This window comes from Camelina sativa, chromosome 17 (assembly GCF_030686135.1).
Source record: "Camelina sativa cultivar CO46 ecotype springtype chromosome 17, ASM3068613v1".
Lineage (NCBI taxonomy): Eukaryota > Viridiplantae > Streptophyta > Magnoliopsida > Brassicales > Brassicaceae > Camelina > Camelina sativa.
The window spans coordinates 21,877,011-21,946,102 of NC_141896.1; the positions used below are offsets into that span (position 1 = coordinate 21,877,011).

The window sequence follows — 69,092 nt, forward strand, 5'->3', positions numbered from 1 at the left end:
ACGATGGCCATTAGTTCCCTTTCATATACTGACTTGAGACGTTGTCGGTCTGTAAGCGAGTGACTGTAATAAGCCAAGGGTTTCTCCTTTTGCATTAATACAGCCCCCAACCCTACCCCTGAGGCATCTGACTCCACCACAAACTCTTCTGAGAAGTCGGGTAGTGCGAGGACTGGAACTGACACCATTGCCGTCTTGAGTCTTGCAAAAGCCTCTCTTGCCTTGTCAGACCACACAAACTTGTCCTTCCTGAGCATGTCAGTTAGAGGTCGAGCAATGTCTCCATATCCCAACACGAACTTGCGGTAGTAGCCTGTTAATCCCAAGAATCCTCTTAGTGCCTTGATGTTGTTTGGCTCTTCCCATTCGGTCATTGCTTTAATCTTTTGAGGATCTGCAGCCACCCCTTCTGCTGATATGATGTGACCGAGGTACTCTATCTGTTGACTACCAAACTGGCACTTTTTGCGGTTCGCAAATAACTGGTGCTGTTGCAACACTTGTAGAACTGCCTTGAGATGCTCTCGATGCTCAGAAGCTGATTTACTGTAAATCAAAATATCGTCAAAGAAGACCAGTACAAATTTCCGCAAGAAGGGTCTGAAAACATCGTTCATCAGTGACTGGAAGGTAGCAGGCGCGTTGGTTAGCCCGAAGGGCATAACCAGGAACTCATAGTGACCGTCATGGGAGCGGAAGGTGGTCTTGTGCACATCTTCTTCCTTGACCAGTATTTGATGATATCCCGATCTCAGGTCCAGTTTGGAGAAGATCAGAGCCCCTTGTAGTTCATCAAGGAGTTGGTCGATCATGGGAATGGGGTAGCTGTCAGGAACTGTTGCCTTGTTGAGAGCTCGGTAGTCCACGCAAAATCTCCAGCTGCCATCTTTCTTTTTCACCAAGAGAACTGGACTGGAAAAAGGGCTTCCGCTTTCCCTAATGATACCTGCTGACAACATGTTGGAGATTTGCTTCTCTAACTCCTCTTTTTGAGCTTGTGGGTACCTGAAAGGCCGAACGCTTACTGGTTCTGCGCCTGTTTTAAGTTTGATGGAGTGCTCTTTGCCTCTTGAAGGAGGTAACCCTTTAGGCTCTTCGAACACTTCTTGGAATTCTTTCAAGAGTTGACGGAACTCGCTTGAGCAGGCTCCTTCTTTGTCCTCCTTTAGCAGTTCATTGTACTCAATCAGCAACCCTTCTCCCTCCTGTTTTAGTATCCTCCACATTGCCTTGAGCGAAATGGCCGTATTTGAAAGACTGTGGTCTCCTTTCAAGATTACGGGTCTCCCGTGAGCCCAGAGTGACATTACTTGTTCCTTCCAGTTCACCCGAGTCTCTCCCAAGGTTTCTAGCCACTGCATTCCTAGGATCACATCCACCCCGCCTAGATCAATTGGTAAGAAGCTCGTAATCAGGTTATAGCCCGGGAGTACCAACCTTACTGCTTGACACACCCCAGTCCCGTGAACTATTATCCCCGTTCCCATCAGAATCCCGTATTCCTGAGTCCCCCTCAATACTATCCCCAAACGGTGAACCATTCGAGTCGATATGAAATTGTGGGATGCTCCACTGTCAATCAAGATTGTTACCTCCTCTGTCTGGATGAGCCCCCTTAACTTCATGGTGCGTGGTGACGATATGCCCGCTGCTGATCCCAAGGAAAGAACAGCGCATTCCGCCACCTCACCTGTGACCGCATCGAAGGTTTCTTCTTCCACATCATAAAAACAATCCGCGTCTCCTACCTCTTCGCTCACTACCATCACTTGTAACTCTTTCATCCTACACCGGTGACCCGCATGGAACCTCTCGTCACACCGGAAACATAGTCCTTTTGCCCTCCTGTCATTGGCTTCAGAATCAGTCAACCGTCGGTAAGGGAATCTCTTAGCTTCACCACTCTTTGTCTGATGAGATTTCGGGTTTCCAGCCTGACGATTCGGCTGTGTTTGCTTGTCTAGGGTAATGTTGTTTTTTTGAACTGACAAATTTACCCCCTCATTACTTTGTTGACCCCCACTCGAGTGTTGACTGCCACGAGTTACTATTCTCTCGCCTCCGACCCGTGTTAATGTTCCCCCACCATTTCCCGACGACAACTCCGTCGACGGTTCCGACCACTCTTCCACCTTTCTGGACAGAGTCATCATTCTTTTCAGATTCCTGGGCTCCAACATCTTAACCCCTGCTCTGATTTTTGGCTTGATACCGATCATGAAAGCTGATTCCAAAACCTTCTCAGAGACCTCCGGAGCGTTTGTCGCCAAGGCGATGAAATCTTTGCAGTAACGCCCCGTGGACTCGTCTTGACGTAACAATAACAGCCTTTCTCCTGCGGTTAGGTCGTGAGATACCGAGAAATCTTCCAACATGCGTTCTTTCATCCGTTCCCACCCCAAAAACGGCCTCCGGTCGCGTTCCCACCGATACCAGGTCAGAGCCTCACCGTCGAAACACATTCGGACTGCCTTGAGTTTCTCATCCTCCGTGAACTCCTCCATTTCGAAGTATTGTTCCACTCTTTGGACCCAGACCTCCGCGTTTTCTCCATCAAACAGTGGTATTTCAATTTTCCTAGTCAATGGGTCGTTCTTTTCTTGAATGTCACTCTTTGGGTCTTGTAAAGCTGGTGTCGGTGTCTGACTGGGTGTGAAGAGACGATGTACGACGTTGGTGGTGGTGGCGTTGATATCGGAGGGTTGGGAGTCCCCTTCTATCGCCCATGAACGCCTCTCTTTGCCGAACAGTCGTTTTTGAATGATCTCCAGAACGTCTAACTTCCCCATCTGTTTTTCCATGTTGTCCAGCTTCTCCATTTGTTTCCGCATTTCTTTCACCTCGCTCTCCAACTCAGAGATCTTGCTGACATCACGCTGAAGATTCTCGACCGCTTTCTCCATTTCCTCCATTTTTTTCGTCATGGTTTGTCTGTTTTCCCAAGAAAGAACGGCTCTGATACCAATTTGATAGATATTAGTGGTGTAAACTTGCTAAAAACAGAGTCACTGGAATACTTCTTTATTCTTATGATATCGGAAATACAAGATTGAGAGAACTTACGCAATCTCTCCCTCCCCCTTACAACCAAAACGATCCAGAATCTAGATACCTCACCTCTCTCCCTTACTTTCTACTTTATACTACTTGTCTTATTCACCCTAGTAACCGTTGTGACTCCAGACGGTAATCATGCCAGCTAGCTAGGAGCTTATAATCCTTAACTCTAATTACTTTATTACTAACCACGGTAGGTAGTTCTCCTTTATTCCTCGGTCAACAGGACACCTCACTGCTTCTAGGCTCTTCCTCCCTTGTTGGGTTCTTCTTGGGCCTTGAGCCTTCTCCGATACTGAAATAGAACTGAAATTGAATATGAAGATCAGTGGCTGCAAAAAGAATATGAAGATCAGTTTGCACATATTCGAGTGTTATTGCAAAGAGATCACTGAAATTCATATTCAGAGTCTACAGTAGAAGTTGAAACTGTTCACGGGCCAGATGATAAAAGAGTTATTTGATCGGTTTTATGTGTGTTTTCACATTCTGAAAACACGATGGAAAGCGACTTGCCGTCCAACTATAGGAGTGGATGGTACTTTCCTCAAAGGTACCAACAAAGGATAATTATTGCATTGGTTGCTATTGGGCGAGATGCGTGTAACAAAATTTATCCAATACCATGGGCAGCAGCAGTACAGGTAGAGAATGAGAACAACTGGTTGTGGTTTGTGAAAATGCTGAAGAAGGATTTGGATCTTGGAAATGGTGATGGGTATATCAGTCTCAGATAGACAAAAGGTATATAATTTTTCTTCTTTTGATCTGATGAAATCCATTGTATTTCATACTCGCTTCTGAATGTTAACTATTATTGCTTCTTTAATTTTCAGGGATTGATCAATGCAGTTTCTAAAGAGTTACCAAATATTGAGCATAGGAAATGTGTTAGACACATTTATGGTAACTTGAAGGCTAACCATGGAAAAAAAAAAGACACACAGATGAAACCATTCATTTGGAATTTGGCATGGAATTATAATGAAGACCAATTTAATGAAAATCTGGAAAGGGTGAAAGATTATGATTTGGGTGTATATGAAGATGTAGATGAAGTCAAACCCGAGGAGTTGGTGTCGTGCTTTCTACAAGATAGAAGGGAACTATTGTGAAGATGTGGACAATAACTCGGCTGAATCTTTTAACAAAACAATTGTTAAAGCCAATGATGCCAATGTTGGAGACAGTCCGAAGACTAACAATGATGCGGAATTCTGTGAGAGCTACTACGTACTGCAAATGCAATGACAGGAAAATTCAAACCATATGTTAAGGGGTTTCTTGATGCAGAGCATGAGAATGCATCAAAGGCTTATGTATTTTCCTGCACAACTGCAGTGTATGAGGTTGAAATCGATGGTCATTCAGAGAGGGTAGATATGAGAAGCAGAAAATGCACTTGCCTTTAAGTGGGGTATATGTGGGATCCCTTGTGAACATGGATATGCAGTAATCTTGACTAAGAAACTTAATTCAGATGACTACGTATCTGATTGGTTTCGTAGTTCACGGTTACGAGGGTTATATGGTGAGAACATCATTCCACTTAGAGGTGCAGGTCATTGGGCCAGAGGTGATGTGTCATTGGTGGGTGAATCTCCTGAGCCACCACAACCTGGACGAAGCAAAAAAGAATAAAAGGAATCAATGAGTCTCCATCCAAAAAGAAAAACAAGAAGAAGAAGCAGTTCAAGGCAAAAGAAGTTTCCACTCCATCACCAGAAGAAGAAACGGACAATGCATTGTAAGAACTGTGGACAAGGCTGGTCACAATACTCGGTCTTGTGCCAAACGAGCCCAAAAGGGTAAGTGCTAGTTATCCATCTTTGAAAAAACTGCTATTCATCTCTGTTTTTATAATGACTTGTGTTTATTTCTGTTGATTTCATTTTCAGTGTCATGGTGAAGCTTCTTCTAGTCAATCTACACATGTAGTGTCTCAGGTGGATCAAGCGTAGGAATTTTTTTAGTTAGCAATATATAGTAATTCTTTCGGTTTTGTCTTTTGTCGTATTTAAAACTCATTCATTTTCATGCTAAAAAACATTTATAGTGCTTTATGAATCTATTACAAAATAAACTAGTAAAACAGAGCAAAAAAAACAAAAAGTACGTGGTAAGAACAACAACAAAAAAAAGCAGAGCACAAACTTCTCTTAGCCTCGGTGAAAGCTAGCCAAAAGACCTCCTAAAGTTCATGGCTTTAATGAGATGATCTAAGTCACTCACGGCATGTGGAAGCTATATCGTTTTGAAATAAATGTTTGATACATGAAACTGATTCAAAATCTGGGTAAAATCAACTTCCAATTTTCGGTTTAATTGTGAATTGAATCTGGTTTAATGACAAATTAGACAGAAAATGTTTAGATTTAAGAGACGTGGGGATATAACTTGAAATGCAAATTTAGGTGGGGATATACATTGTCAAAGTTTTGTTGTGTGGCTAGAAACAGAGGCTAAAGTTTCATGGGGCTGAAGCAAGAATTGGAACTTTGTAGGGGGCTACAACTCGACTACCCTTAGAATTAAGTAATTATCAGATTTTAAAATTTTATGTCAAACAACTTTGTTTTATAGTTAAAAAAAAAAGATGGCGAACCCTAACCCTAGCCCCTCTAGGGTTTTGAGCACGGAGGATCAGGATGTGAACATGGGGGATGATGGTCGGCCCCCGGAGGTGGCTATGGTGTCAGCGCCTTCGTGGGTTGAGAGGGTGAGGGATTGTGGTGGTGGAGGGATCAGAGTCCCAGAGCAGGTGGTGGCGGATGAGTTTGTCGAGTCGCGGATGCGGTTGGAGTTTCCAAGTGGGAAGGATGGAGAGCCGGAGATCATAATCGAGGAGGATCTGCTAGAGGCGATGAATGGTCTGTACAAGCAGTGCATGATCGTCAAGGTGTTGGGGCGTCATATTGCGGTTGAAGCGCTGAACCGTAAACTTCGGGAGTTGTGGAAGCCGAAAGGGGGGATGGCTGTGTTAGATCTACCACGTCAGTTCTTCATGGTTCGATTTACGGAGGAGGGAGATTTTGATGCGGCGATGACGGGCGGTCCTTGGCGGGTGTTTGGTAGCATGTTGATGGTTCAGGCATGGTCGCCGGATTTTAACCCCTCGTGTGATGATATAACCACCACACCTGTTTGGGTGAGGATCTCGCAGCTTCCGGTTAATTTCTATCATCGTAGAATTGTGATGGGGATTGCGGAAGGTTTGGGGAGGCCACTTCGGGTGGATTTGACGACTTTACGTGTGTCAAGGGCTAGGTTTGCGCGTGTGTGTGTGGAAGTCGATTTGCGGAGGCCGTTGAAGGGTTCGGTTCTCATAAACGGAGAGAGATACTTTGTTGCGTATGAGGGTTTAAACAATATCTGTCCGACGTGTGGGGTGTATGGGCATGGGGTGAGTGGTTGCCCTAAGCGCGTGCAGGAGCAGGCCGTACATGTTTCACCGAAGGCTAGTGAGGAGTTCCCAAACAGAGCAGCGGTTGATTCTGAGGGTTTTACTGCAGTGAAAGGGTCGGGTAGGAGAGAGGTGGTGCCTCCGGTGGCGTTTACTGCAGGAGGGTCACGGCAGCAGGCAGGGGATAGCCGGAGGAGGAGTGAGGGTAGGAATGTTGAAGCGGTGTTAGCGATCACTAATAGTTTCGCTGGCTTGGCGAATGGGGAAGAATTGCGCGAGGAGAGTGGGGAAGAGACTATGGGAGAGGCGAATAAGGAGAATGTGAATTCTCAGAATCTTTTACCGTCGAGGACTCAGGGTGCGTAGGGCGATCCTATGTTGGGAGGAGGGGGTGAAAAACATGGTAAAGAGGGTGGCAGGCGTGTGGAGAGTGGTAAGAAGTCGGGTGGAGGACGAGTTGGGAAAGGTGTAGGTACGAAGGGGAAGGGGGTTAGACAGAATGGACCTGCAAGGGGGCTTGTCTTTGGACCGGTGGGGGCTGAGGCTGGGAGTATCGCCACAGGTAAGAGGTTGCGGGTCGAGCAGGGAGATATGGGAAGGGAAGGAGGTGTGTTTGCATCAGATAGTAGGGTGGTAGGGCAGGTTGGGAGCCCGCTGCAGATGTCTCCGAGTGATCGTGACTTGCCGCTTATGGTTACGGCACAGGAGAGTAATAGGATGGAGTTGGTGCTTCAGGAGAGGCAATTGCCGGAGGATGGGGCGAGAGGAGGCGGATAATGTTTATCCCCGGTTGTTCTACACGTTTATTATCGTTTTATCATGAATTGCTTATTTTGGAATTGCCGGGGGGCGAATAAACCCAGTTTTAGGAGGTCTATACGTTATTTGTTGAAGAAGTTTGATGTGGATATACTTGCTTTGTTCGAGACTCATGCAGGAGGTGATAGAGCAGGTATGATCTGTCAAAGGTTGGGGTTTGAGAATTCTTTTCGGGTTGATGCTGTGGGACAGAGTGGTGGTTTATGGTTGTTGTGGAGGTCGTGTGTTGGTACAGTGGTGGTTCAGGCGTCTACTGACCAGTTTATCCATGCAAGGGTGGAGACTGGGCTGGAGTCTATGGACCTAGTGGTCGTGTATGCAGCCCCGTCAGTGAGTCGGAGGAGTGGCTTGTGGAGGGAGTTGCGGGATGTCATTCGAGGGATTGATGGGCCTATGATTGTTGGAGGTGATTTCAATACCATTTTGAGGCTGGATGAGAGGTCAGGTGGTAATGGCAGACTTTCGCCGGATTCGCTAGCATTTGGGGAGTGGATCAATGATTTGTCCTTGATAGACTTGGGTTTTAAAGGGAATAAGTTCACGTGGAAACGGGGTAGGGAGGCCTGCACGTTTGTCGCTAAAAGGTTGGACAGAGTTTTGTGTTGTGCACAGGCGAGACTGAAATGGCAGGAGGCGGTCGTGTCACATTTACCTCCGTTATCCTCGGATCATGTTCTGCTATATGTCCAGTTAAGCCCGTCGCACAATATGGATCCGAAGAGGAGACCATTTCGTTTTGAGGCGGCTTGGTTGAGTCATGAGAGTTTCAAGGAGCTGTTGGCGTCGTCGTGGGATCCAACGTTATCAACTCCAGAGGCGTTGTCTCGGTTGAGGTTGACATTGAAGAAGTGGAACCGGGACGTCTTTGGTGATGTGAATACGCGTAAGGAGAAGTTGCTTCACGAGCTACAGGAGGTGCAGGAGATTCTTGATGTCTATCAAACGGATGCACTGCTTGAGAAAGAAGCGCAGTTGTTGAAAAATGTGGACTTGGTCCTCCAGCAGGAGGAAACCCTATGGTATCAAAAATCCAGAGAGAAGTTGTTGGCTTTAGGAGACAGGAACACTCGGTTTTTCCATACTACCACGATTATTCGTAGAAGGAGGAACAGAGTGGAAATGCTGAAGGATTCCGAGGATAGGTGGGTCTCGGATAAGGTGGCGCTGGAGGCTCTGGCTGTTGAGTATTATAAACGGTTATATTCTCTTGTTGACGTGAGCTTGGATGGGGAGAGGCTACCGCGCGAAGGTTTTGTGTCCTTAACTGAATGGGAGAAAGACGCGCTGAATAAACGGTTTACAGCGGAGGAGGTTCGCGTTGCGATTAAGGGTATGGGGCGGTACAAAGCTCCGGGGCCGGATGGGTATCAGCCAGTGTTTTATCAGGATTGTTGGGAGGTTGTTGGCGAGTCGGTGTCACGGTTCGTTCTTGATTTCTTTGAGAATGGGGTGTTACCGATGGACACAAATGATGCTTTGATTGTTTTGCTACCAAAAGTTTCGAAGCCTGATCGTATAACTCAGTTCCGGCCTGTGAGTCTTTGTAACGTTCTGTTTAAGATCATTACAAAGATGATGGTGTTGCGGCTTAAGAGTGTGATTTCTAGACTGATTGGCCCAGCTCAGGCTAGTTTTATCCCGGGGCGGCTGAGTATTGACAATGTCGTGGTTGTTCAGGAGGCAGTGCATTCTATGAGAAAGAAGAAAGGTAGGAAGGGTTGGATGCTGTTGAAGTTGGATCTAGAAAAGGCATATGATAGAGTCCGTTGGGACTTTTTGAAGGAAACGCTGGAGGTTGCTGGGTTATCTGCTGAATGGACGGCCTGGATTATGGAATGTGTGACGGACCCAAGTATGACGTTGTTGTGGAATGGTGAGAAAACAGAGCCGTTTAAGCCTTCTCGGGGGTTGAGACAGGGTGATCCGCTCTCTCCATATCTGTTTGTGTTGTGTATTGAGCGGTTATGTCACCTTATAGAGGCTGCGGTAGGACGTGGTGAGTGGAAACCCATTAGCCTGTCGAGGGGAGGGCCTAAGCTGTCACATGTGTGTTTCGCCGATGATATTATCCTGTTTGCTGAGGCTTCGGTGGCTCAAGTGCGGGTGATCAGGAGGGTTTTGGAAACGTTTTGTCTTGCGTCGGGTCAAAAAGTTAGTTTGGAGAAGTCGAAAATATTTTTTTCAAGCAATGTTAGCCGGGATATGGTGGGTTTAATCAGTGCGGCTAGCGGTATTGGCTGTACAAGGGATCTGGGGAAGTATTTGGGGATGCCTGTATTGCATAAGCGGATTAACAAGACGACGTATGGGGAGGTGTTGGAGAGAGTTGCTTCTCGGCTATCAGGTTGGAAAGGTCGGAGTCTCAGTTTGGCGGGGAGGGTGATTCTGACACGATCGGTTCTTTCATCTATTCCGGTTCACACCATGAGCTCTATTATATTGCCTGCATCGACGTTAGAGAGCCTAGATAAGGTATCGAGATCGTTTTTATGGGGCAGTACAGAGGAGAAAAAGAAACTACACTTGGTCGCATGGAAAAAAGTGTGCCGGCCGCGTTGTGAGGGGGGTTTGGGTTTGCGTGGTGCACGGGACATGAACAGGGCTCTCCTCGCGAAAGTCGGGTGGCGTCTCTTGCATGATCAGACGAGTCTTTGGGCTCGTGTTTTGCGGAGTAAATATAAAGTTGGGGATGTGCAGGATGGATCGTGGGTTGTGTCGAAGGGAACTTGGTCTTCGACTTGGAGGAGTGTGGGGGTGGGTCTTAGAGAGGTTGTATCGTTGGGACTCGGTTGGGTGCCAGGCGATGGTCGTTCGATTCGGTTCTGGTTGGACAGGTGGATGGGGTCGGACGCGTTGGTACGATGGGCGGTAGTAAGGGTTCCGGAGGATGAACTGTATAAGAGGGTTGAGGAGTATTGGATAGAGGGTGTGGGTTGGGATATGTCGCGCCTGGAGCAGTACCTGCCGGTGGATATACGGCTGCAATTGTTTGCGGTGGTGATTAAGGGAGTCCCAGGGCGGAAGGATACTTTGTCTTGGAGAGGTACCGCGAGCGGTGGTTTTACGGTGAGTTCAGCCTATGCTGTGTTGCGCCGAGATATAGAGCCGAGACCATGCATGGCAAAGTTCTATGATCGGATTTGGAAGGTGGTGGTGCCGGAACGAGTTCGAGTGTTCTTATGGTTGGTTAGTCAACAAGTTTTGATGACGAATGTGGAGCGAGTGCGTCGGCATATGGGTGAAAATGCGGTGTGTCTTGTTTGTCAGGGAGCTATGGAGTCGATATTACATGTGTTGAGGGACTGCCCGGCAATGCACGGGGTTTGGGTGAGGCTGGTTCCGCGGGGTAAGCAACAAGAATTCTTCTCAAAGTCTTTGTTTGAGTGGTTATTTGGCAATTTGCAAGAGGGGCAGGTTGTAGGTGGATCTGCCTGGTCGACTTTGTTTAGTGTGGCAGCTTGGTGGGGTTGGAAATGGAGGTGTGAGAATGTGTTTGGGGAATATCGTGTGTGCCGGGATAGGGTGAGATTTTTGAGGGAACTTGCTGTGGAAGTTACAAGGGCTCATGATCTCGTTGCCGGCGGACATGCTCGGGCGGAATCGGTGGAGCGGCTGATCGGTTGGAAACCTCCAACGGTTGGTTGGTTTAAGGTTTCGACGGATGGGGCGTCACGGGGAAACCCGGGTCTTGCTACGGCTGGTGGAGCCCTTCGAGATGAGAGGGGTGCGTGGGTGTGTGGTTTTGCACTCAATATAGGCAGGTGTACGGCTCCGATGGCGGAGTTGTGGGGCGTGTATTATGGGCTGGCCATAGCTTGGGAGCGTGGGATTCGACGTGTGGAATTGGAGGTGGATTCGGAGTTGGTAGTAGGTTTCATTCAGGCAGGGATAAGCGAGGCTCATCCGCTGTCTTTCCTGGTACAATTGTGCCATGGCTTTATCGCAAGGGACTGGTTAGTTCGGGTTACTCATTTGTATAGGGAGGCTAATCGTCTGGCAGATGGGTTAGCGAACTATGCGTTTGCTTTAGATTTGGGTTTTCATTTTTTGGTGTCTTGTCCTGACTCTATCCGAGCAGTTTTGTTGGATGATGAGAATGGGGCTGTTTTGCCACGTAATGTTTGGTTGTAAGCTTAGTTTATATTGAATAAATCAGGGGAAGTTTTCTCCCTCTCTTCTACCAAAAAAAAGTAATTATCAGATTTAATCTTAAAAAAATAGTTTAGTTAGCTATTTTATTATTAGTTTTTAATTTAACTTTGACCAAAACTAAAAAATTTTAAATATAATATTCACCATTTCACCTAATACGGGCAATTTGATACTAATTACAAAATTAAATTAAAACATAAAATTATTGATTATGACGATAATGCTAAATCATAAGTTTGTGTTATTATGCATCAGTGCACAAAAAATTAACTATATATAATAAAACTAGATAAAAGCTCCTGTAACAACACTGGCGTAGAAATAAATGTAAGTTATTTTATTTATGATATTTAAAAATAATGGTTATACTCGATAATGCTAAGTTACAAGTTGGTAACTTGGTAAACTCTAAAAAAAAAAAAAAAAAAGAAAAAAAAAAAAAAAACTTGGTAAACTCCACAAAAATAAATAATTAACTATATTTAAGGTTTGGGAGCTTGTGGTCGAGTGGTAGGGAGCGGGACTGGTACATTACAGCGTTTCAGGTTCGATTCCTCTGCAACGCGAAATTAAGTCATAATTTCCTGGACACCCTCCCATGGATATGAGCCTATCTAACGGCCCATTTGAATATTCGGAGAGAGGATCTATCCATGGACTGCACCTACCCAGAAATTAGTCTCAGACCTTCTATAAACAAAAAAAAACTATATTTAAGTCATTCAAATATGTTTTTTTAGCAACTCATACACATTACTCAGTACGTATGCTTAAACGAAACTGAAATAGGCTGAAACATACCGAGATTTCCACACATATCGCCTGAGGAAAGTTTTAACATATGGCCTAAATGCTAATATATTCTTTAATCAAACAATAGGCCCAATTGTGCGAAACCAACTATTTAATCAGACAACAACTAACATGATGATCCTAATAGAAGCAAAAAAGAAAAACATTATGACCAACTACAAATACATTTTATATTTTTAATAAGTCAAAGTCTCAAACATATAAATAAAATGTAACTTAACTAAAAATGTACATGAATTATTTAATCAAATAACCAGAATAGGCACATTTGAATAGAGGTCAAATTTGGATCGTTACACTTCACCAAAAACACCCAAAAAAAAAAAAAATTGGATTGTTACAGGAATATAATAAACAGATCTTAACAAATATTTGATACCAAAAATAATAATCTTTAAACGTATATTAAAGAAATCAAATAAAAATTAACATCAACGTCCAAAAGATATTCAAAAGATGAAACCAAACATAGAAAAACAAATAAAGTTTTTCTTCGTAAAATAGTAAAAACAAAAAAATACGGTCAAGTATGATAATAATCTATGTTGCATGAAAACGGAAACGGATACGCGGAAACGAAACGTTTCGGAAACGGGAAACGTGTTTTTTCAAAAATTAAATAATGGAAACATGTAGGAAACATATATACATATACATAGATATACAGATATATATATATAGATATAATAAATCCCCAAACATAAAAACTATATTCAAAAATCTGTAACAACACAAATTCAAAACATAAATATTAAATAGTTTAATTAAAAGTAAAACTGTAAAAAAAAATAAACGTTTCAAAATCAAATTTTTGACCAGCATCGCCATATATTTAGGGATTTTAACTTTTAAGCTACTAATTATATTATATTTTTTTATCATTATATGTATCATGAATTCTTATATTTTCAATTTATTTATTTATTAAATTTTGAAATTATAAAAAAAAAGTTTCCGTCGTGTTTCCAAAACGGGAACGGAGTTTCCATCGTGTTTCCAAACAGAGATTTTTAGGAATTGTGTTTCTGTGACTTGTTTCCGAGTTTCCACGAGTTTCCGTTTCCGAAACGTTTTGGAAACGTGAAATGCACCTCAAAAAGAGTTTCCATGCAACATAGATGATAATAATATGATAGTAGTATATAAAAACATAAATGTATTACAAAGAAAAATACAATTGTTTGGAAACGTGAAATGCACCTCAAAAAGAGTTTCCATGCAACATAGATGATAATAATATGATAGTAGTATATAAAAACATAAATGTATTACAAAGAAAAATACAATTGCAATTTAAAGCTACCATTACAGCGTCTAACAACCAAAACTTTAAAGACAAACTTATTAGAAGTTACTACTACTAATCAGTAGTATTAACTATTTATTTATTTACAAATACCAAGTTTTTATTTACACCTATACTTTAACACACCCCTGTAGTAGTTAGTTAATTCATAATGATGAAAGAACGTGAAACCGTTAAAAGATTGTGAACACCGAAAATCGTGGTTACAAGATAAACATGAAATTTTTGTTTGAAAAGGTTTTATTATGCGTATAAAAGTTGTAATTTAGGAATAAACAATAAAGTATAGAAGAAGAAAAAGAGACGAGACAACGACAAGTAAAATGTAAAAAATATAAGGGAAAAAAGCTTTTAAATATCCCATCTATTTTTTCTTTGGAAGATTAAGAGGGGGTATTCAACTTGGTATTTTAAATGATTTTAGAGTATTTTTAAAATCACTTGTTATTCAATTGATGATTTTTAAAAATCTTTTAAAATCCTATGTTATTCAACTTAGATTTATGTAAAATCATTTAAAATAATTTACAATCCCTTGTTATTCAATCAATGATTTGTAAAACTTACTTGAAATCTACTGTTATTCAAAATATCACAACTTTTTAAAAAACTGCTACTTTGAATGATTTTAGAAGATTTTGATTTGTTTTCTAGTTGAAAATACTCTCCCTCAAAATCCTACCTTTTGAGATAGAATTTTAAAAGATTTCGTTAGAAGAAAAAAACTGTATTTTCTGGGAAATCAAAATTGCATTTGGCAGTCTCAATGGGAGATATATACAAATGACTGAAGATCATCAAGTGATTAGCTTGTCCGAGAGAAAACAATTCCAAGATGCAGGACTATCATTGAGAGATGGAGAGAATCAGATCTTTCTACTAGCTCAATGAATTAAACACGCTCTAGTGATTTCATCTTCAATGTAACAAAATCACCAAGTCTGATTTGATAATTTTGTTTCAGGTATAAACCTTGCAAGGATACTTGGAGACAAATTTCTAAAGCAGCAAGACAGCTGTTTAAGTGCAGAGCCATATATAAGCATGCCTGTGCATATCGATCAATCTAGTAAGATGTATATGTTCAATTGACTAGGTAAATACATAAACGTAATAAGTTTGTCCCTTGTTCTCATTCTGAAACTTAAAATTCAGTAGTAGGAGCTGAAATTTCTGTGTGTTTTGATGCAGGATCGAACTTGGATCATGGGAAAATGCTTTGAAGAAGTTTGATGATTGTCCATTCATCCTCGGCAAGCTTAGTTATTGTAAGGACGTTGTCTCTTCTTTCTTTTGAGTTACCTTTTTGTTGTTTCTTTTGCTTATTATGATTTTCTCTTGTTCTGTGATTTCAGGTTTTCAACAGCACTTACTACTACGGTTCTGTTGCAGATAGTAGTTCTCGATGATGATCCATGTAAGAGGGTAGGAAGAGATGAGAGCTACGAGTATCCTAAGAGAGAAGGTATGATCTGTTTTTTTTTTTTCGTTGATGAGGTACTTGTTACAAATTCTTTGATCTGTTTTTTGTTGTTCATTCTTATTTAGGGTGATAATTAAATGATGTTGGGTTTTATTTTGCAGGCTTGGCTTGGTGATCACCGTTTAATCTCAGTTCTGATTTTGTGAGGTCGTTAATTGTCTCTTCATCTTTCTTTTGATTTAGCTTTGAGTTAATGGGTATGAGGACTCAGAATTAAAGGTTTGTTTACTTGTTACTTACTACTAAACCTTAGCTCTGTTGCAGATAACGAAGAGATGATGATTCATGTCTCTGTTACAGATAGCAGCTCTCGATGATGATCCATGTAAGAGGATAGGAAGAGATGGGGGCAGTGAAAGCTACATCATCGTCATCTCAGTTCTAAAGGCAGTTTTTTTTTTTGTTATAAAGTATCTTAAAATCTCTCAAAATCTAATAATAAATTCTCACCAAATCACAAAGTATTTTTTTTTTAAATATATAAAAACTCTAATAAATAACCAAAAATCTTCTAAAATCTCAATCAAATCTTGCAAAAACCTAAAATATATAAATCCCACCAAATCTCTTAAAATACAAGTTCAATACCCCCCTCTAATACCTGGTCTTTTTTGGTTGGAAGTTTAATACCTGGTCTATTTTTTGTTGTTCAATAAAATGTTGGTTTATATTTGTGTTGGTTGATTAGTATCCCGTGGTCAACAACCGTTAAGGATCGTGACAGAACCACTAACCATGGTTAAAAATTAATAACACATGGTTAATTAAACCCTCTGAAAGACACTGTTGCCCTTCGCGAGCCTCTAACCTAAATCCCGAAACCCCCAAATTGAAAACCCTAACTCATGTTTTTCCACAACTGGCGGCAATATGCAGCCATAAGAAGTGCCCTTGGAAGATTCATTGTTCTGTGGAGAAGCGAATCGGTAAATGGATGGTGAGAACATATGTTGATGGTCATAATCATGCAAACAGTGGTAGAGCTAGAATGTTGAAACAGGACGTGATTGGAAGATTATTCAGAGATGAAGCAAAAAGAAGGCCGACTTTGAGATGGACAGACATTAAGGATGAGATCTACATGAGGTACATAATTTCTGTGTCTAAGTGGATATGTCAGAAAGCAAGGAGGATTGCGTTTAATTTGGTGATGGAAACTCAGAGGCAACAGTTTGCAAAACTGTGGGATTATGAATATGAGCTTCAGAGGTCTAATGAGGGCACCACCACTGAGATTGTCACCATTCCTCAAGCAAATGGCAAGCAACAGTTTGATAAATTCTATATTTGTTTTGAGCCGTTACGAAGAACTTGGAAGAGTTGTTGTCGGCCGATAATTGGACTGGATGGAGCTTTTTTGAAATGGGAAATGAAGGGTGAGATTCTCGCAGCTGTAGGTAGGGATGCAGACAACCAAATTTATCCTATTGCTTGGACAATAGTTAGAGTGGAAGATACTGATTCATGGACTTGGTGCGTTGAGAAGCTGAAGAAGGATTTGCTTTTGGAGTTAGGGGATGGGCTTACTATTATGTCTGATAAGCAGAAGGGTTTGGTCAATGCTGTTGGTGCGTTGCTTCCAAAAGCGGAACATAGGTATTGTGCTCGACACATATTTGCCAACTGGAGGAAGACACATGGTGATTATGTTCATGAAGGTTTCTTCTGGGCTATTGCATACAGTGGAACAGAAGGTGACTACATGTATAACATTGTAGCTTTGAGAAAATATGATCCACTTGCTTGTGAGGATTTGCTGAAAACAGATCCTAAGACATGGTGCAGATCCTTCTTCAGTTATCACTCTAGCTGTGAGGATGTTTGCAACAACCTTTATGAGAGTTTCAACAGGACAATTAAAGATGCTAGGAAGTTGCCGGTGTTAAACATGCTCGAGGAAGTCAGAAGAATAGCAATGAAGCGTAATAGTAAGCTAGCTGCAAAGACACAAAAATGCAAAGGTCGGTTCCACCCAAAGGTATTGCTAATACTAGAGGCAAATCGTAGATCTTCCAAGTTTTCTTCATTCCTCAAAAGTGGTGAGCACAAATACGAGGTCTTAGAGGGAAGTGGTAGTTACTGTGTCAATCTCCTCCGTAGAGAATGTGCTTGCAACCAGTGAAATCTCACAGGCATACCCTGTCTGCATGCCATTTATGTCATCACTGAACATAACCGCGATCCAGAAGAGTAAGTTAGAGTGGTCATCATTTCGGATCATTACTTCAATGTCTTATACATTATGAACTGATGGGATTTTTAATTTTGTAGCTATATTGATAGACGTTTACAAACAACTGTGTGGCAAGCTACTTACAAGGATAACATCGATCCTGTCAATGGGGAATGATTGTGGAGAAGCGAATCGGTAAATGGATGGTGAGAACATATGTTGATGGTCATAATCATGCAAACAGTGGTAGAGCTAGAATGTTGAAACAGGGCGTGATTGGAAGATTGTTCAGAGATGAAGCAAGAAGAAGGCCGACTTTGAGATGGACAGACATTAAGGATGAGATCTACATGAGGTACACAATTTCTGTGTCTAAGTGGATATGTCAGAAAGCAAGGAGGATTGCGTTTAATTTGGTAATGGAAACTCAGAGGCAACAGTTTGCAAAACTGTGGGATTATGAATATGAGCTTCATAGGTCTAATGAGGGCACCACCACTGAGATTGTCACCATTCCTCAAGCAAATGGCAAGCAACAGTTTGATAAATTCTATATTTGTTTTGAGCTGTTACGAAGAAATTGGAAGAGTTGTTGTCGGCCGATAATTGGACTGGATGGAGCTTTTTTGAAATGGGAATTGAAGGGTGAGATTCTCGCAGCTGTAGGTAGGGATGCAGACAACCAAATTTATTCTATTGCTTGGGTAATAGTTAGAGTGGAAGATACTGATTCATGGACTTGGTTCGTTGAGAAGCTGAAGAAGGATTTGCTTCTGGAGTTAGGGGATGGGCTTACTATTATGTCTGATAAGCAGAAGGGTTTGGTCAATGCTGTTGGTGCGTTGCTTCCAAAAGCGGAACATAGGCATTGTGCTCGACACATATTTGCCAACTGGAGGAAGACACATGGTGATTATGTTCATGAAGGTTTCTTCTGGGCTATTGCATACAGTGGAACAGAAGGTGACTACATGTATAACATTGCAGCTTTGAGAAAATATGATCCACTTGCTTGTGAGGATTTGCTGAAAACAGATCCTAAGACATGGTGCAGAGCCTTCTTCAGTTATCACTCTAGCTGTGAGGATGTTTGCAACAACCTTTCTGAGAGTTTCAACAGGACAATTAAAGATGCTAGGAAGTTGCCGGTGTTAAACATGCTCGAGGAATTCAGAAGAATAGCAATGAAGCGTAATAGTAAGCTAGCTGCAAAGACACAAAAATGCAAAGGTCGGTTCCCACCAAAGGTATTGCTAATACTAGAGGAAAATCGTAGATCTTCCAAGTTTTGTTCAGTCCTCAAAAGTGGTGAGCACAAATACGAGGTCTTAGAGGGAAATGGTAGTTACTGTGTCAATCTCCTCCGTAGAGAATGTGCTTGCAACCAGTGGAATCTCACAGGCATACCCTGTCCGCATGCCATTTATGTCATCACTGAACATAACTGCGATCCAGAAGAGTAAGTTAGAGTGGTCATCATTTCGGATCATTACTTCAATGTCTTATACATTATGAACTGATGGGATTTTTACTTTTGTAGCTATATTGATAGACGTTTACAAACAACTGTGTGGCAAGCTACTTACAAGGATAACATCGATCCTGTCAATGGGGAATGATTGTGGAGGAGAACAGGCAAAGGGGAAATTGAAGTGCCTGATAAGAGGAAAAAGCGAGGACGTCCAAAAAAGTTTGATAGGATCAAAGAGCCAGGCGAATCATCAAGTAATCCAACCAAGCTCACTCGCGAAGGCAAATCTGTGACCTGCAGCAATTGTAAACAAATAGGTCATAATAAGGGAACCTGCAAAAACCAAGCTGTGCAATTAGGACCTCCACGCAAGAGAGGAAGACCGAGGAAAATCCTGGTAAGCAATTTAACCTTCTATTTTAAATATATGATATCAAATAGTAATTGCAAGTTTAACACATCAGATTTGTGATAGGATAATGATGATTCATGGAGCATCGAAAATGCACCAAATAGGTGGCATAGAGCGCAGACCCAATCAACACCACCTATCGCTCAAAGCCAATCAACGCAATAACCACAAGTACCACAACATTCAAGTGCTCCAGCTACCACTAGTGATCCAGGTAACACAACTGCAAAAGGGCGTGCTCGTGGACGGCCTCCTGGTCGTAAGAATGGAGAAGGCAAGGGTCGTGGCAAGGGACGTGGTAAAGGGTCGGATGAACCTCCTCGAGCGCCTGTGTTTTTTATGTCTCCTTGGAATGACAAGGTGTTTGATGTTTGGCAACCTGACAAGAAGTAGAAGAATATTTGTATGCCTTTTGTTGCTATCTAGGATCAATGTAGGATGTTAACTATGTTTTGGCCCCTTTCTTATGGTCAGATCCTTTTTTGTTTTTTGGGATGTTGGATCTTTGTAACAAAATGACTCTTTCGGATCAATGAAATTAGGATATTTTCATTTCAAACATACATTAGCAACTTACAACATAGGAGTTCATATTTCATAACACAAAGAAAGTAAGCTAAATCTTTACCATTACAAGGATCATGGCAATAACAACAATGACACCTCCCCAAGACAATAAGATAAACTGCCTAAGCATATTTTCCCTCTCATTAGCAGCCATCACTTCACTTTCAAGCTTCTTCTTCTCTTCTTCGTGTTTGTTCACTAAATCATGGGAGAGAGCAGTGGAACCAGTCACATTAATTGCCTTCAGAGATTCCCTCAGTACCTTGATCTCATCTCTAGCCTCCAGTAAGCTCACCTTCTGCCAACCGTATGGCCTTTCTTCATCTGCCCACTTTGCAAAACCATGAACAACACACTTAAAGAATCTTCTACCCGGATTCTCATTTGTCCAAGACTTTGCAAGCGTCGTAGCTCTACCACAATTGCAGCAAAGAGGATCCCAGATCCGACTCGAATTTGTATCAGACCCTGAACTTTGGCTCATCATTCTTACGATTAACCCAGGAAGAGAAGAGGAAAACAATAATTGATTTAGGGTTCTCTATCAAGGGCTTCGCGAATTGGGGAAAAACAAGAGTGAAGAGTGAAGGGCAACAGTGTCTTTTAGAGTGTTTAATTAACCACGTGTTATTAATTTTTAACCATGGTTAGTGGTTCTGTCACGATCTTTAACGGCTGTTGACCACGGGATACTAATCAACCAACATAAATATAAACCAACATTTTATTGAACAACAAAAAATAGACCAGGTATTAAACTTCCAACCAAAAAAGACTAGGTATTAATCTTCAAAGAAAAAATAGATGGGATATTTAAAAGCTTTTTTCCAAAAATATAACAAGACGATTGTACTTCCCATGTTTTACGGTAGGTTTACAAAAGGAACATTTAGGAACTTCTTTTTTACCAAAACTCTGCTTACGAGTTAAGGCTTCTTAATCTGTCTTAGAGAGTTACTAAAAAAAAAAACTTTTTTTTAACTAAAACTCTCCTTACGAATTAAGGCTTTCTTAATGTATTTTAGGAAAGCTATTAAAAATTAAAATAAGAAGTGAACATTTTTTTTCACCAAAACTCTCCTTACGAGTTAAGGCTTTCTTAATTTGTCTTAGAGAAGCTATTAAAAAGAAAAAAAAAAGTGAACATTTTTTTTCACCAAAACTCTCCTTACGAGTTAAGGATTTCTTAATTTGTCTTAGAGAAATTATTAAAAAGAAACAAAAAGTGAACATTTTTTTTCACCAAAACTCTCCTTACGAGTTAAGGATTTCATAATTTGTCTTAGAGAAGTTATTAAAAAGTGAACATTTTTTTTTACCAAAACTCTCCTTACGAATTAAGGATTTCTTAATTTGTCTTAGAAAAGTTATTAAAAAAAAAAAAGTAATCATTTTTTTTTATGAAAACTCTCCTTACGAGTTAAGGCTTTCTTAATTTGTGTGAGTTAAAAAGAAAAAATAATTTCTCTTATTTACAAAAACTCTCCTTATGAATTAAGGCTTCTTCTTTTTGTTTTCTTTATATAGTAGCCTCTCTGAGACAAATTCCTTATTGGCTTCTTTTAAAAAACCTCGGATTGGTTATTCGTTCACACAAGTTGTATTGTTTAAACTGAGCAGAGCCAAAGCTTTTTTTTTAATTTTATTTCACTAAAGTTTCTTCCCGTTACGATCCATACAAATCCTAATCCAATGGAGCGTGGTGGTTACCGAGGTGGTCGTGGCGATGGCCGTGGCAGAGGCGGCGGAGGTCGTGGCGATGGTGGTGGTGGAGGTCGTGGTTACGGCGGAGGGGGAGGAGACCGTGGTCGCGGTTATGGCCGCGGTGATCATGGTCGTGGTCGTGGCTCAGAGCGAGGCGGTGGGAATCGTGGTCAAGGTCGCGGTGAGCAACAGGATTTCAGAAGCCAGAGTCAGTGGGGACCTCCGTCTGTTCACGGTGGCCGTGGGAGTGGGACTCAGTTCCAGCAACCTCGACCACAGGCGGTTCCGCAGCCACAAGTGACACAAGCAGGACCTCCGTCAGGTTACGGTGGCCGTGGTACTCAGTTCCAGCAACCTCGACCACAGGCGGTTCCGCAGCCACAAGTGACACAAGCAGGACCTCCGTCAGGTTACGGTGGCCGTGGTACTCAGTTCCATCAACCTCGACCACAGGCGTTTCCGCAGCCACAAGTGACACAAGCAGGACCTCCGTCAGGTCACGGTGGCCGTGGTACTCAGTTGCAACAACCTCGTCCACAGGCGGCTCAGGTGACACAACTGATTCATGCTGGAGGCGCCGGTAGGGGCGCTTGGAGTCGTAAGCTACAGATTTCTTCTGATTCGGCTTCTTCGTCCACCTCCGTCGTGGTTTCTGAACCCGTTCGTGGTATGCTCTCAATTTTTTGTTTTCGTACCTTTGGGAATTGAGATTAGGGAAAATTCAGAAACGATTATAATAAAATGATTGAGCTTAATTATGAATCATTAGGGAGATTATTTATGTGATTATTTTGTTTTAACGATTATAATAAATGTTTGTATATTAATTTGACAGTTGCTGAAGTTGTGAATCCAAGACCATCTGTACAAGTTGCGTCTACTGATAGGAAAGAACCAATGAAGCGACCTGATAGAGGCGGTGTTGCGGCTGTGCGGCGTGTTAATCTATTTGTCAATCATTTTAAAGTCACCTTCAATCCTGATAATGTCATAATACATTATGATGTTGAAATCAAAGGAGACAATCCCACGAAGAAGATATCGAGGTTTGAGCTAGCTATGGTCAGGGACAAGGTGTTCACCGACAATCCCGGCGAGTTTCCCTTTGCTATGACTGCTTATGATGGTCAGAAGAACATTTTCAGCGCGGCTGAACTGCCTACGGGTTCATTCAAGGTGGAGTTCCCTGCAACTGAAGAGATGAGAGGTCGTAGCTATACGTTTACGATCAAGCACGTGAATGCGCTGAAGCTACGTGACTTGGAAGAGTACATGACAGGGAGTACGTCTTCCAATCCGCGTGATGTATTGCAAGGGATGGATGTTGTGATGAAAGAGCATCCTTCCAAGTGTATGATCACTGTTGGTAAAAGCTTTTTCACTCGTGAAGACTTTCGCTTCGGGGTTGCACCTGCGAGAGGGTATCGTCATACTCTGAAGCCCACGGCACAAGGTTTATCATTGTGCTTGGACTACTCCGTGTTGGCGTTTGGCAAAGCAATGTCAGTCATCGAGTACTTGAAGTTGTACTTTGAGCGGCGGTTTGATATACGTCAGGTCAGGAATTGTAGGGGTGATGTGGAATGGGCATTGACTGGTTTGAAAGTCACTGTCAATCATCGAAAGAACAAGCAGAAACTCACAATTGTAGGGCTGAGTAAGCAAGACACAAAAGACATAGAGTTTGATCTTATTGGAAACGAGCCGCCAAGAAAAACTACCATTGTTGAGTATTTCAGGACCAAGTATGGAAGAGACATTGAACACAAAGATATTCCTTGCTTGGATTTGGGGAAAAATGGTCAGCAAAATTTTGTCCCCATGGAGTTCTGCGACTTGGTTGAGGGTCAGATTTATCCAAAGGAGAACTTAAATAACAAGTCAGCGTCGTGGTTAAAGAAGTTGTCACTGGTCAATCCACAACAAAGGCAGAAAAATATAGATGAGATAATAAAGTCTCGTAATGGACCGATCGGGTATGTGTACAAAGAACTTCACTTTTATTTTTCTATCTTTTAAAATTTTTGTTAGTCTTATCATTTTTTATGTGTGTTTATGACAGTGGAGAAGTCATTAGAAACTTCGGATTGAAAGTGGATACAAACATGACATCGGTGGTAGGTCGTGTACTAAAGGCTCCAACATTGAAGTTGGCAGATAGAAGGGGACCTTTGCGCGTGGAACCTAACGCGACAAAGAGCAATCAATGGAACCTTATGGGGAAGAGAGTCACGAAGGGATCTATAGTCAAGCATTGGGCTGTACTTGACTTCACCGCATCCGTGCCTAGTGACTTTGTGGATGCCCTGATCAAACGTTGTTCGAATCTTGGGATGCAGATGGAGCGTCCTATCGTTTACAAAACATCCAAAATGGTTACGCTTTCTGATTGTAATGCTCTTGAGAAATTGCTTCAGTCCGTAATTGAAGAGGCTTCTCTTAAGCACGGTGGGGCTCGTCCAACTCTTGTTCTTTGTGCTATGTCCGGGAGGTGTGATGGCTACAAGACTCTGAAATGGGTAGCAGAAACCAAACTGGGTTTGGTAACTCAGTGTTTCTTGACCGGGTCTACCACTAGAATTTCTGATCAGTACCTTGCAAATCTTGCCCTCAAGATAAACGCAAAGGTTGGTGGAAGCAACGTCGAGCTGGTGGATAATACTTTCTCTTTCTTCCAAAAAGACGATGAGGTCATGTTCATTGGTGCCGATGTCAATCATCCCGCTGCTCGAGACAAGAAGAGCCCGTCTATTGTTGCTGTTGTCGGTACTCTAAACTGGCCTGAAGCTAACCGTTATGCAGCTAGAGTCATTGTCCAGCCTAACCGTAAAGAGGAAATACAAGGATTTGGGGGTGCTTGCTGGGAGCTTGTCAATGCTCATGTTAAGTCCACTGGGAAACAACCTAACAAGATTGTGATATTCCGTGATGGTGTCAGCGATGGTCAGTTCGATATGGTTCTCAATGTGGAGTTGCTTGATGTCAAGCTGACTTTTGAGAAGAAAGATTACAATCCAAAGATAACGGTCATCGTAGCACAGAAACGTCACCAAACCCGTTTCTTCCCCGCTACAAACAAAGATGGAAGTGATACGGGCAATGTGCCTTCAGGTACGGTTGTTGATACTAAAGTCATCCACCCGTATGAGTATGATTTCTACCTATGCAGTCACCATGGAGGGATCGGGACAAGCAAACCGACTCATTACTACACTCTTTGGGATGAACTTGGATTCACATCAGATCAGGTTCAGAAGCTCATCTTCGAGATGTGTTTCACTTTCACTCGCTGCACCAAACCCGTCTCTCTTGTTCCTCCGGTTTATTATGCTGACATGGTTGCCTATAGAGGAAGGATTTACCATGAGGCAAGCTCTCGTGAGAGGAACATTATTCAGCCGAGGGGAGCTTCTACGTCTGCTGCTTCGCTTGCCTCTTCATTACCATCTCTTACAATCGAGGACACAGCAAGTTACAAGCTGCACCCATTGCTTGAGAATGTTATGTTCTTCGTCTGAAGAAGAGTGTGAGTTTTTTTTGGTGTTTAGGGTCCCAAGCTGAACTTAATACTATATTCGGAATCGGAACGCCCGAAAAACGCAGTTTTACTCCTTTTTTCTGGTTAGAAAGGAGTTTGTGCGTGAATCTAATTGGGTTTTTTCGCAGTGTGTTTCTTTTATTTTGGTTGGTGTGTTGAAATGAATATCTATCTATTTGGTGTTGTAATAATGCTCTTTAGAGCAGAAACCACGTCTTTGTTTTTTGTTTTTTTTTTTTTTTTTTGATTGTATTTCAGACTCTGGTTGCGTTTTGCAAATTTGGTTGCAAATTATCTCATATTTTGCTTGCGTTTTGCAAATTTGGTTTTATTAAAGCTTAAGATCTCAGAGATAAGACAACAAGTACAAGTAGGAATATATTGTAGTTTGGCTTTTACATGTTCATTTTGTGTCTGAAGTTTAGTAATTGCATTGATCGTGTCCGGTTGTTACAGAAGTATATAGTGAAGCTCTGCATCATTCGATTAATTCATTCAACTTTTGAGCCTTGTGGACTAACACATATATAATACAAAAGATCATCAATGTGAATAAAAAATATGCTAGTCTCTCTGAAGTCTGAACTCGCTTTTAGCATGTACCCTTTCTTCTAGACTTTCTATGTAATGATATATATTCATTTGTTGGCGAAGCAAATAACGTGTATATGCATTTAAGCCTAAACTTATTTTAGCCCCATTACATAGGTGGAGTCGGTTGACCAGTGAACTTGTTAACTCGTGTGTGCTCCTCTCTTTTTTTCAAACTCTCATATATTCGTCATTCGCTCTGTTTATTGTTCTACTTCCTGAGTTACATTTATTTGTAATGTCTCAATCTACCTAAGATTCTATTGGGTTTAAGCTCATAAAACATTTTTTAAGCTTGCTCAGAAGGTGGAGTAAAGTGGTTTGCCGGTAGGAATGACTAATGCATGCTTGGGAAGCTGAAGTATGTTTGTATGACTGTGTTTTGTGGATACAGAGTATGGGTTAGTTGGACCTAGCCTATATTTGTGGAATTTACGCTGATTTTGTCATGCATAAAATACCACCATGCATAGTTAACTTGGTTTATTATAAATAGATTCAGATTCTGGGTTCAGTAAGTATCCTATGTTTGGTTTCTATGTTTAGTGAAATTTTGAGATCTAAGAGATGATGAAATAATGAGTTCGAGGTGTATGTTTTTACTCTGATTAATTATGGGCTTTTTGTGTATTTTTCTGATGGAGCTTACTGATATTTCTCTTGGGTTCATGAACCATAGCTGTTAACTTTTAAAATAATAAGACATTATTGAAGGTGGATTTTGAACAATGTCAAAGTTTTATTACTAAAATTAGAATATGGTTTTAAAAAAATTTAGTTGCGATGTTACGTGTATATATACTCATTGATTGGTTGCTTTGTTGCTTTCAGAATCTCTCATTTACAACATTGACTCATTTAGAATTTTATGTTATATACACTATGTTCGGTTTGTAAATTAAAAAAGCGTCACGTACTATTGTTTGTTTTATAAGCGACGTTTTTTTTTTATATAGGAAATATATAAAATCATCTAATAACAAAACTTTTGTTTGTTATACTTTATTCTATCTTTGTATATTTCATAAAAAAAAAAAAAAAAAAAGTGAAAAAGACATGATAGTCGAAGTGTATCACACGAATCGAACTATAATAATCTATACTCTTTATTTTATTCCGATTTTATCATTTTCGTGTTATCCTTTTGGTTCATGTTATTTTCATATGTATATTCCACCCAAAAAAAACGTATATTCTATTATTTTTACCAAAAAAAACGAGTTTTAATTTTTCTTTTTTTAACCCCACTCATTAACATAAGTTAGGCATATATTATACATTTTTTTATAAAAAAAAAAATTACCCTAAAGACTAAAGTTTGGCATATAAATAAAAAGATGAAACCTATGAATTAAATACATAACTAATATATACACTTTAAATTGAACAATTTGTTTTGTTTTTTTTTTTTTTTTTTTTCTTATTTTCGTGTAACAGCTGTATATTTTTATTATTTTAGTGTGTTTGCCCAGAGATGGAGTGTTTTGTGTTGTTGTTTCTTCTCTATCGTAACAACATCGTTTCACATTGATTAAAGCTTTCTTCTTCATCATCATCTTCAACAACGTCTTCTTCTTTCATTGATGCTACTTCCCTTTTACCCTTTCTCTCTGCTTTTTCCTCTCTCTCTCTCCCTCTCTCACTCTCACAGTTTTCTCTTTCTCGATTCTGAAAAAATCTTCTCCCTTTGCGTGACATTTTCTTCAATTTCAGATCCCCTTCCTTTTTAATCTGAGATTCTTCATAGGTTCCATGGATCTTAATTTGACTTCGATTTGAATCCCAGTTTCGTTGTCCCTCGATCGGGTTTTTTGGATCTTCCCCAATCTAGGTATTTATTTGCCTTTCTTTGTCTGTATGTATCTTATCGAATCTGCATTTTGTTGTGAGTTTTTTTTGAGATTTTTGAGATTAGGGTTCGTCTCTAGTGTAGTTTGTTTATCGTATCTCTAATTCAGATTAACTAAGATTCGATTTTAAGGTATCGAGATTGATAAATTTATGAAAAAAGGTGGATTGAGATTGGTGATGATGATGTCTTTGTTGTCAATTTGGGATTTTGGTGTAGGTTTATAAACGATGAGATAGTGCTACGAAAGACCCAGATTTTGTTATTGTCTGCAATGTCGACGACGTCTTTGCAAACGATTGGTGCTATTAAGTCATATCATCACCAAGCTCAGCATTTGGTTAAGAACTATCTATTAGCTGATCCCTTTATTCCTTACACCTCTGTTCTCACCGGCATTTTCCTTTGCAAAGTGGTAAAGTTCTGTTCTTTTTTATCTACTTATGGATTTTATAGATCTGGTCTGGGAAGAAGCGAGATCCATGCAGTGATTGATTGATGATTGTATGTTATTTTGCAGGTGTATGATCTTTGTCATTTTATCAGCAACTCACATTCGAAGACTTATATCATTCTCACTAAAATTCAAAGAATCGAATGGAATAACCGGTTTGTGTGTTTTGATGATTGTTTTACTCTTTTTCAAGTGTTGTGTGTGTGTTTGTTTAGGTTTTTGAATCGTTTCATTTTGTTTGGCAGGGGTATCTCAACAGTTCATGCTATATTTATCTCGGCTCTGTCCCTGTATTTTGTTTTCTGGTCCGACCTCTTTTCTGATAGGTGGCATAATGATCTTGTTGTTTTCCGGAGCTCACGGCTTTCCTCTCTTGGTTTAGGGGTATGCACTGATTTCACTGGATACATAAAGGCTAATGTAGAGTCTTTGAGAGGAGAGTTTCTGAACATTATTATATCAATGATTTGCAGATATCTATTGGTTACTTCATTGCTGATCTTGGGATGATCTTTTGGAAATACCCTTCATTGGGTGGGATCGAGTATGTAAGTAACTTTTCTCGACCAAACAAACACTTTACTCTATCTAGTGTTTTCTCTCAAAAAGATATTCAAGATTCTCCCAAATATTCAGCTTGTTGAGGTTTCACTTTCGGTTTATCAACTTCCACACCTCTGCATTGCTCAACAATATTAATATGTAAAGATTGCTAACACGCTTGAAACTAAGACAGAGATTGGCATATTGATTTCAGATTGTGCATCATTCACTATCGGGGGTAGCAGTCGCCTACTCTTTGTTTTCTGGGGAAGGACAGTTGTATACCTACATGGTCCTCATCTCAGAGATTACAACCCCAGAGATCAACTTGAGATGGTACTTCCCTCTTTTCCATTTACTGTACAGGAATTATTACCTTAGCAATCTTTCTTCTGACAAAAAAAAGCGGACTGTGGGGGTCTTATGAAGGTACCTGGACACCGCTGGTATGAAGAAGTCATTGGCATACGTTGTTAATGGCGTTTTCATCTTCTTGGCCTGGCTGGTACGTTGTTAATGGCGTTTCCCTAATGATTATAAAATCCTTATGAACATTCGATTCATTTCGATGCTAGGCATTTATGTCTCTACTTATCACTCACTACACTTTTATGTCAGGTTGCTAGAATTCTACTGTTCATATACATGTTTTATCATGTCTATCTCCACTACAACCAGGTAAAACTCATAATCCCCTTCTCATCATTCTCCTTACTATGTAGCGGATTTATTGATATGTTGATCCCCTATAGCTTCAAAACCTTCCTCATGAAGTCAACGCTTCAAATTTCTCGATGTGGTTTTTTGGTTTATGTGATTGGGAATTACTTTGTTTTGTGGTAGGTCATGAGGATGCACATCTTCGGTTACGTTTTGGTATTCGGGGTACCAGCTGCGCTTGGTGTCATGAACTTGGTATGGTTCGGGAAGATTGTGAGAGGGGTAAAGAAAACATTAGCAAAGAGATGTGAATGTTGAGGATTGGTGGTGAGTCTTCCTCACAATGTTGTTTCATCAGATCATCATCTTCTCTTCTTTGTCCCTCTGACATATGTCTGTCTCTCTAGTGTAAGTAGTTTTTGTCTGATGGAGAAAGAAAAAGGAAAAAAAACCAAAAATGATACGATCCTCTGACTCTGTAAATGATCAAAAATTCAAGCCTCTCTTTACGTTTTTCAGTATACAATGTAATTCTGTTTTCTTTCTTATAGTTTTTTTTTTTTTTTGCCTCTAGGGTTTTAATTTAATTACATGTAGAGTAAACACTAGAGGAAAAAAACATTTAACTTTTACTATATTTTGGTTCAATTTTCTCAGTAACAAGAACTATGAATGTATTAAAACAGCAAAATATGAATGTGTAATTTTATTTGAACCAAATGTAGTAGTTGCCAGTTAGATGATTAAGGATTTACAGTTTAGAGATATACACAGCAAAATAGATAATAGCGTAGAGTTCGGTGGAAGAACATGTATTTAAAACCCCGCTCGTGATGGCCATTATGTGGACTAGTTGTTATGGTTATCGGTGGTGGCTCATAGGCCCAATCAATGAACACAATTGCACAATATGAATACTGCACTGTCACATGAACTGCGTATTCGTATGTGTCGACATCATTGAGTTCTCTTTTTATAATAATTAGGATAATGTACGGATACAAACAACGGTATGTGACTGATTGTGTATTTTTTTAGTCCTGTTTACTTTGTTTTCTGTTGTTTCTGTAAGACAAAAAAAAATAGTGTTTTGTTTTTAATTTTTGTGAAAAAAGAATAGTATTCTCTTATTAAGAAAAAGAAATGTCAAAACCATGCATTTTACTGGTTTTGAATATCGACGGTGAGAGAATCCACATTTATGTAAATGTTATCATTTCTAGTACTAATTAATCACAACTAAATGTCAGACCAAGTTTATAATCAGTGTAACAACATACATTAACCATACAATCTAAACATTGTTTTGTCTGTATATCAGTCTAAGTAAACCATTTTTAATCACACGAATAGATTTTTCTAGATTTGATTTTCAGGTACAATTTGGTGTGTCATAAGTTAACATAGCGCACCAGTCTCTATCTAAAATGTTTTTATTTTATTTTTATTATTATTATTGTCATTATTTCAACACAGCTCACTTTCTCTGTAGAAAAGCTGCATCTGAAGGGGGTGTGTGGGGGAGAAAAAGAGAGGCACTTTTGGCCATAGAGTACAACACTATACCACATTACATACTTCACTTTTCTTTTTTCTCTTTCTTATAAACATTTTATAATTTTATATCCTATTATATTGCTTACCAAATTGGCCCATTGTGATTTATTGTTGTGACCCCTCATGGGTTCCTCTTATTTCCCCTTTTTCACTAGCAAATAAAATATCGAACTATCGTGTTCATAAGATGGACCTTACGTGTGTTTATAGGATCTGCGCATTGACTATATATCTATATGAAGCATGGGTTATTCAAGTTCAACTTAGACAGAATAGTTTCCACTTTTCTTAACTACATTCTTAGAGATATTGAAATCTTATTAAAGGACAAAATGAAACGTGGCTTAAGTAATTCTACCTTAACCCCCACCATGGTAGGATTGTTGACTATAGCTAGGGTTAACGTACGTGGGTTGTGTCTAACCCGTTGTTACATTATGCTATGGGGCGGTTTCTCAATTTATTATAGTGTTTGCAAAAATGTAGGTCTTGTGAAATGAGTTAACTGCGAAGTGTACCGGTTTATAGTGTAAAGATCACATACCATATACCAACTGGTTTATAATTAGTATGTATATTGGACAGGATGGTCTAACCTTAGGTTTGTAGTTTAAATACACTCTACACTTTGATTAACAATCAGAAATCTTAGAAGCTAAAAAAGAATTAGAAGGATTTTTGTTTTTTTGTCACTAAGCTCTTTGATGCATTGAAGAGAGAGAAGAATGAGAAGGGAACCAATAATACTCAATAGAATGGCCTCCACACTCTTCCCCTTCCTTTGACTGCTCTCTCTGCCCCCTTTGACCACTTTCTCTCTCACTTAAATGCTTCCCTACGCTCCTCTCTCCTGCTCGTTCATCTCACGCTCTCCATCCAAAAGTATCATAGCTTCTTCTTATTTAAGTGCATGATTATATAGGTCCATGATTAGCTATCTACGTCGTCCTTCTAAGTCTTTTTTGGTTACACCAAATGTAATTGAGTAGCATTACATTTACGTGTATCCGTTAAGGCTCCATATTTTTGAACTATAGTCACAAACTGTATCGTCAAGGATCTCTCTTATACGAATAGATCATGTAATTTTGTATAGAATCATACATATGCCAAGAAAGCATACATACATGTAACGTAAGTTAACTTGATAATTAGTAACAAAAGATACGGTTTTGACCTATTACTAGCTAAGCACCTTAATTTGGTGTATTTATTCTATAGGAACATACATACACTATCAAAATCGAAACATAGAGTTTCCTTGTGATATGAAGTCCACAGTTTAATTACCATGTACATAAGTATCACATTTCGATTTTGCATGGAATCAACAAACTTCACTTACTTATAAAAACATTTGATAGTGAAAAACAATATTAAGACTTCAAATATCAATTTATGTACTCCGATCATCACTCTCCACGATTTTAATCACTTCCCTAATCAAATTAACTACATAACAATTATTCAAGTTATATATATTATGGTGGACCTCCTTGATGTTGATTATTATGGCGAGCAGAAGAAGATGATGAAGAAGAAGAAGCTAAGGCAAAAATGGAGCTCGCTAGCTTATTAATGGCTTCCACTAATCCATTCATCCCTTCTCTGTTCATCTCAACACTGGATTCTTCGATCTTTAGTCTCCTCTCTTGTACACTCATCACTTCTTTATGTCTCCGATCTTGTCTCTCCTCACTCTCCCTAATCGCGTTTGCAATCACAGTCACACTTCTTGATAACGCAGCTGCCACTGTCGTCTCTTCTTCACCGCCACCACTAGGACCGGCGGTTGTGGTCGGCATTGTTCTCCTTCTCTTCGCCGGAGATGTGTCTGAATACTCACTTGTATCAGAATCTGAGCTACTACTATCCTTCTTCAACAAAGATTATTAAACACATAACCCGTAACCAATTACTTGTTAATACCAATTAAAGATAACGTAATGTATATATATCCAAAATAATCCAATCTTAATAGCAAGATACCTAATGTATGGTTTTTTTTGTTAAATACATTAGTATTTTTTTTTTTGTTCTTAGTTAAGAGTTGTATCAAACAAAAGAATAACATTAGCTTTTACACATCAAAAAGTTGCATTAAAATTGTACATTATTTTCAGGTTTAATCAGCCTAATTATTGACATAAAGTACAATGTGGGTTTTTCTTTTAATCTCAGATTTTTTTTTAGTATTCTCAAATAATAAAAACTAAACTTAAGAGCAAATGCTAGAAGTTAAGAAGAGAGAGAAAGAAGGTACCTACTGTGGGCAGTATTGGCTGAGCATGAAAAGAAGGCGGTGGAGGCGGTGGCAGAAGTAGTGGTCGTGGTAACGGCTGCAGCGGCGGTGGTTGAGACGGTGGCGGAGGAAGAGATACTATAACAGCAGGAGGAGGAGGAGGAGGCTGATGAATGATTTGATGTACTTTTGGAACAACAAATCCTAAACCTTGTTGTTGTAGCACTTTTTGTAACTGTCCACCGCCCGAACCGTTTCCACTTCCAATAGCGGCAGCAGCAGCCGCAACAGCAGCGGTCACGGCGGTTGCTGCGGTGGAAGAAGGCAGTGTTTTATTTTCAACCACCTCGAACAAAGCTTGGTATGTCTGAGGCAACATATTACTCGGCAAGTTTCTCTCTTTCCTCTCACTCTTCTCCATCTTCCAGTACGACGGCGTATCCCCAGCAGAGGCGGCGGCAGCAGCAGCTGAAGATGAAGAGGACTCTGCCGCGGAAATAGACGATTCTACCCTTCGCCTCTCGTACTCTCTAACCTTTTTGTAGTCTCTCATAAGATTATCCCATTTGTCATTGCACTGATTCTGGCTCCTCATACAACCTTTTCTCCAACAGTAGTCTTCTATCCACTTCCACCGTAGCTCAGCTGGTTTGTTACTACTACGGCTGTCTTGTTGCTGCTCCGGCGGTGGAAGGCCGATGGACCGCCGCATCCGCCTCTCATCATCCATCTTCTTGGCTTCAATGAGCACCATGGTCTCGTTTAGAGTCCAATTACCTTTTCTGTACTCTCTCATCATAACTAACCCACCACTTTGGTCAGCCATGTTTTTTTCTTTTCTTGAAATAATCTTGAAAAAATCAAGAACTAGAGAGAGATTAGTGTAGAGAGAGAGAGAGAGAGAGAGAGGCTTTTGGTAGGTGTTGGAGAAAGGGGAGAAGAAAGGGATTGTCTTGAGGTGGGGATAGGTGTAGTGTGTGTTTAAGTTTTGGGGATAGTTTGATTTATTTTCTTTATGTTTTTCATGTGGGTGTGTGATTGAGAAGACTGGTCAAAATCTTTTTGTTGTAGTACTAAGATTGTCACCAAGTGCAATAAAAAGGACAAGTATTGCAAAATTGGGAGCCAAGTGAAAAGAAAAACTAAGTAGTGTTGTAACCCATTCATTCATTAATTTTTTTTTCTTTTTCTTTTGGCAACATTCATTCATTAATTTATTAAATTGACCATTTTCTCTCTTTTTTTTTGTTTTTTTTTTTGTTTTTTTAATATATATCAAACTTCATTCATTCATTCATTCATTCATTCATGTCTCTCTTTATTTCTTTGGGGACAGGAAATCTTAGGTGTATCTAGCATTTCTAATTATGTACACAATTTCAAATAGGTGGAGTAAATGGGTCAATGTTTCATAAAATCTACTTCCCTATTTTTTTCATAAATAATTTAATGGTAAAAACTGTGTTTTTCATAATCGCAGTAGTATGTTTAGTAAATTAATAGAGATAAGAACATCTATCGATCGATTTTTTTTTTCTTGTTGTTTAATTAGGTTTTCAAATCACCATTGCTGCATAATTAGATACTAGAAATTGTATGTATTGAAAGGTAAGTAGACCAAGCTAGACGTATATATACGACAAAAATGTCAAGAAACCACAAATGCGAACAATGCGATTCGATATTTTTAATTAGTTTAGGACCACAAATGTCCTCATAAACGGTCTTATTCAACAGGCAAATGCGTGAGTGTTGTATCTGTTTTCAAACTTATAAGAAATTGGTAGATTTTGGAGGCATCCTATGTAGATCTCGTTTCCATTTTAATAAAACTAATACAGTGATAATATATACATGACTTTTTTTTTCAAACTTCGAAAAGCTATTGGCTTTGTGTATGATTGTTTCTCATACTTTCTTTTACAAAAAAATGGATTGATTTGCGATTCTCTAACTCATGTGCACGAGCTATTAGTAGAATAATTACTTTCTTTTAATGTATCTGCCTTTGAACTTATTTTTGCGCATGCATGTATGTTAATTTGTATACAATACGTCAATGCTTAATTTCCTTACGTACATAAACTATATTTAGAAATCATATGTATAATTAAGGATTTGGAGTAAAACATGGATTAGGATTCTTATTATAGGTTCCTTACACAAAATATGTATAGAAATATATATATATATATATATATATTCACAGATTTTTAAAAGGACACAACTTTTTATCCTTTAAAAATTTGAAAGCATATTTGTAATGATTAAATTATCATTTCTATCCTATTTTGGTAATTAGAAGACCTTAAATCAAATTTCAACTAATGTTCATAAATAAATTTGGTCTTCATGATTAAATTCTCGTTTTCACGAAGATTAGTCTTCTATATATATAAGTTATCTAATAAAAAAAAATGCGATATTTAGAAATATATAAAAGTAAATATTCATGGATAGCTAAAGTATTCTTAATGTATATTCTTAATGTATGAATTAGAACACATAAATATTGAAATTTCATTATTTTCCAAAGTAGTTAGATGTCACAGTATTTAAAAACTCAAAAAAAAGTATAATTTTCGTAAAAGTACTTTCTCAGCAACAGAAATAGATAAATTAATATATACATAATAATTTGCGTACACTACGTAAGTTGCATTGCATGGCGAGAGATATTATTGCATCCCATATGGAAAATACAAACAGTGCATCATTGTCTGCAAAATGATACATAAACAATCAAGCTCCCACGTTACAAATCTACGATGCAGAGATGTTATTAGTCTTTCAATAAAAGGTTCAAAACTAATGATTTCTTAGGAAATATAATGGTATACGAAATTATTTGAAATGTAATATTTGGAATCCATCTACTTTAGATGATCTATGCTATCAGAAGTTTAATATATCTACAATCAATTAGGATAAAACCACTTTTCTAATGAGGCCATGGACGAGCCATTTTTTACATGTAATTTACATCTGAAGTATTTTTTTAGATAACTATTGTTGCAACTCTACTTACAAACATCATGTATGGTTTGAAACACAAAATTCAAAGATATTAAATTTTAAATAGTTTATGAAGATTTTCATGAGAATGTTTGTGTGTGTGGTTTAAGAAGATATATACTTAAATTAAACGGTTAATTAAACCTATATCGATATATAGTTATAACTTATAAGAATGATGTGATTCAAAGTAACAATTATAATTGATAGACGTGTAAAACAAATAAATAAATGAAAGTGGAATGAACTTAAACAAGTAAAGGATCTATCGAAACTTGCATGGAGGGAGTGGACTTAATCATATGTACTTCTGCATGCATGGATCGTGTATGCTTTTTGTAAAGATCATATCTCTTAAACTTTCAAAGTTTATTAACTTAAAATAAAATAAAAAATCAAATCTAGTATGAAAAGCATACATGAATCAATTACAAGACCGACGTTACAACCTTAACAATCATTAAAATGCAAAGTCTCTGTTTCTCTCTCTTCTTATTTGTAGTATTTGTTTCATGGTTGACATGCATGCCACTATAATTAGTCACGTCAAAACAATGAAGCCCTAGTAAGAGTATATCATTTAAAAAATTTAAAATGAATACTTTTTGTCATGATATAATCAAGCTATTGATATATATATATGGAACAAATCAAGCTATATTGATATTTCTGTTCATTAAAATAGGACTTTAAAATACGAAATTGAAATTTGGTTATATGCAAGGAATGTGGTTTCAAATTTTCAATAGTCACGACTACGAACCTAATTAGTATGCTTAAATCAAATAATAATATATATACAGTAGCTTGGTCATATCATGACAAAAAAGTATGCGTTTTAGTACATATATAGTAATTGTACACAATATTTTACTTGAATAATAATATGAATTTTGGTTTTGAATGGTACAAATTAAGTATAAATAGTTGATATAACGTACTAACACTTGTAGAAGTGTTTCTTTTTTTGTTTATATACTATAAAGGAATTTTCCTAAGTGTTTAACTGATCGAAATTATATTTTTGTGTTTTTTCTTTTCTTATATATCTACAAAGAAAATGGAAATCGTAAGTAAACGTATGTTTCATATACTTTAGACGAACTGCATAATTCAATTTTGGACTTCCACTCAATATTTTTTTCATAATTGATAACGAATTTGCAAAATATATTAAATGGGAAATTTGCCTATTTTTTAGATGTTTTGGAGGATTTGACGATATGATTTATTTGAAAATGTAAGATTTTTGTGAAGTGACCTTAGTGTAGTGGTAGGAGGTAAGTTCATTTGTAGAAGGCACCATCACACTTGTGATCGAATTTTGGTTTCTACGAATGTAGGAATTTGGCTAATGGACCGGCCAGTTGTGGCCCAACAGTTGACAAAAAAAAAAAAAAACAATTGAAAGCAACCATAAATGTAGTGGTTGAAAAAAAAAATGTAAGATTTTATGTTCTGAAAATTTAAAACAACTTAACTAAAAAAAGAAAAATTATGTATGTATGAATTCTTTTTATTATTTTTCTATGACAATTGTACACAATAAAAATTAGTTTATAATAGTTATACCTTAATTAAAAGTAAATTATAATAGTTTCTGAATTTAAAATCTTAATCATATCAGCCAAATAAATAAGACTCAATATATTTCAATGAAGGGAAAAAAACCTATATATGGAAAACAAAGACGAATATAAAAAATTACACAACCGTATTATCACTTGCTCTAAACACCAAACACAAGCATCAATATATATCACTTTGAAATGTGGTGTCCATTTAATGCGTTATCGTTTTGTTTGTTAGTTATCTATTGTGAATAAATTTAACAAAAAGATAGTAACTGCTAACTATGATGGTGTTAAGTGTTACCTATATGATTTTAATGATGAATTTGATTTACATATTCCTGGTTAGAATGTTTAATACAAAGTTTTGAGGCGTGATCGCAATTTCTTTTGAGCATCATACTATTTTTTCTGAAGAAAAAAGAAAGGAAAAAAGTCCATTTCGTCCTTTAAGACAGGACACTGAAAAGCCTGCGCCGCCACGTCAGCGTCTTCTTTTGTCAAGTAATTTAATAGTGTGCCAGCTAGGACCCTCCAAGTATTCGCTTTGACCAATCACTTTTGTAGATTTCGCAACGCATCTCTCTCTAACGAAACAAAACACATTATTTTGCAACAATGTAACGATTTTACTTTTGGTTTTATTTTCACTTAGGTCCATTCAAGTGATATCATAAACAGAAAATGCTATAGTATTATTATTTGATAAGAGTATTGTGAAAAGTGGCATTTCTTATAGAAGAAATATGGACGTTTAAAAACAAAAAACTGGATGTCATGAAAAAAAAAATGAAGACACTCAACATTTTTATAAACCCAAGGGTTTTTTCTTAACTGCAAAAATTTCCAATTTTCTGAAAATTTAAGAAACCTTTAGTAGCATATTTGGATCCTTTAAAAAACTAATTTCGTGTGCAAGAGATACGTGGAGATTGTTAATTAGTTCAATGATGGATTTTTGGTGAGTTGGATATATGGCGCAGCGTAACTGATAGAAAACTTTGTGTTCGTTGATTCTCACGAATAGCCGAACAGAGGAGTTTGTCTACTGTCGTTGATTCAAAGAGACAAGCTTGTAGATCGTTGATTCAAAAGAATAGCCGATAAACAAGAAAATAGAGAAACTTAAAGCTCTGAAATATTATTCAGTAAAAGATATCTTCCTTCTTGAAGCTAAGATGATATTTATACATAAGAAGCAAAGAAAACCCTAGGTTGTAAACCGACTAAAACAGAGCAAAACAAAACATAAAGCCCAAGATAAACATAAACGTAAACAAAACCCAACGAGAAAAGGAAATAGAAGACGAACGCCTAAGATGCGCTGCATTAGGTCCCTCCGGGTAGAAAAAGATTCGCCTCTGAATCTGGTTCGTCATTGTCACCACGATACTTCGAGAGATATTTGACGTTAAACACATTAGAATTCTGCATATGAGGAGGTAATTGAAGGCGATAAGCATTATCATTGATACGTTCCAACACCTCCACCGGACCAATTTTACGGGACCGAAGCTTATTGTATTCATGCGAAGGCATATGATCCTCAGTAAGAACAACCCACACCTTATCACCTGGTTGAAAGACTAACTCCCGCCATTTGACATCGGCTTTGTCCTTGTAGCGTTGGGAAGAGAGTTCCAACTGTTCACAAGCCTGCTGATGCGTAGTCTTCAAGGCATCCACAAATTCCACCGCACGTCCATGCAAACGACGAGGATCTGGAACTGTCGTCAACTCCAAAGGACCCCGCGGTAATAAACTGTAAACAATCTCAAAATTACTAAAACCAGAGCTATGGTTAGTCGCATGATTATGCGCAAACTCAGCCTGACACAAATGAGTTTCCCAAGAACGTATATTGTCACCAACCAGACACCGCAACATATTACCCAAAGCACGGTTAGTCACTTCTGTCTGACCATCAGTTTGCGGGTGATACGCCGTACTCATGTCAAGACTGGTACGTAACAATTTTCAAAGTATTGACCATGAGCCACTCGAGACTTGGTCATGTCCGTACGGTCATCCGTACAAGTATCAAATAAGGCCGAGTCTAATTAAGATATATGAAGAAAGAAGAGGCCGAGTTTTCTAAAGGCCCATAGAAAGATCTAGAATGCTTCTTATAGCCGTTAGAGGATAAGCGAGAGCAAGTCACGGGTTAGCTTCCTCGTAGGAGACCATGACCGGTCGCTATCAGTATTGGGATCCGCTCCTCTCTCTCTCTTTATGTCCCTATCATCTTATTGTCGAGTGGAAAGGGAGTAGCTCTAGTTTGTGTACCTATTTAAAGGCTTTGACCTACATTGTAACCGATATACTAATAGAATCTTATGTTTCTCTTATTCTCTTTGCCGTTTTCATCCTCTCCATCTCAAATTCTTCTCTTTACTTCCGCTTACACTAACATGGTATCAGAGAAATCTCGAGTCTTGACTCTCTAAACTCACTTTTTGATTCTCTATACTCTCCTTACTCTCTACTCTTGTTACTATATTCTTGCTGCTACACTCACTACCCAATTTAAACCATTTTAAACTCATCTCTATCGCAAACCGTGATCATGGACAACTCCAAACCGATTGTTACACCGGTGGTCCTAAAAGGGGCCAACTACTTGTTGTGGAAGAGAACCACAAAGACCGCGCTTAGTGGCCGGGGACTATGGATCCACATCGAAACGGACCAACTTCCCAAGAAAGCCATTAAAGACGACGGTAAAGAAGGAAAGGAAGAAAACAAGGAGGCTGAACTCGAAAAGGAAATCAAGTGGTTCCAAGAAGATCAGACCGTGCTTGCCATTCTCCAGAATTCGCTTGACGCACCAATCCTTGAAGCATACTTGTATTGCAAGACGGCCAAGGATCTATGGGAGACGCTTGCGAATGTGTATGGTAATGTGACCAACTTGACCCGAGTATTTGAAGTCAAGAAGGCCATCAACTGCCTCCACCAAGAAGACTTGGAGTTCACCAAACATTTTGGGAAGTTTAGGTCACTTTGGGCAGAACTTGAGATGCTTCGACCAAGCACCATCGACCCGGCCATCCTCAATGAGAGAAAGGAGCAAGACAAGGTCTTCGGCCTCCTACTCACTCTCAACCCGGCTTTCAATGATCTCATCAAACATATCCTTCGTGGAGACAAGCTAACTACCCTTGAAGACGTGTGCTCTCAAGTACAAAAGGAACAAGATTCCCTTGGCCTCTTTTTTGGGAAGGAAGACTTGGCCATGGCCAACAAGGGAGTTTACAGGCACGAGGACCGGAAAGTGGTGGTATGCGACCATTACAAGAAGTGAGGTCATGTGAAGGACAAGTGCTGGATTCTTCACCCTCACCTCAAGCCGGCTAAGTTCAAGGCCAATCTCTCGCAAGAAGGGCCAAGCGGCCAAGGCACCGGTGAACCAAGGAGGAGCGGTGACCACGGCCATGGCAGCGTCCTATGGAGACCTTGTGAGGAAATCGGACTTGGAGGCTCTCATCAAGTCCATTAGCGCATTAAAGGACTCCAGTACCACCTTCTTTGCTTCAAAACCTAGTAAATCTCTTGTTGTAGACTCGGGAGCTTCTCATCACATGATAAGCAACCCGAGTCTCATAAACAACATAAAACCAGCTGCTGGTAGTGTTATCATTGCTAATGGTGACCGTATACTTGTTAAAGGAGTAGGAGACTTGAAATTATTTGATAAAAACTCAAAAGCTTTCTTTATGCCTACTTTTACATCTAATCTTTTATCAGTTAAGAGAGTAACTACTGATTTAAATTGTTATACTATTTTTGGGCCTAATAGTGTACATTTTCAGGATATTTAGACTGGAAAGATTCTTGGAGAAGGAGATGCTAGAGGAGAACTTAATGTTTTAGAGAAAACTTCACCACAGTCTTCTAATTTGCTTTCACTTATGTCGAATCTTAGTAATATTTCAAGTGATGTATGATATGCTAGGCTAGGCCACCCACACTCTCGTGCTCTTGAATTAATGTTGCCCAATGTTTCCTTTGATAACTCTAGTTGTGAACCTTGTATTCTTGGAAAACATTGCAAGTCTATTTTCCCTAAATCTAATACCATTTATGAGCATTTTTTTGATTTAGTGTATTCTGATGTGTGGACATCTCCCTGTCTTTCTAGAGATAATAACAAGTATTTGTGACCTTTATTGATGAAAAATCTAAGTATACTTGGCTTACTTTGTTACCCTCTAAAGATAGAGTTTATGATGCCTTTGTTAAATTTCAAAATTATGTTACTAATCATTTCAATGCTAACATTAAGGTACTTAGATCAGACAATGGGGGGGAGAATATACAAGTCACAAACTAAAAGAGCACTTAGAGAAGCATGGCATTCTTCAACAAACTAGCTGTCCATACACTCCTCAACAGAATGGAGTAGCTGAGAGGAAGAATCGCCACCTCATGGAGGTTGCGAGATCAATGCTGTTTCACTTGAATGTACCAAAGAGGTTTTGGGGCGATGTCGTGATGACTGCCTGCTATTTAATCAACCAAACCCCAACTAAGATCCTTCATGACTCATCTCCATTTGAAATTCTTAATCAGACTAAACTCTCTCTTGATCACTTACGAGTTTTTGGGTGTGTGTGTTTCGTTTTGATTCCAGGAGAACAAAGGAGTAAGCTTGATGCAAAGAGTACGAAATCCATGTTCATTGGCTACTCTACGACGCAAAAGGGTTACAAGTGTTATGATCCGGTCCATGGTCGTATGTACGTCTCCCGGGATGTGAAATTTCTTGAAACCCAAGGATACTATGCGAACAAAGATTGGGCAAGTTTAAAGGACTTAACTCAATCTACAAGTAATAGGGCAACCAACTTGAAGTTCCTTCTTGATCACCTTGGTATTACGTCTACACCACCGAACCATTCCGAGACAAGAAGTCAGCCTGACCTAGGGAGTCCGATTCGATCATGACCAGAGGAGGAAGCAGCTCAAACACAATCCTCAGATCGTGTCACTTACACTCCATCAGATGACAACACGCCCAATGACACTGGCCCGGCTCATGACACCATCAACTCCAAATCGGACCCTGACGGCAGTACCAATGATGTGGATCCAGAGCCCACATAGGACTCGACCACACACGCAGGCTCTCAACAACTTCGGCGCAGTGAACGGTTAAAACAACCTCGGCATAGTGAACAGTTGAAGAATCAACGGGTTTATTATACTAATCAAGCAGTGGCTCATCCTATTCAGGCTGTGTGTTCGCTTGACCTTGTTTCTCCAGACCATGTTGCCTTTCTCACCAAAATCGATGCTCAGTTTGTCCCTCAAACCTATAACGAGGCTAAAGAATACAATGAGTGGTTAGATGCTGTTGACGATGAAACTGGTGCCATGATCCGCAACCATACTTGGGATGAGGCGGATCTTCCCAAAGGCAAGAAAGCAGTCAGCTCCAAATGGGTGTTCACAATCAAATATCTAAGTAACAGTGATCTGGAAAGACATAAGGCTCGTCTGGTTGCTCACGGTTTTACACAGACTTATATCACTGACTACACGGATACATTTTCTCCGGTCGCAAAGCTCCACACTGTTCGAGTTGTTCTCTCTCTTGCCACCAATTTGTTTTGAGACCTATGGCAGATGGACATCAAGAATGTGTTTCTTCAGGGGGAGCTTGAAGAGGAGGTCTACATGCACCTTCCTCCGGGTTTGAAGGTTATAGTCGCCCCGGGTAAAGTTCTTCGCCTTCGCAAGGCTATCTATTGCTTGAAACAATCCCCTAGGGTGTGGTCCCACAAACTTAGCTCCACACTCTGCCACAACGGCTTCAAGAGGTCTGAGGCGGACCACACTCTCTTCAATCTCCGTACTACTGGTGGTCGCGTTGTGGTCCTTGTCTATGTTGATGACATAATCATCTCCGGTGATGACATAATCATCTCCGGTGATGACAATGACATGATTTCTACCACTAAAGCTCTTCTTCACTCCGCCTTTGATATTAAGGATCTTGGTGAGCTCAAATACTTCCTTGGGATTGAAATCTCTCGCTCTCCGGAGGGGCTGTTTCTCTCTCAAAGGAAGTATACCCTTGATCTTCTCCAAAAAACAGGTAAGCTTGGCGCTAAACCGGTCTCTGCCCCACTTGAAGAGGGCTACCAGGTCAAGTGAAAGGGGGAGATGAAGAAAATGCCAAATCCTCCGGTTAGTAAACTGGCTGAGCCATATGAGGATGTGGGGAGATATCGTCGGCTTGTGGGAAAGTTGATCTATCTTACGATCACACGACCGGATCTATGCTATGCGGTAAACCAAGTTGCAAACAGACGAAAGCACCAACAAACTTCGATTGGCACACGGTAGAGCGGATTCTTTGCTATCTCAAAGGGAGTCCCGGCCAAGGTATCTGGATGGGAAAGAACAATAACACGGAGCTGGTAGGATATTGTGATGCGGAATATGCTGGCGATACAATAGACAGGAGGTCTACTACTGGATATTGTACCTTTCTAGGTGGTAACCTAGTAACTTGGAAGTTGAAGAAGCAAAAGGTAGTCTCATGTTCAAGCGCTGAGTCCGAATATAGGGCTTTGAAGAAGCTCACTAACGAGCTAGCCTGGCTCAAAGGACTACTTAAAGACCTTGGCGTTGAATTCGATAAATCGATCAACATGTATTGTGACAACAACGCTGCAATACACATTGCTACTAACTCGGTGTTTCATGAACGAACTAAGCACATTGAGATAGACTGCCACAAAGTTCGAGAAAAGATTGAAGAAGGGGTAGTTTTACCATGCCACACGCCAAGTAAAGATCAGTTAGCAGATATATTTACCAAGGCTGCGAGTCCCCAAGTTTGCGAATATATTCATGGCAAGCTGGGACTCGTAAATCCTACACTCCCATGAGTCACTCTCCTAACTCATGGATATCACACTTTTTTTCCCTTAACATAGTTTTGTCCCATGAGATTTTCTATGTTAAGGTTTTTAATGAGGTGATACTTCACGGGTTCCAAGCTTAGCCATTACATTCGGCTAAGCTTGAGGGGGAGTATTGACCATGAGCCACTCGAGACTTGGTCATGTCCGTACGGTCATCCGTACAAGTATCAAATAAGGCCGAGTCTAATTAAGATATATGAAGAAAGCAGAGGCTGAGTTGTCTAAAGGCCCATGGAGGGATCTAGAATCCTTCTCATAGCTGTTAGAGGATAAGCGAGAGCAAATCACGGGTTAGCTTCCTCGTAGGAGACCATGACCAGTCGCTATCAGTATTGGGATCCGCTCTTCTCTATCTCTCTTTATGTCCCTATCATCTTATTGTCGAGTGTAAAGGGAGTAGCCCTAGTTTATGTACCTATTTAAAGGCTTTGACCTACATTGTAACCGATATACTAATAGAATCTTATGTTTCTCTTTTTCTCTTTGCCGACTTCATTCTCTCCATCACAAATTCTTCTCTTAACTTCCGCTTAAACTAACACACAGTGACCTCCAAAAATGACTTAAGAACCTCGTGTCGCGATCAGAAGCAATGGAAGTATGTAAACCATGCAAACGGTAAATCTCTTGAAAGAAAAGCTGGGCAACATGTACCGCATCCGTAGTACGTTTACATGGGAAAAATGAGCCATCTTATTGAACCGGTCAACGACCACAAAAATAGAGTCATTACCACGTTGAGTTCTAGGCAAACCCAAAACAAAATCCATACTCACATCTGTCCAAGGTTGAGTTGGAACCGGTAAAGGAAGGTACAAACCAGCATTTGAAGCCGTTCCTTTAGCAAGTTGACAAGCACGACAACGTTCCACAAATCTTTCCACATCACGACGTAAAGTAGGCCAGTAGTAAGACGAGGACACAAGCTGAAGCGTGCGATCACGACCAACATGCCCCTCCGCATGTAACTCTTCAATCATCTTTAAACGCAAACTACAATCTAGAACACAAAGTTGAACCCCATAAAAAAGAAACCCATCCACAATAGTAAAATCATTATGTGCTCCACTCTTGACATCAGCCAAAATAGTACTGAAAAAGGGTCCGTCTTGTAAAGATCCAAAAAGGACGCAAAGCCCGGAACCGCTACATGCAACGTCATGAGCAACGTATGTCGACGACTCAACGCATCGGCCACTCGATTCAACTTTTCTGCCTTATGACGAATAGAAAACGTAAACTGCTGCAAATACGCAATCCAAGAAGCATGACGAGAAGAGACTTTAACCTGACTCTCAAGATGTTTGAGAGCATCATGATCAGTAAATAAAATAAACTCTCGATGCACTAGATAGTGTCGCCAATGCTTGATAGCTTGAACCACCGCGTAGAACTCCACAATGTAAATACTATCACGACTATGAGCACCAGATAATTTCTCACTAAAGTAAGCCACGGGACAAGACTGTTGACTTAAAACGGCACTGATCCCCAATTTGGAAGCATCACAGTGGAGCTCAAACGGCATTTCAAAATCAGGAAGTATCAAAATTGGCGTTGTCGTCAACTTATGCTTGATCACGTCAAACGCGTCTTGTGCCGCCACGGACCACAAAATTTTCCATTCTCCATACAGTCTGTTAACGGAGCCATCAGAGAACTGAAATGAGGCACAAACCTTCGATAAAAAGATGCTAACCCATGAAAACTACGGACGTCCGTCACCGTCTTTGTTATTGGCCATGACTTAACAGCTTTGACTTTACCCAACTCCATGGATAAACCTACGGAAGAAATCACATAGCCAAGAAATAACACACGATCCACCCCCAAATCACAATTCTGTCTTGCCACATAAAATGCCTCTCGACGTAAGACTAGTAAAACCTCTCGGAGATGATTTTGATGTGCCGTAAGCGAAGAGCTAAAAATTAAAATGTCATCAAAATAGACCACCACAAACTTGCCTATGAAAGGTCTCAAAGCTTAATTTTTCACCCTCATGAAGGTACTAGGGGCAGTCGAAAGACCAAAAGGCATCACCAACCACTCAAACAAACCTTCTCTAGTTTTAAACGCCGTGTTCCATTCATCACCAAGACGAATGCAAATTTGATGATAACCACTCTTTAAAACAAGTTTTGAAAATATTGTGGCACTCCCAATTTGGTAAAGTAGATCGTCTAAACGAGGAATAGGGAAACGATAACGTACCGTGATCTTGTTAATGGCACGACTATCAACACACATGCACCATGCACCATCTTTTTTTGGAATAAGGAGAGCTGGAACTGCGCAAGGACTCAAACTCTCAAGAACGTGACCTTTAGCCACAAGATCTTCGACTTGACGTCGCAACTCCTCATGTTCTTGAGGACTCATGGGATAATGCGGTCAATTGGGCAGTGCTGCGCTGGGTACAAAGTCGATTTGGTTTTGAATGTCACGAAGTGGAGGAAGTCTGTGAGGGAGTTCATCCGGAAAAACATCAGCAAATTCAGTCAGCAAGTTCGCAATCCAAGGAGTCAACAACGACGGAGAATCGAGTGACAGAGTCGACGATAGGAGCAACACTGCAAAACCTGTGTCTTGAAACTCTTCCTCAAAGGTTGATGTTGAGCAGAACAACACCTTGTCTCCCTGAGAGACCACAACATCCTTTCCCACACTGTCTTGATCACGGCGAACCAAAGGAGCAGAGATATTTTCCTGATTTGGAATCAATACAATACGTCGGTTATCAAAGACAAAACTGTAAACATTGATCTTGCCACTATGAGAGACATCACGATCGTATTGCCACGGCCTTCCCAATATCAAGTGTCCCACGTCCATGGGAACAATGTCACAAAAACAATTGTCCTTATAATACTTGCCGATGGATAAGGACACCAGCGCACGCTGTGAAATACGAATATCAGTCCCCTTGTTTAGCCGAGTAAGCTTATATGGCAGCGGATGCACTTCTCGTTGTAGTCCTAACTTTTTAACAGCCTCTTCGGACACCACATTGCGGCTACTGCCTTAATCAATAACACAGTGACAAATCTTGAATTTTATAGTACAAGTTGATTCAAAGATATTAGTGCGAAGCCAAGGCTCTTCAGCAACCATCGGTGCCAAACAAACTCGAGCTACCAGCATAGCTCCAGTATCCCCTTCGTTTTGTTCTTCTTGCAAGTTATCCTCATCGCCCCTTGGGCCATCCGATTCATCCCACACAACATATGAATTCTCCATGAGCCAACCCTGATGATTTTTCTAAGGACACGCCGTCATAAGATGTCCGGGTTCTCAACAAGTAAAACAACGTAATGCATTTGGTCGTGAAGAACATCGTGGTTGTTGAGTTTCCAGTGTGGCAGTACTTGCCGCTGCTCCGACAGCCTCAACCTCCCTTGAAACAGAGTGTGGGTTTTTCCAGCCATCGAGGGTAGGTCCTCCTATGTTGCGTGAGCGATTTGTTGTAGCCCAAGCTGTGTTAGCTTTAAATTGTTGCTCAAACGCCAACACCCTTCGATGAGCCTCTGCAATAGTTGTTGGATGAAATTGAGTCAACGAGTTCTGAATTTGAGGTCTCAACCCACCAATGAAATGAGAGACCAATTGGATCTCGCTATCAAAATCTTGTTCCTTGTGATTAGCAAGTAGAATTCATCTGCATATTCATCGACAGTACGAGCTCCTTGTCGTAAATTTTGTAGACGAGTGTACATCGTACGTTCGTAGTTTTGTGGAAGAAAAGACAGTCGTAGGTTCTTTTGCAATTTTTTGCATGACTCAATTTTTTTCTTGCCTGTGCGTGATCATGTTGTCTACAGCTGTGTCCACCACGACGCTGCACATCCCCGGAATTTTGTAGCCACCAAAGCAACCTTCCTCTCTTCCGGAACATGTTTGAATTCTATCACTTCATCCACAGCGGTGAGCCAATCTAACAGCTCATCTCCATGAATACCACCATGGAACTCTGGTAAATCGAGTTTAAAACCTGACTCCCACCGATTATCTTCACGATCTTGCTCACGCTCTCCTCTCTTGTGATGCCTTTGCTTTGGTTTGCGGTCACGAGCAAATGGGTTGTCACGACTTTCCTCCAAACTTTCATAGTCATCACCTTGATGTGGGAATTGGTTGTGCAAAACCGTCTCTGCTAGGGCTTGGAAAGACTGGACGATGGTCGTTTGAATGCTTTCTTGCATCACCACTAGTGTTTGCCAAGTTCGGCCCACTCGTTGAAAGGTTCCTCGTCACGTCCCTCTGTTTTTTGGAGTAGCGAGCAGGACCCATGTTCGAAGAATCTAACACATGATGAAGATCGTGTTAGGCTCTGATACCAAAACTGGCACATCGTAACTGATAGAAAACCTTGTGTTCATTGATTCTCACGAATAGCCAAACAGAGGGGTTTGTCTTCGTTGATTCAAAGAATACCGAACAAAAGACAAGCTTGTAGATCGTTGATTCAAAAGAATAGCCGATAAACAAGAAAATAGAGAAGCTTAAAGCTCTGAAATATTATTCAATAAAAGATGTCTTCCTTCTTAAAGCTAAGAGGATATTTATACATAAGAAGAAAAGAAAACCCTAGGTTGTAAACCGACTAAAACAGAGCAAAACAAAACGTAAAACCAAGATAAACATAAACGTAAACAAAGCCCAACGAGAAAAGGAAATAGAAGACGAATGCCTAAGATGCGCTGCATCAATATATATGTTCGTCTGTTGGAAAGCAAAACTTAATTCATTCACTAAGAGTTTGGGGTTTAGTCTCTTCTTTTAACCTCTCGTTGTAGGTGTAAATTTGTGGGATAAAGAAAGATTATCTTTCCACTGTGAGTAGCATAAGCCCAATCCAACATCAAGCCCAACAAAAGATTTCAGGTCTGTGGAGAGCTGGATTGGCACTGAGGTAAACAGCAGAGAGATTATCACATCGAATTGGTGTCGACTTTGGTTGGACAATGCCAAGGTCACGAAGCAGAAAGGAGAGCCATTGAACTTCATGAGCTACTGCTGTTAGTGCTCTGTATTCAGCTTTGGTAGAGGAGTTTGATACTGTTGACTGTCTCTTAGCCGACCAGGAGATGAGATTTGCTCCAATGAATGTACAGAAACCTGTTGTAGACCGGCGAGTATGTTTGCAACCACTATAGTCACTATCGCTGTAGACTGATAGAGACATGTCAGAGTGTTTCTGGATGTGAAGACCAAGATGAAGAGTCCCCTTGAGGTAACGAAGTATTTGCTTGAGGAGACCAAAATCAGTGACAGTGGGAGAGTGCATCCTTTGACAAACAAAATTAACTGCATATTGTATGTCTGGTCTAGTAATGGTGAGATATTGAAGCTTACTAGCTAGACTTCTGAAGTAGGTGGGTTCTGGAAATGGCTGCATATTCATTTTGTCGAGTCTTTCAGGGAGAGGAGTGGGCATGAGGTTGCAATCTGACATAGAAGCTTCATGCAGAATGTCTTTTGCATAAGCAGTTTGATGAAGAAACATCCCGCCTAAATGAGACTGTATCTCAATACCGAGGAAATATTTAGGTGGTCCAAGATCTTTCATTGAGAAGCGGTTGTTAAGGCTGTCAATGAGGGCTTTAATCAAGGATTCTGAGCTTCCCGTGAGGAGGATGTCATCAACGTACAGTAGACGGACTAGTGATTCTCCATTTTGACGATAAGTGAATAGAGAGGGATCCGATTTGCTGCAAACAAAGCCAAAGTCAATCAGATAGTTGCTGAAAGTGTTGAACCATGCTCTAGGAGCTTGCTTCAAGCCGTAAAAAGCTTTTGTCAATTTGTAGACATATGTCGGATGATTAGGATCGACGAATCCCGGAGGTTGTGTCATGAAGACAGGTTCTTCTAGTTCACCATGGAGAAAGGCATTGGAGACATCTAGTTGCTTGATGTTCCAACCTTTTGCTGTAGCCACATCAAGTACCATGCGTATGGTTGCATGTCTCACCACCGGACTATAGGTCTCAAGATAGTCTAGTCCTTCCTCTTGGTCAAACCCCTTGGCTACGAGTCTAGCTTTTAGTTTGTCAACAGAGCCATCAGGTTGCAGCTTGGTTTTAAAGACCCACTTACATCCCAAGACATTAATATCTTCTTCTAATGGTACTAGATTCCAGGTACGAAGCATATGTATTGTAGTGAGCTCATCATCAACTGCTTGGTTCCATCCAGGATGTTTGAGAGCAGCAGTGAAAGACTTGGGTTCTTCTATACTAAACTTGGATGTAAGAAGAACATACCGACTGTTTGGCTTGTGGATTCCTGACTTAGCTCGAGTAGTCATGGGATGAAGATTATCATGGTAAAGATGAGGATTATCATGTTGTTCTTCATCAGCGACTGTTGTCGGTTCTTGCTCAGGCTGAACTGGGACTGTTTCTGGACCAGGTTCTGGAGAATGAGGAGTGTTTGTAGGTACAGTTTCAGGTGGTGGTAGAGCTCGAGAAACTTGGGACTCAATCAGAGGGACAAATACAGGAGCAGTTGCCTGCCATGCTTGGAGTAGAGGAGTTTGATAACGCGGGGAGTGATGTTGATACTGTTGCTTGAAGGGGAATGTATCTTCATCAAAAACAACATGGTGAGAGATGTAAACTTTTCCTGTTGGTGGGTGGAGACAACGGTATCCTTTGTACTGATGACTGTAGCCAAGAAAGACACATTGAAGGGACTTTGGCTCGAATTTATGATGAGTCAGTGGATTCAAGTGAGGATAACAAGCGGTTCCGAAGACTCGCAACATTGAGTATTCTGGTTTCTGATTGAGTAGGACTTCTGTTGGACTTTGATCATTCAATACTGGTGATGGGAGCATGTTACCAACGAAGCTTGCTGTGTAGAAGGCCTCTACCCAGTATTTAAGTGGTGTGTGACTTTGAAAGAGCATGGAGAGTTCCAATTCGACAATATGCCGGTGCTTGCGCTCTGCTATCCCATTTTGTTGAGGCGTGTAGGGACAAGAGATTAGATGCTTGATTCCTTCATTGACAAAGTGTTGCTTAAGCAAATTGCTGGTAAATTCTCCTCCCCCATCACTTTGAAACACTTTTATCTTGGTATTAAATTGATTTTCCACCATCTTTTGAAAGGCAATGAATACTGAGAAAAATTTAGATTTTGTGTGCAGAGAATAAAAATAGCGAGAGAAATCATCCACAAACACAGCATAATATTTAAAACCTTGAGTTGATACAACTGGTGAATGTCCCCATAGGTCACAATGGACTCTATCTAAAGGATGCAAAACATGAGAATCTGAACTAAAAAACGGAAGCTTGGTACTTTTCCCCATCTGGCAAGGTTCACAAATTGAGGTAGTGCTGTTCTTATTCACTTCTATTGCCTTGCTATTTTAGAGTTGTTGAAGAATCTTGTAGTTTGAATGTCCTAGTCTGTAATGCCACGTTGTTTCTGATGCTGCACAATGACGATTAGAGAAAAGGGTGGCAAACCGTTGATCCTCCAACACATAGTGGCCATTACTCCGATTTCCCTTTGACACCACTTTCTGAGTGTTCAGATCAATGACACATATCTTATTAGCATCAAAAAATACACCACAAGGGTAGTCATCACAGAGCTTTGATACTGACAGTAGTGACTTCTGGATTGCAGGACAGTCTAAAATATTATTCAGGGGAATTATACCTGTTGGTGATGCCAGAGTAGTTGAGCCTACATGTGTGATAGGTAAGTAGGTGCCATCAGCCACCATTACTGTATCATTTCCTTCATAAGGAGTTGCAGATTGAAGTGATGTTGCAGAAGGTGTCACATGAGCTGAGGAGCCTGAGTCTGTAATCCACTCTCTTCCACGGGGATCAGCAACTTGGAGAGCAGCAAAGGCTTGAGCATCAGAGCTCTGGTAGGTATTATCAAACCTGTTGTAGCACTTCAAAGCATTATGAACGATTCGACCGCATATCTGACAAATGGGATGAGATCCAGAGGTGTTTTGAGTGGTTTGGTGTTGAGAGAACCCTCTTCCTCTTGTCGTGTAACCTCCTCTGCCTCGATTGTTACCTGAACGTCCTCTGCCTCTTTGATTTCCAGCGTAGTGAACTTCATTCGTTTGTTGGGCTTGAAACGCGATGCTGGAGACCACTGTGTTGCTTTCTTCATATGATCAAAGCTTGGTGTCAAAGCCTTCAACTTCAGAGACAACATCATTGAAGCTAGGCGGCGACAGCTTGGTGAGAGAGCTTTGAATGACTGTAGTAATAGGATCATAGTCTCTGGTCAGACCATTGAGAAACCAAAGATCTTTAAGGACTCATCTACTGGCTTCCCGATGGCACTGAGAGCATCGCAGATATGCTTGAACTCACGGCAATAAGCAGCTAGACTTTTGTCATTCTTTGTCAGCAGCTGTAGACTACGACGAAGAGAGAACTCCCTGGACTTGTTGTAGGATTCGGCAAGGTGAAACCAGACATCATGGGACGTGGAGAGAGTATGAACAGATCCAAGGACTTCTTCAAAGAGAGTGCTGAAGATCCAGGAGCGAACCAACAGATCGGTACAGAACCAGGACTCATGGAGAGGGTTGGACTCCTCTGTCTGCGTATTGTTGCGGGTGACTGTTCTGGTGACTGGTGGAGGCGTAACACTCCCATTGACGAACCCAAGAAGACGTTGACTGGACAAAAGGGACTCAAACTGTGTTTTCCACAGTAAGTAGTTACTATCATTGAGCTTCAAAGTGAAGAGCTCAAGACATGAACATTGCTTGGAAAAGGGTAAGAAAAGCAAGGATTGGAGGGATCGGCCATTGAATCACCTTTTAGGGTTTACAATAGCTCTGATACCATGAGAAAACCTTGAATAAGGTGTAAAACTTTGGATTTCTTATTCGCACGCTTAACTTTACACTGTGTAGGTTTAGAGGGTTATATACAAACAAAGAACATTCTAGACTTCTCTCGTCTTATCCTAAGGCACCACAGCTGTAAAGGTGCTTAGTCATCACTAACGGATGAGAGGGAATCAAATCGGTTTTGAACGAGCAGCGTCGTCTTTGTTTCCGACCTCTCTCCTTTTGCAGGTACAACTTTTGTCTTCTTTTGCAACGGAAGCTTCGTTGTGGGCTTTTCAGTTGGACCTGAAATCTTTTGTTGGGCTTGATGTTGGATTGGGCTTATGTTACTCACATCCACATATTTAAATCAATATATACAATATGACTAGTTGGAGAATCGAATATCAAAAGAATAAATCGTAAGTTTAGGCTTTGTGAAACTGTGATCCAAAACTAATATGATGTTGATAAGGAATGAAGGAAAGCAAGGTTTTCCTTCAGTTCTAGATAGCCCTGAGATTTTAAACCGAACCGAAATAACCGAACCAATATTTTTGGTGTTCGGGTCGGTTTCGGTTATGGCGGCTGAACCGTTCGGTACAATTTTGTTTTTTCAAAAAAACCAAAATATTTCGGTTATTTCGGTTCGGTTTTCGGTTAACCGAAATTTTTTTTACTTTATTATTTTTATTTTTTATTTATTTTTTAAGGAAAAAATCTAATAAAACCAAAATTTACACCTAAAATATCCAAATTACCCGGAAAAACCAAAACCGAAAAACCAAAATATTTGAAATAAAACCGAAAAAACCGAAATTATCTCTAAATAACCGAAAAATCCGATTTTTTCATGTTTTTAATCAAATTTCGGTTAATTTCAGTTTTGAAATTTTAAAACCGAATTAACCGAGAAACCGAAATAACCGAACCGAAATAACCGAACCGAAATATATTTCGGTTCAATTCTGTAAGATTTTCAAAACTCAAAAAAACCGAAAAACCGAAATAACTGAACCGAATTCACCAAAATAACCGAAGTCCAAGGGCTAGTTCTAGATAAGCAAAGTTGGGCAAATTATCACTAATTCACGAGAGGGCTTCTTAAAGGGCTTACTCTATCAAGCTTGCGGTGTAAACCACTTATATAATAAGACTCCGACTAGACATAGATAAGATAACAGTGTAAACAAAGGAACTCTGGCAAAGAAAGGTTATAACTTATACTTTAGAACATGCATATGCATTATCTAATAACCAAATGGCATGGCGGATACAAAGTTAAAGAGTTAGATTGAAAGTGGCATACTATACTTGTTTTCTAAATATAAATGGTTTGTTAATCAATGTGCGATTTTACGAAATGAGATGAAAATAGTATTAAACGACCAATCAATAATGATGGTTATTTACTTAAATGTAGTAAAATAATGTTTGGTCGTTCATCATTGTCTTTCGGGTAGGGTACTATTGGTTAACGAAGTCGATTAGTTAATTTTGATTCTAAATCACGTTTTAAAACTTATTGAACATCAAAATATATTTTTGTCAAAAAAAAAAATGAATTGAAACATACAAAATCTAAATGCGAAGTGGTTGTAGATCGATTTTCGTTTTGGTGTGGTTCTCGATTGGATAGTATATAGTTTTGTGTTGTTTCTTAAAGAGACCTAGACTTTGTGTGGTATAAACCGATCATCCAAAAATTATATACATCCATGTACATTATTTATTTGAGTTGGAAAGACCCTAAAAACGTGTAGCAACGAACTGCAGATTTGAGTTGAACTCGGATTGAATACAAAAATTTTAGAGCTAGCAAATGCGCAAATTCTCCAATTATTATCTACAATATGTTATAATTTCAAATTTTATATGTTTCTTTCGTCAATGTTTTAAAACTTTGTTAGCAAAACAAATATCTTATTTGCTTTTCTAGTGATATCTACTTTACAATACAAACACAAGAACAAATCTTTCAATAAGCAAACAAAATAAGTCTTTATTCAATGTTTAATTTTCAATTTACAAAGGAGTCTCAACTCCTACAGACTTGGAAGCACACAAAGCAGAAAAGAAAACGCGGTTTTACCCTCAAAGGTAGGAACATAAAGCCACTGTATTATTTGCACAAGAAAACAGAACTTAAAGGGAAAAGGAGACTTAATTAGTCATATGACTTAATCAATCTTTCTGGTACTTTGGGTTGCGCCATCCTCCGCTGATGTTTCTCCATCTTCTTCGACTTCTTCTTTAGTTTTCCCACCTCGAGGCTGAAATCCTTCAAGTGTAAGACCTCCTCCTTCTTTGATTATAGCATTAATAGAATAATAATATGTTATAGATCCATCAGATTGAAGTGTCCCTATAGAAGGATTCTTACCCCATATCTAGATATAATTAACATATACATGAATATTAATATTTATTGTATCCTCATATGTACGAATTTCAGAATCTGCAACACCAGAACTGATGCAAACATCATCATTAACACAAATAATGCAATTGTTGTACTCCAGCCGATATCCTTTAGAATTATCTCCATCTTTTACATTGATCTCCGAATATACATCAGAAGTGATATAATCATTAATATACTTAGTTACTCCATAAGCAGTATCCCACCCCTCACCACCAGAAACGTTAGAGCTAGCAAATGCACAAAATCTCCAATTATTTTCTTGAATGTTATAATTACAATTTTTTTTACGTTTCTTTCACTCAAATTTTTTAAAACTTTGTTAGTAAACAAATTTGTTATTTGCTTTTCTAGTGATATCTACTCTACAATACAAACACAAGAACAAATCTTCCAATAAGCAAACATAATAAGTCTTTATTCAATGTTTTATTTTCAATTTACAAAGGAGTCTCAACTCCTACACACTTGGAAGCACACAAAGCAGAAAAGAAAACGTGGTTTTCCCCTAAAAGGTAGGAGCATAAAGCCACTGTATTATTTGCACAAGAAAACAGAACTTAAAGGGAAAAAGAGACTTAATTAGTCTTGCTGGTACTTTGAGTTGCACCATCTTCTGCTGATGCTTCTTCCTCTTTTTCAACCTCTTCTTTAGTTTTCCCACCTCGAGGCTCAAATCCTTCAAGTGTAACACCTCCTCCTTCTTTGATTGTTGCAGTAATAGAATAATAATATTTTACAGTTTCATCAGCTTGACGTATCCCTAAGTAATCATTCTTACCATGTATCTGGATTGAATTTACATATACATGTATACCAATATTTATTTTATCATTCCATGCAATAATTTCAGAATCTGCAACACCAGCACTGAGGCCAATATTATCATTAAGAGAAATAATCTGACTCGGCCAGCTGTACTTCAGCCGATATCCTTTAGAATTATCTCCATCTTCTACATTAATCTCCGAATATACATCAGAAGTGATATAATCATCAATATACTTAGTTTCTCCATAAGCAATATCCCACCCCTCACCACCAGAAATCGTGTTTACATGCACTGGCTTCGTAGAATTATTATGAACCTTCTGTATAGATGGAGGCATATTATAGTATATAGAAGAAATATTTTCAAATATGTTGATGTGAGAAGTAATGAAGGAAACCATCTTCTTAAATAGATTTCTCATTTTGATCTTAAGGGCTCAGATCTTTGGACATTCCTTTCCAATCTAATGGTTGAAATCATGGGACAACTGAACGAGGAGGTAGTATTATTTAAGACGCAATTATGTCCAACGACTAAGATATTTAAGTGTTTCATTATAATAGAATGCTTACATTATACAATGATGTAATACACCATAAATTTAATAATATATTTAATTAAACACATCCAAATGTCAATGCATCTATTCATCATTTCATTTAAGTGCATATTAAAAAGAACAGAGATTTCTAAAGAAGAATAACTAATATCGTCGTCGTCTTCTTTTTGTTTTGTTTGGTATCAATAATATCTTCTTTTTTTTTTTTTTTTAATCAAACAATAATATCTTCTTTTTACTCTAATTTTATGCAATCGCTTCTAACCATTTCGAAGGCATCCCAACTGACAAGACACACTCGCTTTATTATTTTCTTTTTCTAACATATAGATAAAGAGTCTTATGACTATCTCTGCTAATTTACATTTTACAGTTCTGAAAAAAGATTAAAAATATATAAAGTAAACAAATAAGAAATCTTTAAACAACAGTTATCACCCTCGTTCTCGCTCCTCACAATGTGTGCTTGTCAAGCAGTTGTCATAGACTCATGAACATAAAAAAATGTTTATGGCCACTGGCAATAGTCAAGTAATTTGAACTTGTCTGATCCGACCTGACTGTTGAACCGATTCATTACTATGAATCACATAGATAAGACGGGCTTAGTGGGCAGAATACGTGGGTTCACTCCAACAACAACATATCAAGTGGATCAGGAAAATTTCTTTGGCAAGACGTTAGTTATTTTTAGCATCAGGCTAGTATAGGTGTACGTTTCAATTACACTAACAAATCTTTTTTCAAGAATATTCAGTGGAACACATTTTTGTGGAAGTGTAGAACCACTACAAGAAAACACGTGTTTTCCGAGGAACTGTTGCGACGGACAACAGCTCTCGCAAATTTGCGGTGGATTTGCGAGGAAAATACGAGAAACAAAAAATCTCTAGCAATGTCCTCGCAAAATTGCGAGGAAGCCAATCGTCGCAAACTCGCTGCTCATTTGCGAGGCATTTACGACAAATTCGCAGGGAAAGTCACCTTCCTCGCAAATCAATCGCAAAATTGCGACGCATTTGCGAAAACATTATCCATAGCAAAATTGCTATGGACATGCGAGTGATTTACGAAAGCCATAGCAAATCCATTGCAAAATTAAGAATTTTTTTTTATATATAAATATTACAAAACTTAATATAATTATTCTGAAATATATTTCAATGTGTTCATAAGGTGAATTATTCTGAAATAAATTATTCTGATGGTTTTTATAATTAAGATATTCAAGATTTGCGACAAGCTTGCGACGGATTTGCTATATATAAAGCAAATTAGTCGCAAATCCATTGCAAATTACTCAAATCATAGCAATTCCCTCGCAAATGACAACTTTAAACCCTAACCCCTAAACCCTAAACCCTAAACCCTAAAGACTAATTACAATACTATTAATGATTAAAAAGATGAATTCAAGACTTATAATCAAAGATAGGGCAGTGCAACACAAAATTGTTAGAGAATTGGACAATGTTGGAATATTTGTCAAATATTTGTCTCAATGTAATGAACATATGTATGATATAGTGTAGAAGATAGTTAATGATTAGAGGAAGATGTAAAATTAGACAATTTTGGAAATTTTTATGATAGAAAAGAGTATGATGAGGCCATTGGACCTTATAATATACTTGAAAGTTTATTTGACTAATTATTCTAAATTATTTTGATAGTTTTTATAAATTAGTTATTCAGGTTTTGCGACAAATTTGCGACTGATTTGCTAGCTTCATAGCAATCAAGTCGCAAATCCATCGCAAAACACTCAGATCATAGCAATTCCCTCGCAATTGTACAACTTTAAACCCTTGAACCTAAACCGTAAAGACTAATTTCATTACTATTAATGATTAAAAAGATGAATCCAGGATCTATAATCAAAGATAGGGCACAAAAAACAATTTCTAAATCTAAACCCTAAATACTTTGCGAGGGATTTGCTACGGTCCCTCGCAATTCGCTCGCAAATACTCTTATTTTGAATTTTTATTTATGAGCCAAAGTTTCACACATTGGTGAGAAACTAAATTTTTAGTAAATTTAATTTGGTTATTTTTAGTAAATGTAAAATTTTAATAAATTTATCGCAAATCCATCACAAAATACTCAAAACATAGCAGATCCCTCGCAAACATAGCTATGCTCTCTCGCAATTCTCTCGCAATGTCTGGAAATATTAATTACATATTTTTATATGCTTGCTAGGGATTTGCGAGGGGCCATAGCTAATCCATAGCAATATTTGCGAGAGATTTGCGACGCTGTATTTTTCTATATAACTTGAAAACCTAGTTTGAGCTTCGCTCAAACCTCGACTAATCCGCAGCCAAAAGAAAAACCCTAGTTCCCTAATCCGATTTCTTCTCCGATTTCTTCTCTCTTCTCCGATTTCTTCTCTCTTCTCCGATCTCTTCTGTCTTTTCCGGTGAGTCTCCTCCTCTTCTCTCAGTCCCGGTTAACCCTTCTCGAACCCTACTCCTCCTCTTCTCTCTTGTCCTCTGAAAATCTTGTCCGGTTAATCTCCAACTCGATCTCTTCTCTCTTTGCCGGTAAGTCTCCTCCTCTCCCCTTCTAAGTTAGGGTTTCAAAATTGGGAATTCAATTTGGGGTTTAGGGTTATTTTTCAATTAGGTTTTTAATTCGATTTTAGGGTTTCAAAATTGGGGATTCAATTTGGGGTTTAGGGTTATGATTCGATTAGGTTTTTAATTCGATTTTAGGGTATCAAAATTGGGGATTCAATTTAGGGTTTAGGGTTATGATTCAATTTGGGGTTTTTAATTTGATTTTAGGTTTTCGAAATTGGGGATTCAATTTTTGTGTTTCTAATCAGTTTTTTTTTCTGCTTTTAGATGTCTTCTCGAGACCAAAACGTTTCTGTAAACCAAAACGTTTACAGAAACTTCATTGCTTCTCAAGGGTTAAGTCCTCCAGTCTCTTCTCGAAGGACACATTCAGCTTCTGCTCCTTCCCAAAGGTTACCTTCTCCCGCTTCTTCCCAAGGTACATCACCGGCGATGCATGCTGATAATCCTCATGGAAGCTCTCCGGCGATGCATGATGAGAATCCTCCTCAGCAATCAACTTCGCGTATGAACAGTATTTCTGTGTCCCAAACTTTTTTCACTTTGGAACAGTTACTTGCAAGTCTCGGGCGTGCTGGCTTACCAAAACTAGATCCTAAGCGACCTCCAAATACTCTTTGGTGAGAATGTTATGTATCTAACCTATAGTTTATCTTTATGTTTTGTATTTTCAATGATCCTCATTCCTTTTATCTTATGTTTTGTAGGTTTGACCATGATTCTTCGGTTGCTGCTACTATCCGGGCCATTTTTGAAAGAGATTTCAAATCAGCTCATGCCAATTGGACCCAAACACCAGGTCCGGTTGTAAACCGGTGGTTTGAAACTTTTGCGGTAAGTTACAGATTGTTGATGTGTATAAATTATAGATTTTGTTTGTTTATCATTTGATTCTTGTTATGATTCTGATTCTGATTCGTGTTATGTCTTTACCAGCAAACATATAACTGGGATGCATCCATCAATGGAAGAGTTAGAGCTGAGTTTGAAAAGAAGTTGAAGACCCGGATGTGTGATCAAGTGTCTCGGTGGAAGGGTAAGTGGAAGAAGAAAGGTAATGATGCAATGCCGCGGTGGCTTGATCCTACCGTATGGGATGGCTTGGTCAAGTTTTGGTGTGAACCAAAATCAGAAGCAAAGAGTATCAATGGCCGTAATGCTCGCTATAGTGATCCTAATGGCACCGGAATACATAAGCACCGTTCTGGTCAGACCTCTTTTAAAGCCCGAGCACGAAAGCTTGTAAGTATCTCTGTTTAACACAAGTTCATTATTCATATCATATCTACAATATACTAATATAGTTGTTTCAATTCTCTGTTTTTAGTCTGAGAGTACTGGTGAGCCACTACCTGATTTCCTGCGAGTACTAGAAGACACTCGTAGGAAACCTGATGGGTCGTTTGTTGATGGACTGTCTGAGAAGGTGTTCAATGAAGTGTCGTCAAAGATAGCTGAAGCTGAGTTTGAGCTAATATCAGCGGATAACATGGAGAGTAGTGCTTCTGGTGGGTTATCACAAATTGTGAAGAACCAAATTTATACCGAGGTAAAACATGCTTCATTGTTTATGTTAATGTTTGTATTTGTGTTTGTGTTTGTGTAAACACTTATGTGTGTATATGTTTATGTTTGTGTAAACACTTATGGTGTGTATATGTTTTGTTGGCAGGTTGCTCCGAAGAAAAAGAACCGGATATATGCTGTTGGTAACATGCAAGCAGAAGCATCTTCAGCTCAGATTGTTCAACCGCCTCCTCCTTCTGAAGATCCACTTGTTCTAGCTGCGAAGCTTGCTGCTGCCGAAGCTGTTCTTGCAACTCAGGCAACTCAACTACAGGCCAATGCACAGACGATGCAAGAAAATGCAGTGAGGATGCAAGAAAATGAGCTGAGGATGCAACAAAATGATCTGAAGATGCAAGAAAATTCAGAGAAGATGCATAGTTATGATGCATACTTTGATTATCTTGCATCTAAAGATCCAGAGTTTGCTGCTAGATTTCGCCGAGAGGATTCACCGGCCAGACATGCCACCGGAGATGGAACCACCGGACAGTAAACACTGATGAACTTGTTTTGTAAAACTTAGTGTAACACTGATGAACTCTCATCTATTTTTTGTGTAGAACAAAATCAGTTATTATGTTTTGTTATTGTAAATTTAGTACTTCTAATTACAACTTTAATTTGCTTAAGTACAAGGTTTAATTATAATTGCAGGTTTAATTTTAATTACAGGTTTAATTTAATTAAGCTTACAAAATGAAAATTCTAATTTTTTTTTTCACCGTTATTATAATTTGCGACGGAAATATTAATTGCAAAAGCATCGCAAATTTGCGAGGGATTTACTAGATACACAATTGCTAGAATATTGCTAGAAAAATAGTTCCTCGCAAAATGCGTGGGATTTGCGAGGGACAACGTTTCCTCGCAAAATTTGCGAGGGAATTGCAACGTTGACCGATTTGCGAGACGCGATTTGCAAGGAACGGACTTTCCTCGCAAATATCTCGCTTTTGTCGATTTGCGAGGGATTCGCGATATATTCGTCCATCACAAAAGACGTGTTTTCTTGTAGTGAACTCCACTCTCCAAATTCCTAAAAACAAAGAGCGGAGGGTAACTATTGAAAATGATATTTACTTATTTAGTTTCCGAATGTGATACCGCGATATTTAGCGTCACCTCCGGATGATTTCCAAACAAAGCGACGAAGCAGCTTCCCTTACAAATTAACTTACAAATTATATTTATTTATTTATTATTTACCTTTTTTCAAAAAAAATATTATTTACCTTTGCTAATTATAATTATTATGAATAACCCAACTTACAAATTATATTTATTGAGAATGATCCAAACCTACTACTACTATTCTATATAGAACGATCGAACGTGCAAATAGTAGTACATATATATAGAAAGACCTAACTCACAAATTATTTTCATTAATAGTGATTAGTGACACACACGACTGAGTTATTAAAAAAATTGACTATATGTAGTTTTTAGTAGTCTACAAAAAAAAAAAAAAATTAATTAAGAACTACCCATGTGTTGGTTTTATATGTTTGTCTACGCAAGCCATAATTTGAAAATAATTTGAATACGACTTTGCATAAATGTGCGTATTAATTAATATTATTGGTTTGGTCATTCTCAATAATAGTTTCTATTTATTGACGAGTACTTAATTTGTATCATTCTTATTAAAAATACATTTTCAGTTGGGTCATTTTAACAAACAATTTGTGAGCTGAGTCTTTATAAATGAAACAATTCACGAGAATTTATGGATTTTAATAGCTTGACTATTTAGTAGTATATTAAAAAAATATATCATATTTTAAAATAATATAAAATGTCAAATAGACCAAATAAAAAAGAGAAAAGCTTTTGTTATCTATGTTGCATGGAAACTCTTTTTGAAACTCGTGGAAACTCGGAAACAAGCAATAGAAACATGATTCCTAAGAATCTCGGTTTGGTAACACGATGGAAACGCGACGAAAACTCTTTTTTTTTTCTTTTCAAAATTTGATAAATAATTTGAAAATATAAGAATTCATGATACATATAATGATTAAAAAATATAATATAATTAGTAGCTTAAAAGTTAAAATCCCTAAATATATGGCGATGCTAGTCAAAAAATTTGATTTTGAACATTTTTTTACAGTTTTACTTTTAATTAAACTATTTAATATTTAGGTTTTGAATTTGTGTTGTTTCATATTTTTTTAATATGGTTTTTATGTTTGGGGATTAATTATATCTATATATATATATATATGTATATATATATCTATATATAGATATGTTTCCTATACATTTCCATTACCTAATTTTTGAAAAAAAATTGTTTCTTGTTTCAGAAACGTTTAGTTTTTGCGTATCCGTTTTTGTTTCCATGCAACCTAGTTTATTATATTAAAAAACTTACATCTTCTAATGTAAAATATATATTTGTTATCATCAAATAATTGTTCTTTATTTTTTTACATTAAATTATGAAAAATGAAAAATCAAAATATTGGAATATATACAGTATTGTGTCTATTGTTTTCAAAAGTCATTAATGGATTATAAAACACATATCGAAAATATTGAGCATCAAATGGCAACTTGGCATAACTTCGCATCAATGAATTGGGTTTATGTTGGAAAAAGTCAAAGTTTGATCATTTCTTTTTTATTATTGTTGATAATTTTTCTATATAATGCTTAAACGTGTCGTACTAAACTCCATCATGCAACTCTCTAACAATTTTGTTTTCAAATTCCCATTCCCGTCACCAAAAACTAACTTTTCTTTTTCTATTAATTTCAGGATCCAAATGGTAACAGCGGATTTAATATTGCGGAACATACAGTTTGATAGTGCAGTATGGTTCAACTGTGGTATGTATGATAAGCGGGACAAATGCGGTTTATGTATGATAAGCGGGACAAAAAATATTTGATTGGTGAAAAATTATTTCTGATGCGGATTTCATATTATTTTATAAATAATTAGTATAATTATGTATTATTTGTTTCTTTTATGTTGGTAAATACATATTTTTATACCTTAAACACCCAAAATGATCAAATTTTTTTTACATACATATTGTTAAATCAATTAAAGAGTTTGATCATTAAAAATACAAAACATTAAAAATATATTATCGAGTACTTTAATTTTCCTGTAACATTTTTGTAACATTTCTACTGTTTATATTTGTTTCAATCATTACATTTGCAAAATCATCATCTAAGAAATTCACATCAGATTTTTAATTGAACTTTTTAATTTAACCGTGTATATTAATTTTTAATTTTTTAAGAAGTTTAAAATATTATAATTGATATATCTAAACTTAATTAAAAATTTTAAATTATGAATATTTAAACATATTAAATTTTCAAAATAACACAAACAAGTTATATTGTATAACGAGTTATATGATATGACAGGGTTGAATTGATAATACTAAAAAGTAAATATCATTTACACGATACTTCAATATGGGTTAAATCTTCATTTTACTATTTTAACAACACCAATATAAAATATATCGAATCAAACTGATATAATTAAGATTGTGTTAAACAAAAAAATTTGTACGGTATACTGCAGATTATATACTAAATCAATTAACAAAAAATCTATATATACAAAATTAATATTAAAATAATACATTAATAGAAAAGAAAAATAAAAATTTATCATGCGGTATACCTCAGATTATAATCTAGTTATAAACTTATATATAGCTTAATTAAAAAAAAATATATGTGATTTAAGAAGATGTATATTGCACTTATATATATATATATAACTTAATTAAATAACCAAAATAAAGATAGGTATAGCGTAATTGAAGGGGACAGCTGCTTAAAACATGATTCTACAATTAAAGGCGGTCCATGAGTATAATTTGGAGTCGACGGCCTATTTCCCCACCAGAACTATTGTATCGAGCCAGATAGAGCCCGTTCTTTACCCCCGGTCTATATGTCCCCGAAAAAAAAGTTCAATGCCAGTTTCCCCCCGAATTAAAAGTTCAAAAGCTATATCTCCCCGAGTTTATTCTTCTACATCAATTAACCCATAATCGTGGTTTGGGATTGGTTTACTATTTACCTAACCGATAAAGAAAAAACTAAACCTTGCTTATACCAAAACAAACCCGATTTCGACCCGATATACCTCGATTTTATTATCCATTATCACCCAAATCCCTAAAACAAAAAATCCCAAATTCGCGAAGAACCCTAGAGCGAAGAACCCTAGAGATTGAAAACCCAAATTCGAAGCTTAGATTCCCTAGGGAAGACATCGTTAATGTCGATTGTCGTTCCAGATGCAGAGTTTGGAGGAGATTTCGATGAAGAAGCCATTGACAGAGATGAATTTCACATCGACCAGTTGGTCAACGAGTTCGTCGACGAACCACCGGTCCGCCATGATGTGTATCCGGAGAGTGATACTGAAGAAAACGGTGACGGAGAAGAGCCAGTTCATACACATATCAGGCGCGGTGATGGGCATTTGTACGATAAGCAAACATTCTTCAGTGGTGTCGCTTTCAAAGAGGCAGTGACGGACTATGTTCTTCGAACTGGAAACAATCTGAAGCAATACAGGTATGATAAAGATAAAATTGGCTTCATATGTGTTGGTTGTAATGGAGTTGATGGATCAAAGTGTGAGTGGAAGGTATATGCCGCGATTTTGCCAAGTGATAACATGTGGAGGATTAGAAAGTTTAATGATAAGCATAGCTGTATTCCTAATGGAGAATGTGAGATGTTTAAGGTGAATCATATAGCTAGGTTGTTTCTTGATAAGATTAGAGATAATCCTGAGTACTTCATGCCAATGAAAATGGAAGAAATCATAAAGGAACGGTGGAAGATCAGTGTCACTAGGCATCAGTGTCAGGCGGCTAGAAAGAAGGCACTTAGGTGGATTGAGAAGGAGTATGATGACCAGTTTGCTAGATTAAGAGATTATGCTGCTGAGATATTAGAATCAAACAAGGATTCACATGTAGAGGTTGAATGTGTGACGACTGATGATGGGAAAGACATGTTCGATAGGTTCTATGTTTGTTTTGACAACATAAGAAGAACATGGAAAGAGACTTGTAGGCCTCTAATAGGAATGGATGGTTGCTTCTTAAAGAATAAGGTCAAGGGACAGCTTCTGGTAGCTTTAGGTAGGGATGCTAACAATGGTATTTATCCAATAGCATGGGGGGTTGTAAAAGTTGAGAACACCGACAATTGGACTTGGTTTATGAAGCATTTGAAGACTGACCTTGGACTAAATGATGGTGACGGCTTCATTTTGGTCTCTGATAGGCAAAAGGTAAGTCGTATTTATCATGGTTTGTAACTGATTTTGATTGTGTCTTTTGTTTATGCTACCTTTAAATGATTATTCTTATTTTGTAGGGATTGATCAAAGCTGTTCAGCTGGAATTACCAAAGATGGAGCATCGAATGTGTGTACAACACATCTACGGGAACTTGAAGAAGCATCATGGAAATAAAACACGGATGAAGCCACTTTTGTGGGATTTGGCTTGGTCTTACAATGAGGCGGATTATAAGCGGCACTTGGAGAGGATCTTTTGTTATGATACTGGTGTATACAATGATGTCATGAGGACAAATCCAAAAAACTGGTGCAGGGCATTCCACAAGATTGGGAGTTATTGTGAAGATGTTGATAATAACCCCACAGAGTCTTTTAACAGCTCCATTAACAAGGCAAGGGAGAAACCTTTTATTGCTATGCTAGAGACAATCAGACGACTTGCAATGGTGAGGATTGCCAAACGGTCTGCAGAATCTCATTCTCACACAGGTAATTTCATTTCAATGATTTTTTTAGTATTAGCAATAGTTTGCTTGTTTCCAGGGTTTAAAGACAATAATGAATGCGTATGCTTGTTTGTTTGCAGGGATTTGTACTCCATATGTTGCATTGTTTCTAGCTAAAGAGCATAAGTATGCATCTGAGTCGAAGGTTAACTCAAGCACAAATGGAGCATATGAAGTAACTCATGGTTTAGATAAACATAGAGTCTGTCTTAAGAAGATGGTTTGTTCCTGCATGAAGTGGCAGATATGTGGCATCCCATGTGAACATGCCTATGCAGTCATCATCGAGAAAACACTTGTAGCCGAGGACTATGTCTGTCAATGGTTCCGGACAGCTATGTGGAAAAGAAACTACACCGAAGGCTTGGTTCCACAGAGAGGTCCAAGGTTTTGGCCTGAGACAAATGCCCCTAATGTGTGTATACCAGATTCTGAAGATGAAGATGATGAAGATCAAGATCAAGATAAAGGTAAGAAGAAGAAGAAAAAGCCTGACAAAAAAAGGAAGAAGGGTGCCAATGAGTCGCCAACTAAGAAGAAACCAAAGGAGAAGAAAAGAATCATGCATTGTGGCATTTGTGGAGAAGCAAATCATAATTCTAGGTTTCACAAGAAAGAGTTTGCCAAGGTGAATGTATTTTCCTTTTCATGGTTTCAGTTTATGGAGTTTGTTTTGGTTTACTAATGTTACAATGTTTTAAATTTGTTTTGCAGCCAAGTCAAGGGGAACCAAGTCAAGGTTCACTCACTCAAGCTTAATCAAGTAGCTAAGTAGAAATAGGGTTCTAATTTTGTGGTTGCCTCAATGTATTTTCGACCACATAGACTTGTAATTCCCTATGTCTTTTGTCTTTTGTCAAAACTTGCTAGTGATGTCTTTTGGTGAATGTTTTATGAACGGCTATGTGACTGATCATAATTCTGAAATTTAACTTCTCATTCTCATTACCACAACAATTGTCTTCATAGCAAAAACAAACTAACAACAAACTAACAACAAACTAACAACAAACTAACAACCAATTGTCTTCATAGCAACAACAAACTAACAACAACACTGAATCTCTTGTTCAACCTAGTAGCTTACTGAGTCCAATCATAATCATACATAAGAAGACTATGATAAGCATCATTTTCTTATTGCTTGATTTGGCTTCATCCAAAGCATCTTCAACCTTCTCAAATATCTCCTTCTCCATCTTCTCATAAACCATCTTATCCATCTCAAACCTCTCTGTTCTGATCTCTTTCAGCTGCTTCTCAAGTTCAACAGTCTTTGCATTTAATGTATCTACCTCATTGACAAAAGCTTCATCAACCCATTTGAATGTGTGTTCATCGTTTCTAAGCTGCAACAACCCAAATGTTATACACGAAATTAGAAAAACAAATCAAAAAACATTTAAAAACAGTTACCTTATTGGCTACTGCAAACCCACACCGAAAATATCTCCGGTACGGATTCGAATCGGACTTCGATGTCAAAGCCATGATTCCCTCCCCGCACCAACATCTCTTTGGCACACCGATAACCCTTCCTCTTGCACGGAAACTTGATTCGGTGGAATTTGTTGATACATTACTCATTGTATTACTCGAGTTCGTGAAAGAAGAAGCAAATTCAAGAAGAAGAAGCAAATTCAAGAAGAAGAATCGATTATGCAAGAAGTAAAAATTGATTTTAGGTTTTATTTAGGGATTTTGGGTTTTATGATAAACGGGTCGGGTTGGTGGAGGAATTGGTTCAACAATTGGTTTATTTTTGGGACATATATGGTTTGGTCTCGGGTTTAGACATTATACCGCTACAATCAAAACTCGGGGAGATATAGCTTTTGAACTTTTAATTCGGGGGGAAAATGGCATTGAACTTTTTTTTCGGGGACATATAGACCGGGAGTAAAGAACGGGCTCTATCTGGCTCGATACAATAGTTCTGGTGGGGAAATAGGCCGTCGGCCCGTATAATTTGCTTTCAAAACGCAAAACTTTTTATTTTTTTTTTAAACGCGAAAAGTTAATGAGTTTGTTGAATGGTGACCCACATGTGGTTTTCTTATTTTTTTGTCAATTCTGCTTTTCTCTATGTCACCACTCACGCCCTCAGTAATAAAGATAGAAACAACTTTCCAAGAAAATTCACTTCAAAATATATTTCGACATATCTCTGGTAATACTAATAAAATACTTTGTAACCAGCGTTAATAATTTTGGGTTTTTTACTTACATATAATATCG

At 38.7% G+C, this 69,092-nt stretch overlaps 10 protein-coding genes and 1 pseudogene across 14 annotated transcripts; 8 read left to right on the forward strand and 3 right to left on the reverse strand.

The window, feature by feature from the left end:
* The first annotated feature begins 4,004 nt into the window (after window positions 1–4,004).
* On the forward strand, window positions 4,005–4,966 carry LOC147924170 (uncharacterized; annotated as a pseudogene).
* An 882-nt stretch (window positions 4,967–5,848) lies between these two features.
* On the forward strand, window positions 5,849–6,826 carry LOC147924171 (uncharacterized). The gene has a single exon (XM_087496650.1). The coding sequence runs from the start codon at window positions 5,849–5,851 to the stop codon at window positions 6,824–6,826; it is 978 nt and encodes a 325-aa protein (XP_087352776.1).
* An 8,550-nt stretch (window positions 6,827–15,376) lies between these two features.
* LOC104759589 (uncharacterized) lies at window positions 15,377–17,383 on the forward strand. Its single transcript, XM_010482500.2, has 3 exons — window positions 15,377–15,411; window positions 15,814–17,151; window positions 17,305–17,383. The coding sequence occupies exons 1-3, from the start codon at window positions 15,377–15,379 to the stop codon at window positions 17,381–17,383; spliced, it is 1,452 nt and encodes a 483-aa protein (XP_010480802.2).
* On the forward strand, window positions 17,380–18,825 carry LOC104759590 (uncharacterized). Its single transcript, XM_087496651.1, has 2 exons — window positions 17,380–18,665; window positions 18,747–18,825. The coding sequence occupies exons 1-2, from the start codon at window positions 17,380–17,382 to the stop codon at window positions 18,823–18,825; spliced, it is 1,365 nt and encodes a 454-aa protein (XP_087352777.1).
* Window positions 18,826–19,618: 793 nt separating this feature from the next.
* LOC104759591 (uncharacterized protein At4g04775-like) lies at window positions 19,619–20,245 on the reverse strand. The gene has a single exon (XM_087494228.1). It carries the CDS (start codon window positions 20,141–20,143, stop codon window positions 19,706–19,708), a length of 438 nt encoding a protein of 145 aa, XP_087350354.1. The 5' UTR covers window positions 20,144–20,245; the 3' UTR covers window positions 19,619–19,705.
* A 714-nt stretch (window positions 20,246–20,959) lies between these two features.
* On the forward strand, window positions 20,960–25,219 carry LOC104757526 (protein argonaute 2-like). The gene is made up of 3 exons (XM_010480274.3): window positions 20,960–22,027; window positions 22,196–23,336; window positions 23,423–25,219. The coding sequence occupies exons 1-3, from the start codon at window positions 21,349–21,351 to the stop codon at window positions 24,876–24,878; spliced, it is 3,276 nt and encodes a 1,091-aa protein (XP_010478576.2). The 5' UTR covers window positions 20,960–21,348; the 3' UTR covers window positions 24,879–25,219.
* A 1,403-nt stretch (window positions 25,220–26,622) lies between these two features.
* LOC104757527 (uncharacterized) lies at window positions 26,623–29,541 on the forward strand. Its single transcript, XM_010480275.3, has 9 exons — window positions 26,623–27,320; window positions 27,558–27,753; window positions 27,859–27,947; window positions 28,038–28,176; window positions 28,266–28,340; window positions 28,550–28,671; window positions 28,765–28,840; window positions 28,954–29,013; window positions 29,179–29,541. Exons 2-9 carry the CDS (start codon window positions 27,613–27,615, stop codon window positions 29,311–29,313), a joined length of 837 nt encoding a protein of 278 aa, XP_010478577.1. The 5' UTR covers window positions 26,623–27,320; window positions 27,558–27,612; the 3' UTR covers window positions 29,314–29,541.
* A 2,355-nt stretch (window positions 29,542–31,896) lies between these two features.
* On the reverse strand, window positions 31,897–33,834 carry LOC104757528 (uncharacterized). 5 transcript variants are annotated; one of them, XM_010480276.3, is made up of 2 exons: window positions 32,820–33,834; window positions 31,897–32,429 (listed from the first exon to the last, which is right to left on the reverse strand). In XM_010480276.3, exons 1-2 carry the CDS (start codon window positions 33,618–33,620, stop codon window positions 32,034–32,036), a joined length of 1,197 nt encoding a protein of 398 aa, XP_010478578.1. In that variant the 5' UTR covers window positions 33,621–33,834; the 3' UTR covers window positions 31,897–32,033. The 5 variants fall into 5 exon arrangements, with proteins under 5 accessions (XP_010478578.1, XP_087350468.1, XP_010478580.1 ...); XM_087494342.1 differs by having other exon boundaries at window positions 32,816–33,820; XM_010480278.3 differs by having other exon boundaries at window positions 31,897–32,386; window positions 32,816–33,784.
* Window positions 33,835–58,997: 25,163 nt separating this feature from the next.
* On the forward strand, window positions 58,998–61,651 carry LOC104757529 (uncharacterized). Its single transcript, XM_010480279.3, has 6 exons — window positions 58,998–59,438; window positions 59,742–60,094; window positions 60,182–60,308; window positions 60,411–60,716; window positions 60,802–61,023; window positions 61,147–61,651. The coding sequence occupies exons 2-6, from the start codon at window positions 59,742–59,744 to the stop codon at window positions 61,534–61,536; spliced, it is 1,398 nt and encodes a 465-aa protein (XP_010478581.2). The 5' UTR covers window positions 58,998–59,438; the 3' UTR covers window positions 61,537–61,651.
* Window positions 61,652–65,206: 3,555 nt separating this feature from the next.
* On the forward strand, window positions 65,207–67,725 carry LOC147924172 (uncharacterized). The gene is made up of 4 exons (XM_087496001.1): window positions 65,207–66,336; window positions 66,423–66,837; window positions 66,935–67,481; window positions 67,553–67,725. The coding sequence occupies exons 1-4, from the start codon at window positions 65,308–65,310 to the stop codon at window positions 67,611–67,613; spliced, it is 2,052 nt and encodes a 683-aa protein (XP_087352127.1). The 5' UTR covers window positions 65,207–65,307; the 3' UTR covers window positions 67,614–67,725.
* Window positions 67,726–67,924: 199 nt separating this feature from the next.
* On the reverse strand, window positions 67,925–68,525 carry LOC104759593 (uncharacterized protein At4g04775-like). Its single transcript, XM_010482505.2, has 2 exons — window positions 68,271–68,525; window positions 67,925–68,203 (listed from the first exon to the last, which is right to left on the reverse strand). The coding sequence occupies exons 1-2, from the start codon at window positions 68,439–68,441 to the stop codon at window positions 67,925–67,927; spliced, it is 450 nt and encodes a 149-aa protein (XP_010480807.1). The 5' UTR covers window positions 68,442–68,525.
* Window positions 68,526–69,092: the final 567 nt, after the last annotated feature.

Excerpts from the sequence above, each read along its gene's own strand:
- LOC104759593 (XM_010482505.2), bottom strand. The coding sequence starts at position 68,441 with ATGAGTAATGTATCAACAAATTCCACCGAATCAAGTTTCCGTGCAAGA. Across the intron at positions 68,204-68,270 it reads GGTTTGCAGTAGCCAATAAG|CTTAGAAACGATGAACACAC; the intron begins GTAACTGTTTTT and ends GGGTTGTTGCAG.
- LOC104759591 (XM_087494228.1), bottom strand. The coding sequence starts at position 20,143 with ATGATGAGCCAAAGTTCAGGGTCTGATACAAATTCGAGTCGGATCTGG.
- LOC104757528 (XM_010480276.3), bottom strand. The coding sequence starts at position 33,620 with ATGGCTGACCAAAGTGGTGGGTTAGTTATGATGAGAGAGTACAGAAAA. Across the intron at positions 32,430-32,819 it reads CTCAGCCAATACTGCCCACA|AAGGATAGTAGTAGCTCAGA; the intron begins GTAGGTACCTTC and ends TCTTTGTTGAAG.
- LOC104757529 (XM_010480279.3), top strand. The coding sequence starts at position 59,742 with ATGTCTTCTCGAGACCAAAACGTTTCTGTAAACCAAAACGTTTACAGA. Across the intron at positions 60,095-60,181 it reads CGACCTCCAAATACTCTTTG|GTTTGACCATGATTCTTCGG; the intron begins GTGAGAATGTTA and ends TATGTTTTGTAG. Across the intron at positions 60,717-60,801 it reads AAGCCCGAGCACGAAAGCTT|TCTGAGAGTACTGGTGAGCC; the intron begins GTAAGTATCTCT and ends CTCTGTTTTTAG.
- LOC104759590 (XM_087496651.1), top strand. The coding sequence starts at position 17,380 with ATGATTGTGGAGAAGCGAATCGGTAAATGGATGGTGAGAACATATGTT. Across the intron at positions 18,666-18,746 it reads CATAACTGCGATCCAGAAGA|CTATATTGATAGACGTTTAC; the intron begins GTAAGTTAGAGT and ends TTACTTTTGTAG.
- LOC147924171 (XM_087496650.1), top strand. The coding sequence starts at position 5,849 with ATGCGGTTGGAGTTTCCAAGTGGGAAGGATGGAGAGCCGGAGATCATA.
- LOC104757527 (XM_010480275.3), top strand. The coding sequence starts at position 27,613 with ATGTCGACGACGTCTTTGCAAACGATTGGTGCTATTAAGTCATATCAT. Across the intron at positions 28,672-28,764 it reads CCAGAGATCAACTTGAGATG|GTACCTGGACACCGCTGGTA; the intron begins GTACTTCCCTCT and ends GGTCTTATGAAG. Across the intron at positions 29,014-29,178 it reads TCTATCTCCACTACAACCAG|GTCATGAGGATGCACATCTT; the intron begins GTAAAACTCATA and ends GTTTTGTGGTAG.
- LOC147924172 (XM_087496001.1), top strand. The coding sequence starts at position 65,308 with ATGTCGATTGTCGTTCCAGATGCAGAGTTTGGAGGAGATTTCGATGAA. Across the intron at positions 66,337-66,422 it reads TGGTCTCTGATAGGCAAAAG|GGATTGATCAAAGCTGTTCA; the intron begins GTAAGTCGTATT and ends CTTATTTTGTAG. Across the intron at positions 67,482-67,552 it reads CACAAGAAAGAGTTTGCCAA|TAAATTTGTTTTGCAGCCAA; the intron begins GGTGAATGTATT and ends GTTACAATGTTT.
- LOC104757526 (XM_010480274.3), top strand. The coding sequence starts at position 21,349 with ATGGAGCGTGGTGGTTACCGAGGTGGTCGTGGCGATGGCCGTGGCAGA. Across the intron at positions 22,028-22,195 it reads GGTTTCTGAACCCGTTCGTG|TTGCTGAAGTTGTGAATCCA; the intron begins GTATGCTCTCAA and ends TTAATTTGACAG. Across the intron at positions 23,337-23,422 it reads TCTCGTAATGGACCGATCGG|TGGAGAAGTCATTAGAAACT; the intron begins GTATGTGTACAA and ends TGTTTATGACAG.
- LOC104759589 (XM_010482500.2), top strand. The coding sequence starts at position 15,377 with ATGGGGGCAGTGAAAGCTACATCATCGTCATCTCA. Across the intron at positions 15,412-15,813 it reads GCTACATCATCGTCATCTCA|ACACTGTTGCCCTTCGCGAG; the intron begins GTTCTAAAGGCA and ends ACCCTCTGAAAG. Across the intron at positions 17,152-17,304 it reads AGAGAATGTGCTTGCAACCA|CTATATTGATAGACGTTTAC; the intron begins GTGAAATCTCAC and ends TTAATTTTGTAG.